Source organism: Pleurodeles waltl, chromosome 10 (genome assembly GCF_031143425.1).
Source record: "Pleurodeles waltl isolate 20211129_DDA chromosome 10, aPleWal1.hap1.20221129, whole genome shotgun sequence".
NCBI lineage: Eukaryota > Metazoa > Chordata > Amphibia > Caudata > Salamandridae > Pleurodeles > Pleurodeles waltl.
In genome coordinates, this window is record NC_090449.1 from 855,237,645 (window position 1) to 855,309,733 (window position 72,089).

Below are 72,089 nucleotides of genomic sequence, written 5' to 3' on the forward strand. Positions count from 1 at the left end.
GATACAAAATCACAAAATATTCACAGGAGCATTCACAGAAACCTTAGTATAGTGCAGGTTTTCAAAATTAATCTTGAAAATCTGTCTGAAGTAGAAAACATGTAAATCTGCACCAATCCCATTTTTGGGAGGATCATGAACTGTGGGACTAATCTAAACTTCAGTCTGATAAATGTGGTAAACATAGAGGAAGTGGTACCTCTGAGTAGTGTCTCTGCTGCACCAGGCGGTCCACCAGAGGTAGCGTTCTTCTCTGTGGAAAAGCTCAGTTTTTATCCACAGTGTCTCCAGCAACCACAGTGGGAGGCACTTTGAGAAAAAGCAAACAGTGATGGGAGATTTACTGTATCATGTTGGCATGGTAAACTTGCTATCATTCATATTGTTTAAGAAGCAGACTTTCAAAGCACCTGTTTTCTTCTTAACTAATATCACAAATGTGCCCTAATGTGCCCTCCACACGGAGATTTCTCCCATTGCACAGGGATATTGTTAGACATTTTCTATGCAGTGCTGCCATGACCATGGACTCCGTCCATTTGAATGAATGCTGACGTGACTGTAACGGCAAAATCTCCACAACTGAGTTGGCAAGGAGGGACATATATAAGGCAGAAACTCACCTGTAGTCAGCTGCACATGTCCTGTGCCACCATGGAGCCGATCGTACAATTCCTGCTGCTGCTGCTTGATGACATCCAAAACCCACACTGTTGTGGACACAACTGATGGCAAGCAACAAACTTACCCATTTCCATTGACTTCTCAGCTAACAGATGCACAGGCAGATACATCTAAAGGTGTATGGGGACCCTGGACCAAACCCATTTTATGGGTTCTGAACAGCTTTGAATGTATGATCCAAATTCAGCTCTTTGATGCTCTCTTTGACCAGGTCACTGAGACTGCAGAGACACACTCTTCCAAATTCTGAATGTGTTCACAACCAATATTCAGGACTAGTGATATGTGTTTACAATTTTGTAACACAACAGCAGTTGCTCACTAACATTACAGCAAATATTCTTTGTGACATCCTCCAATTTCTCACATGCTACTTCCTGTATTAATAGAAAATACACTTAAGTAGCAGTGTTTCATGAAACAGAAACAAACCTTCTCTGCAAAATGTCTGTAAAAGACTCTCATACCTCACACACATTAAAAAGTAATTTTGGGAAAATTGTATTTTAATTAATCTGTTTATGAGGAATTTCAAGGTCATCATGGAAGGACTCCCTGTAGAACATGGTTGGCTCACCCAGGTGGGCCCCTGAAAGTCTGTGCCCCTGGGCCAGAGCCCACTTTGGCCATGCCTGAAAACATCTCTGTGCAAAGGCCCCTGGCTTTAGGTGTATCAAGAACAAGCAATAGCATCACGAAGTGCCCTGCAATGTGGAAGTGCAAGATATTAAAACAAACACATCAGTAACAGCATATATCTCATAAAACGAAAGTACGTGTAAGCTACACACAAAATACTAGACGACTGTCCCAAAAAAACACAAAAAGGTATGACAAATAATACATTCAACACGTATCCAACATACCTCCAACATACATCATAGGGAGAAGGCAAGCAAAATGTTGTTGACATTGCTCAAGACAAGCTAAACCGTTTACCATTTGAAATACCACCCAAATCAATGTCTGACCCAGTTTGGATACATCCCACATATCTACCCATGGAGTATTTCCCCTTGTCCTGTGGAAGTCCTGCACTGGCCCCAAGCTCTAAATATACAAATCTGCTCATATTGATCACCAATCACAGTGAAATACACACCTATTGTCACACATCCCAATGTATCAAATCACATCAATTAGGTGGTGCAAGTGCTCATCACTATGATGAATGCCTTCCCACAAAAGCTAATCACCATCACATACCATATCAAAATGTGCATGTACATAGCAAAGTGTACCTACAAATATATGGAGCATATCATGCCATAATGTGTAAACACAATGACATTGTGTCATAATCTAACTAATGCAACATTGCTAGGTTCTCAAAAATAGCAAAGGAAGTCAGTGCCATGACTAATGTGTTCAAAAGCAAACCAAAATGTATGTGTCCAAATAAATAACACAGAACATAACAAAAGGCCAGTGCCAGTCCATATTGAAATTGTGTGGTTTAGCACACTGCAGTGCCACCAAACGTGCCCCGAAAGACACTATCAGGGTAACCTCCTCACAAAGGGGCATCCATTTGGGAGGGTAAGTACCTCAAATATGTTATTTGGGTTTAGGGGGGTGTCCTTGGTTTGTGAAGTGGTGGGTTGGGAGAGAAAGTGGTGGCCCTACATTTAGGAGGGGGTGAATTGAGAAGAGGAAGTGGTGGAGCAACATTTGGCAGGGGTGCTTTGGGAAGTGGAAGGGGTGGGTGGATAATAGGGGTGGATTTGGAGGTAGAAAAGGTGATCTTGAGTGTGGGAGGGGTAGTAATGTTTTTGGAAGTGGTGGTTGGAGGTTTGGGAGGATTGATGGCAAGGGAAAAGGAAGGATTTTCCATAGGTTACTTAGGAGTCGCAATAAGAAGTAGTGGGGTCTTGGAGGTAGAAGGAGTGACTGTGTGTGATGTGCTTGGGTCTGTTGGGGGTGCATGTGGATGTATGTCAGGGGTATGCGCTGCAAGTATTGGTGTGTCTTGTATCTGTAGTGTCTGTTGGTTGCTTGATTGTGTGCACCCATATTTCTTAGGTGTGTAGAATGTGAATGGTGGCTCTATGGAGGTTGCTGCAGTGAATGTGCTGGGTTTGGGTGTTGTGGATGCTGATATTGTGGTGACAGTAGGTGTTGTAAGTGATAGTGGTTGGGGTATCTGTGGGTGTAGAGTTGTCTGTGCTGGCTAAGGATGTGGTGGAGGGGTTGTGGTGTGTGCATGTGTATGTGCTGTCATCTATGCTATGGGGAGATGTGATGTGGGAGTGGTGTGAGTATGTGGGTGTGGTGTTGTCAGTGGTGGTATGGATGTGTGCCTATTTGTCTTTGTGTTTGTGCTTATGTGTGAATGTGACACTTGAGTCTGTATGAGTGGGTGTGTGCAAATGTTTGCATGTGCTTTGGATAGATGTGGGAATGGGTTTTGGTATGGGTACCAAGCAGGGGAGAGACACAAGGTTGGGGGGATGAGAGATTGTGCTAAAGGAGGAGACCAGAGCTTGAAAAGATCCCTGGGGGCCAGAAAGTTCACTGTGAATGTCTTCCAAGTAGGATGCCTTGCTCCTGGATGGCATTTGGAATTGCAGTTTTACCCACAAAGATATTTTTCAGGAGGTCAATAGCCGTCTCACTCTGCACAGTGGGGGGACAGTGGCTGCGGTGCCTGGAGTGAAGAAGATGGCTCCCTTCTTAGGTGAACAGGCTTGGCCAACTGGGTGGGTAGCAACAGGGAGGGTGGAGACGGAACTGGCAGTGGTGGACAAGGAGGAAGTTGGAACAGATCCTGTGGGGTCCGACACCACTCACAATTGTCCACTGGAAGATGACTCTGAAGATGACAACGTAGAGCTTGCATCCTCCTGGAACTCCTCACACACTCTTGGCCACAGGGTCCCTCTGTGTCGGTACTGTCAGGACCAGAACCGCCGTGGCCAGCTGCTTCCTCAATGATGTTGCTCCTTTCTCCTTCGCTTGCCCGGTATAAATCTGAAATGACATATAAAAATTGGTTTATTGCATCTACAATAACACACCTGACCATCAGATTCAAACATAAAACATTATGAAAGTGCACAGATTATACAAGCTTCATGGTTCACTACATAGGCTTCAACTTTAGCATGAGCACATGCATGCATTCTTCATCATCTGAAGACGGTTGGTCAAAGTGATGTCATAACCCCAGACAACTCCAATGCCATGAATAAACTTTTCTACAATCTATCCTATAGTGCCTACCGCCATGGTTTTCATGGCAGTAAGGAAGCCATGAAAACCATGGTGGTAGGCGGGGTCATTATCCCGCATGTGGTACAGTGACAGCAGCCGGGCTGGAGACTGATATCTCCAGCCCGGCGGACATTATCGCTGTGGCGGTCAGTGTGGTACATTGGCAGTTTGGCTTCAGCCAAACCGCCAATGTCATAATATGGTGGAAAGTACTGGCCAGCCTGTTGGCAGTACTTTCCACCATATTACCCCTGGCCGTCTGGGTCATAATGACCCCCTAAATAGGATGGCTACAAAAAATACATTTCCACAGTGTCCACACAAGCCCCTGAATTCAGCAAAATGGCCATTTACCTTAAACAACATCATGTTGTAATGATAGTCAAGTAATACAACAATGTAACCGCAATATGTGCTGTAGCAGAAATCATGTCACATGTAGAGGCTCAATTCACACTGATGTCACTTTTTTGTTGAAACTTCCTTATATGTCCACTGTCAAAATAGTCTAATGAAAGTTGTACTGAAGTAGTTTTGCTATGCATCACATGCAGCATAGAAAAGTAACTTGGAGCTATTCAGTGCCAAAGTATTGGGAGAGATATACTACATCATAGGAGTTCATATAGCTCTATGAACATTCCAGTCCTGCTTGGTATTTGTGACAACACCATTCTTAGATTGCTTTCCTGAAAGCTAAGACTCCTTTGAAGGTTGTTGTGTGTCAGTGAATATCTATGACATGAAGAGGTGGAATCACTTTAGTCCTCATAGGATGGCACATTACAGCACATCACAGCACCATTTTGCATTGCAAACACCATTTGCCTTGTAAGACTGAGTGTAGACACTCATGTATGAGCCTGATCCCTTCATTTCTACACCTTACTCCCTGATGCATATCACAGTCAGTGTATGAATCTTGAAACAGGATTGCAGATGAAACAACAACAGGGAAAGATACACCTGGCAACAAGTGGGTACTAATGCTGATGGCACCAGTGTTGATTGCACACTCATATTACTGTAGAATCCCAACTTACCAATGGGATGTGTAGCCCAGTCACTGTATCAAACGTGCACTGTATGTTATGTCACATGTAATGGGGCTACCGTCACATGAGACATAGTAGTGAGGGCATATCACTCCTGACACAATGAAGACAAGTGGCCTGTTTGGTACAACTGTCACCCAGAACATCAAACAACATAAGGTGATGTATGACTTTAGTCAGCCATGTGTCTACTCAAAACAATAAATTGGTAGTGCACTGGACTCTGCTGGGTTCCTGGTCATAAAAACAATAGGCAAAGCACATCATCATGCACCTACTACCAGACCTACAAAATCCAGATTCTTCTTGTACATTGGACATGGGTCCCCCCTAATGTTGATGAGGAAATGCTTGCCAGTCACAAAAAGATGGCAATGTAACATATATAACTCTGGCAAGTATTCACCCCCTTGTTGCCTCAACTGCCCATCAAGCTCCAGATAGGTCATTGACAGTATGCAGGACACTAGGGGGATCAGGTGCAGTGCATGCGCTGTCCACTTTGGAAGGACTTCCACAGCTGGACCACTGCAATCTTCTGGGTTGAGCACCTCCGGTTCTCCCACCTTTTTCTACAATGGATGCTGTACCAGCCATAGATCCCCAGGATCTGCACCTTCAGGGCAGTGGCTTTCCAAATGGTCTGCTTCTGATGGGTGCTGACCTGTATGGATACAAGAGAGGAAAAAAATGAATATCAGTGCAACTTTCTGTATATCTGTTTTGTTGTCACATAATTTGTATATATCTAGCACAATCATAAATCAAAAGTTAACACACGTGTAGTTTTCACATGTTGTGCACTAAAAAGACATGAATACACACATTTGTTGGCATCTGCTGACTATCCTTCTTGGCCATGTCCTACACTGACTAAGCCAGCCCACTAACATCATATAGCCTTGGGCCATCTTATATGCACTGATATTTGAGCTTCTATGAAGCAGGACACACGATTGTGAGCTTTTGAAGGATACACTACTTGTGAATTATTATACAGTCACCTTTTACTGCCAGGCCCATCAACTTGATACATATGGTCCATAGAGCCTGGCACAATAGTATAGACTACATTCTAAGACTTAGGTCACTATGAAAGAGCTGCCATGTGTGTCAGTGAGAGCTTGCTCTCTGGGGATGTGTGGACATGTGGACTTCCTAATGTGATATCATACTATGTCTAATTGAGTTTGTGTGGTATGTACTGGCATCACAGGACACACCCTTTGCCCTATGTGCACGCACTATTACAGGGATGACATCAACATACCATTGTATTTCTTATTTGACTGGTTGAATGTAAAAGAGCTGGTGATTCGCATATCAAAACCTCTTCTGAGGTAATCAACTAGCTGCACTGTTAATGCGTCACATGTGAAATAGGCCTGTGCAGTGCAAGCATGTCTTCTGGAAAAGTGAAAACAGATCTGTGGAAGAAAAGAGCCTATCATTACTAAATGACACACATTGACAATGTGGGACAATGGAATGAAGTATAAGGTCAAGGGGTTACATCAGTCACCATTCCAAATGTAGTCCATGTAAAACCAATCATGGCCACTATTGTTTGTGAAAACTCATTTTGTGCCCATCCTTATATCAGAGGACTATAGGGATTTTACTTTATGCATCACTTGTATTGCCAAAGACACTCTGCCCCAGCCTGGCCCATGGTTCAGACTGGGCACACGCCAGGCCTTGATGTCTGCAGACTGAGCATACTGATCCCACATGAACATCACATTTCTACCAATTCAATATATAAAAAGTCCAGCTTGTGGCCATCCAATACCTGACATCAAAGCTCAAGGTGTGTAGCCCTCCGGAGGGATATGCGAGCTATTGATAGCTCCCAGACAACAGGTTGATGAGTCCTGATCTAGGCGGAGTGATATTTGAGACTGTACAAATACCCAACATCATCCTCAACTGCTTTTTAAATAATACATACACATCTCATGCTATAAAGGCTATACGTTTGTTTGCACAGTTAGCATGACATGATTAGTAAATATATCATAGGTACCATGAAATATATACATCTCTAAATGTCTAAACGCACCGCAAGTAGAATCCAGAGCTTTCCACACCCAACACATCCCAATTGAGATGTTAAGTACACAATCTATAATGTTCAACAATCCCTGACATAATTGTCCTATGTAGGGACCACAAAATGTTACAACAGTAATCAACCTTAACTCTGGAACTCAGAGGCACATTGTAGCCTGTAGGAATGGAAATGATGGAGTAAAACAGAGTAACATATGCATGTCCATACAGGGAAAGGGCCTCATCAGCCAGCAGTTCCAGCTCCTCTGCAGAAAAGTAATGGGCCCTCTCACCTACTTGGCCTGTCATAATTCCTCCCAGAGGTGGTAAACAGCAGATAAAGTGGAGGAAATCTTGCAGGGTCAGGAGGCAAGTGAGGTATTTTTCAAACAGTGGCATACATGTACGCAACGAATGTGGTCATCAGCATATGCAGACACAGCCATTGGCCATCTATTGTCACAATCACCAACATTAACCCATGACTGTGTCAATTATGGAGTCAACCACCCACTACGTGGTAAACTGATGCCACCGGCGTCAGGTGCACAATGTCCAATATGAGAGGTCAGACAGCCACTAATTTTGCGGTTGACTGTTAACTGCGTCACCACCACTCCAAATGAGGCGTTACATGTTTAAATATGTACAAAGCCAGTGACATTTAAAGTTTACTACACTTTTCATTTGTCTAGTGCATTAGTGTGCATATAGGCTCAATCAGCACGGAGCAGTGTACACCGCCGTTGACGGTATTTTGTCCAAAACTAAATTAAAAAAAATAAATGTGTAAATAACACATCCAAAATTAATTATTTACACATAAATGGTCAAGACACATGTCAAGGCCACAATGACGATTGGTAATGGATGTTGCACAACATGCTATTTAAAAGTAATATGTGTATATTGCAATCTGAAACAGTTACATACTGACACACGAGTTCTAGTTTACTCTTCATATATGTTACTGTGTTACTGTGGACATTTTGACCAACCTTCATATACTGCTTTCAATTCACCCCTAGGTACCCTGGAATAGGGAGACAATGACAGCCTCCAGTATAACACCCACTTCCAGACCTTCAGACCATTGAAAAAAAGGGATACCACCAAGAAGTTTTGTTTGGATAGGCACACCATACTGGATTTATGTCATCAGTTGGAGCCTGATCTCCTACCTCATAACACTAATCCCACATGTATCACACCAATTGTGAAACCTATGGTAGTGTTACATTTTCTGGCACAAGTTTCTGTCAATACACGGTGGCAATAGCTAGTAGTATGTCACAACCACGTTTCTGTGGTGGATTACAAGATGTGCTTTTGGCAATGATGAGACAAATTGACAGCTTCATCCAGTACCCCAGACATGAGGATTTAGCCAATGTAAAGGTTCACTTCTATGGATTTTCTTGCCTATCACATGTGGTTGAGTCATTGATGACACCCATATTGCCTTAGAACTGTAGCATTGGCTCTCATTATACCAATGAGGATGCTGGATTTGTGTGGCAGCATCACCTGAATTGTGGGGAACTGAGTCCAATCCCACACCAGGTGACAACTGTCAGCTTTATTCGTTTCCGGCCAGTCAGCACCACCTCAGCTGTGCCTGAGAGCAAGGGTGATTTTGGGAACTGGCACAAGACATTAAGACTTCTCAGGGAAATCGTGGTGGATCAGATCTCATCCTTTTCTCTCAGATACATTTGCCTCACACATTCAAAGACAAACAGAAGCAGGGAATGGTTCAATAAGATTTATTGAATCAGCTGCGTCTTAGATAAAATAACATGAAATTCAATAATGAGGATGAAGACAAATATTAGAAGCAAAATGGAGACAAGGAAAGTGAAACACAATAAAAGTCCCACCATACTGTCACTATGTACAAAATATGTGAATACTACCTACTCCACTAATGTTCTATGTTAGAGCACAGCAGAATAAGTCCTAATCCACCCGTCAGGATCCCCTCGGGAAGATATCATCCCCCATACTTAAGTATGATAGTAGCAGAGAAGCCTGTTGTCTATAGAGACACCATCCCCATATAGGCTGGGTAACCAGTAGTCTCAGTGAGCAGCTGTAATGAAGTCAGACAGCATACAGTCGTGGTCATCTGTCTGGAACCTCCCTCTATCATGCAGGGGACAAAGAGATGAGTTTAGAATAAAACAGCTAGTGTTCTAAGAAAAATGTCTCCAATTGAAAATACTGTGAAGTGTTAGAGACGGAGTGTACCAGTTGTGCTGACAATCCTTTTACATTGCAGCCACGGAAAAAGCACAGAGTGAAAAGAATGTTGTGCTAAGAAATGTAAATGCTTCTAGGTGAAAGGACAGCAAGATAAAGGAAAATAAAACAGCACAACAAAAAGTAGCCAATTCTAAAAATAAAAATAAATAAAATAAAATGTTACCAGGCTAAAGGGACCAGTCAGCAGACCTAGGTGCTAAAATAAAGTGTCCACAGACATCACTGAAATGGCTCTCCAACACCCTCCCCTTGTCGGTTCAGAAGTGGTAAAGCATCCTAGGGATACATTTCTCAAACTTTGGTTTTGCGACTGACAAATTGCGAGCGACTTGCAATTTGCAAGTTGCAAAACCGTATGTTGCATATGACACAATTTGCGACTCGCAAGGGGGCCACAAATGCCCACCTAATGACTATTCATGAGGTAGGTCACAATTTGCGACCCCCTTGGGAATGGCGGCCCTCACAGGGATGGTGGCCTGCTGGAGACAGCAGACCACCATGTCTGTGACTGGTTTTAAATAAAGCATTTTTTTTTTAAATTGCAGCCCGTTTTTCTTAAAGGAAAATGAGATGCATTTCAAAAACAAAAAATGAAACATATTTGTTTCATTTTTTCAGAGCAGGCAGTGGTCCGTAGGACCAATACCTGCTCTGAACAAATGTTTTTACTGACATTCACAAAGGGGAAGGGATCCCATGGGGTCCCCTTCCAATTTGCAAATGGGTTAGCACCAGTGTGACACTGATGCTAACTTCGATTGTTTTGCGACCGCATTCGCGGTCACAAAACAATCATACATGGGACTGCGAATCGCAATTAGGAAGGGAACACCCCTTCCTAATTGCGACTCGCAATCCCTTTTTGCGATTCAGTAAATAGTTTACCAAATCGCAAAAATGGTTTGGTACATGCCAAAGTACATTTTGCATGTTGCAAATGGCCTGATTTGCCATTTGCGATGTGCAAAATGGTACGTACATGTGGCCCCTAATTCCTAATTTAATAGGGGAAAAAAGTGTAACACTACTTTAAAACATACATACATAAATGTCAACAGTAACAAGTCAAAATACACTTAAGCAGGTGTATTAAAAAATTGGAAAGGACAACTTAAAATTATAGCAGTGGCACCAATGAAGCCAAATTTAAAAGTAAATGTCATTTTGAAAATCTCCAATTACAGCGAGGACAATTGACTCAAGGAAATGTTCTACTTCGGCAGTCAGAAATGTGACCAAATCAATGTCAAGGAAAACCAAAGAGCACTCCTGCTCCAGATGAGGCAGCAGCATTCCGTGTTGTGCCTGAAGTTGAAGCAAGAGCCGCATGATCCTTGAAGGGCGGCTCATAGATGGCTTCCCATAGCAAACCAACCCTCAAGACGCATGTCTGGTAATGCGCCCTCAGTGAGAACATCAACAGATTAGCATCCAATTAAAGTTAGCGCCGCATAGAAAGACAAACTTTTAGTGCACATTTGAAAAGGCACCAGAGGCATCGAAACACAGGCTTCTCACAATCCAAAAACAGTCTAAATGGGAGAGACCAGCTGCACTCCAGTTCTTCCAGGAGTGGTGCTCCAAAATACTGCATCATGCATTCACAACACAAAAACGCCATCAGTCCTCCTTGTTGCGATGGGATAGCCATTGCGAATAAAAAACAGCAACAGCCACATGCCACCTATTGTAGTCAAAGTAATTGGAAATCCCCTGAAACTACACGAAAATATGAGTGTATGGCTGAAGGTATTACACCAAATATAGAGAAGAAAATATTAACAAAACCAGAACCAAACAGCCTTAAAGAAATGTACAATCCCAGTAGTACTGGACAAGTCAAAAATTCATCCCGCAAGTTCATCAAAGTGTCTCAGAAAGTTTGTATTAAAAAGGGACTGTATTTCTGCAGCCGACCGTGCCACTTGGACCGCATAGGCCCTGCATGCAGATGGGAGTGCCACATGTTTTTGAAACAATATAGCTTTTAGTCTGCTTAACTTAACTTAGCAATATGAGGTCAAACAGCTGCTACTTTCATCTGTTGCGTGGGGGAGAAATACAGTTACTGTAACAGGTGCAATTTGAGAAATGGAAACTACATAAGCAATTCCGGCTCACATTCCACAACAGCTCTCACTATTAAGAAGCACATATCTTCCATTAGAAAGCACCTGGAGTGCCGGTCTAGTCAAGGGGACTGGAATTCCCTTGAGATAGCAAGCTAAATTCACTGTCGAAGCGTTGCACACCCTCTTCAAGGACAGCTGCTTACAAACCATGGAATGGCTCACACAGGTCTTGCATTCGCTGTGGCTAAGAAAGACCTCTTTCATGCAACTGAGACATTTGTTTGCTCCCACAGCTCATGAATGTAACTATCTCCTAGCCTTTCATCTCTGTCCACTTGAATGTGTTTTAAGCAGGATGTGGATTGCAGTGTTGAAATACGGAGATTGATAACCCCATGTATTAGCCTTTAAGCAGATGGTATTTCAGCCACAGTAAAAGGCAACTTTTCTAACTTCTCGATGTTTAGCATAACATAAGTCGCTTCCTTCTCAGCCATTATTTGTTGCTGTCACATCAAATTAAATGCTAAAGAAATGTGCCTTGTGCTGACGTCTTGCCAGGGAACGTGACTAGATTTCAATGTTTGTAGTGTTCAACCTAACTCCATAATGGACCTAAGCTGGCTCTGTCCATGTTGTAAAAATGACATGTCACTTTGCACAATGTCTGTTGCAGATGAAACAATGTTGTTTAAAGTGTATATATGGTTGGACAAGGTGTTAATCCCATTATCTACAACGGCTAATGCTTTCTGTATATTATCCTGACCTATTTGCCTTAACCGGGCAGTGGCTTGTTATTGGGAAAGATTCCAAATTTTACTATAAACTGTATATAAGAAGCACTTTTTATGTTGTATTCTGGGGCCTAACAGGAAATTCTGCAAGTCTGTGTTGTTGGACAGGAGACTGAGGTGTTCTTTAACAGCATCTAGTGAAGAACTTGTTAACCATTGCTGCATAATTTCCATACAATGTATGTTGTTACTATACCAAAATGTCCTGATGACATATAGCGAAGGCCTGTTTGACATTGTCAATGGAGGCAAAGTGGTTTTCTTTAGAACCAGACAGCAGTGGTAGAATAACAGTTTTGGTACTGTGTATTTCCAGGACTGGAACCGTTGCACATTAAGAAGGACTAAACTCCTTTTTCACACCAATCTTTTTACACATTAGATCCCCAGCTTTTGGAATCCAGCTGGTAGGTGTTATTGGTGCATTCCTTATTCCCAAGGAGGAAGCACTGGCACATATGTTTTCATCATAGAACTGTTGTAAGTCCCTCTAGACAGTGACACATTAATTTATAAAAAAAGGTGCATCTACTGCATCTGCACCAGGATCATCAAGATCTGGAACGAACATTTGTGTCCCAAATAGGACTTCATATGGGTTACGCCCTCCCAGGGACATTCTGGGCAGATTATTAAGTGCTCCCTGGACTCCATATAGGTGATTAAGCCAACTATGACCTTTGCCTAATACACTCACTATTAAGGATTGCTTTAAGTCCTGGTTTCTTTGCTCCATAACACCGTTTCCCTCGGGATGATACGGAAATGAATAATACAAGTGGACTCCTAACAAAGCCATGATGTCCCTGAATGACCTTGAGGCAAAAGCAGGGCATCTGTCCGAGTCGAAAACCGCAACTGCATATGCGCTGATAAAGACTTGCAAATCTTTAATAACACTTTTAGTGTCAGCTGAGCATTATTGCCATACCCATAGAAATCTGGAGCGTGAGTCAACAGTGACTAAGATGTATTTGTTTGCACCATCTTGTGTCAAGGGACCACAATGGTCTAGGTACATACATTGTAGAGGTTTGTTGGAAATTGGTCGGGGTGTCTGCGGTGGGCGTTTGACAGTGCACCCTTATATTTGCTGACAGATGTCACAACAAAGGACATACTGCTTGGTCTGTTTGTATAAACCTGGCCAAAATAACATACTTGTAATAGAAAAATAGTAGCCACCATAGCTGAATGGGCAGAAGCAACTCCTTCATGAGGGGTTTAATCAACTCAGGTCTTTGGTCTTTGTTGGGGATCACACGATCACCCACCACTGGTATTGTTACTAGGGCAGTATTTCGGCTAGATATACAGTAGGAATACTTGGCAGGATATGCATTTGGCATGGGCTTGCTTTTGGCCAAAGCTTTCACAGAAGCCAATGTTTCATCATCCAACCTTATCCATGAACAAGTTATTGCAGCTATATTCCAACACATAGATGTCCCAATGTATGAACTACATGGACATTCGGTAGCTTTTATTTCAGATCTGCTACTTTCCCTCAGAGTAGTCTGTGTTTGATGGTGTTGCCTTTTGAATCTCTAAAACCATTTTTGTGCCAGTAATGCAGATATTCATTGAAGTACTGGACACAGTAGTACGAATCACAGATAACTGGCCTGAATCTGTGGGTTCCAGTGCCATCAACAGATCCTTGAGCTCCGCTAATTGTACGTTTAGTCCCCTAAGGTCTGCATGTAGGTATGTTGTGAATGGAATTCCCCATCCTTCATGCAGCCACTTACAACCTCACTGGTGATGTTTTGCACCTACTGCTGGATGGGATGAGCCATCAGTGTACATGATTGTTTTGATATTGTTCAATAGGCAAAGTGTTTGCAGGAACTGGGTATTCTAGATCATACTGGAGAAATTCTTGACTTTGTAATTTAGGGTAAAAACATAGGGGGTGATTCTAACCCTGGCGGTCGGTGATAAAGCGGCGGCCAAACCGCCAACAGGCCGGCGGTCCAAAAAATGGAATTCTGACCCTGGCGGGAACCGCCAACACAGCCCGCCACAATAACACTCCGACCGCCACGGCGGGACCGAGAAACAGCGCGGCGGTCACCGCCAACAGCCAGGCGGCAGACAATGTACCGCCCACATTATCATGACCCACCAATCCGCCACCTTTTCCGGGGCGGGAGCCCCGCCGATAAAAACACGGCAGAAACAGACTACGAATGTGAAAACGCTCACCTCTCCGCACTCCACGAGTATGGAGGACAGCATGGAACCCGAATTGAACATCATACCTGCTCTCGTCTACCTGCTCATCTACCACGAGTACGAACTCCGGCGCAGACGTCAACGGTGAGTACAGCACCTACGACACACGGGAGGGGGGAGGACGAAAGGTTACGGGCACACACATATGCAACCCCCCCCCCAATCTGTACACACCAATGCAGAGCAACAAGTCACAGTGACACCAACCAAACCCCCGTAAAAAATGCAATGACATTTCAAAATTGGCAATAAATATTTATGTCCAAAATAGCCTCCGATAAGTATTGGTCAACTAGCCAGAATATTTACATTTAAAAAGTCTATATACACAGCAGTGGACAACTGCAGAAATCAGTCCTGCACATTTTACGTAGTAACAATTTGTCCGTGGGCCAAAGTGTAGCAACTTAAGGGCAAAGCCCACACACGAGACCTGAGTCCTTTGGAGAGAACACTGCAGGGGCATCTGATGACAAAACTACAGGCACCTCAGGGGGAAGGGAAGGGGGGGCACCTCAGCCACATGAGTCCACGACGCCAGACCCACGAAGGGGCCACCATGCCCACTGCCATATCCTGGGGAGTGGAAAGCCACAGTCTCTCAATGTCTCTACAGTGGTTGGATTGCCCACTGCCATATCCTGGGGAGTGTAAAACCACAGTCTCTCAATGTCTCTACAGTGGTTGGATTGCCCACTGCCATATCCTGGGGAGTGCTTGACAGGAAGGGCCCAGCGGAGCGGTGCTTGAGACGGCGGGGCCCAGCGGAGCGGTGCTTGACAGGAAGGGCCCAGCGGAGCGGTGCTTGAGACGGCGGGGCCCAGCGGAGCGGTGCTTGACAGGAAGGGCCCAGCGGAGCGGTGCTTGAGACGGCGGGGCCCAGCGGAGCAGTGCTTGACAGGAAGGGCCCGCGGAGCGGTGCTTGAGACGGTGGGACCCTGTTCAGCGGTGCTCTTCTGCACGGCGGGGCCCTGTTCAGCGGTGCCTGTCTTCACGGCGGGGCCCTCTTCAGCGGTGCCTGTCTTCACGGCGGGGCCCTGTTCAGCGGTTCTCTTCTGCACGGCGGGGCCCTGTTCAGCGGTGCCTGTCTTCACGGCGGGGCCCTGTTCAGCGGTGCCTGTCTTCACGGCGGGGCCCTGTTCAGCGGTGCCTGTCTTCACGGTGGGGCCCTGTTCAGCGGTGCTCTTCTGCACGGCGGGCCCTGTTCAGCGGTGCCTGTCTTCACGGCGGGGCCCTGTTCAGCGGTGCCTGTCTTCACGGCGGGGCCCTGTTCAGCGGTGCTCTTCTGCACGGCGGGGCCCTCTTCAGCGGTGCTCTTCCAGGAAGTCTAGGGAGCCAGACCTGGGCTGGACACCCTGATCACTCGCCCTCCGACTGTGCTGTGGCAGGCCCCTTCGGGGACGGAGTCCTGGGCCCTTTGCTGTCGTCCCTTGCAGGCGGGATGGGGCTTGCGGGGCCCTCCAGCTCCGCGCTCCTGATGGATGACCTCTCCGCCCTGCTGCCCTTTCGCTCCTTAGATGGGGCTCTCGGGCCCTTGCCTCCCCTGGCTGTTGTGGCAGGTGAAGTGGCCGTTGTTGGCTCCTTGGGGGCAGCCGTCTCAGTCTTCTCACGGCGGCCCTTCAGTTTACGTGTTCTCTTGCCTGGGGGTGGGCTGGATGTCCCGTTGCTGCTCAGTGAAGTGTCACTGCCGCCAAAGGGTGGACTCCAGAAGCCATGCACCACTTGGACACTCAAAGCTGGGCTGGTGGTGGCTGAGGTGCTCTTGGGACTCTTAACCGATGGAGGGGGTGGGTCAGGGGAGGGAAAGAGGTTAAGATTAGAGAGGTAACATTTCTTAGGACCAAGGTAAAGGGTAGGAGTAGTGGTGATGGAAGTGGAGGAAGAGGATGTGGTTGTAGGAGAGTCGGGTGTGCTGTCTTTGGGTGCAGGTGACTGAGGCGTAGGCTGTCGTGAGGTGGTTGGCTGTTGTTTGGGTGTCTGCCTGCGTTTATGTGTCTTGGAAGAGGGGGTGACAGACACAGTGGGAGAGGACACAGGGGATGTGTAGATGGCAGTGGGGGTGGTGACTGCACATATGAGGACTGTAGTGGAGGGTGTGCTGGTGATGGAAGCACTGGCTGATGGTGGTGTGCATGCAGGTGTGAGTGTAGACGTCACAGGGAGGGAGGAGGGAGACGAGGAGGAGGGGGACACAGAGGTGGTAGTGACTGTTGGAATGTCTGCATCTGGGTGTTGCTGGGGTGAATGCTTGTGTGTCCTGTGGTGCTTGTGTCTGGATGATCTGGCCTTGGGTGTTGAGGTGTGTGCAGGCTGGTCTGATGGTGTGGATGGGATAGGCTGAGGGACAGGAGACAGAGAAAGGGTGGAGGCAGTTAGAAGAGGGAGGCTGGAGACAGGGACAATGGCTGCCGTCAGTGCTGAGGCCAGAGCAGTGAACGATCGTTGATGGGCAGCCTGACCCGAATGAATGCCCTCCAGGTAGGCATTGCTCCGATGCACCTCCCTTTCCACCCCCTGGATGGCATTCAAAAGGGTAGTCTGCCCAACAATGAGCGTCCTCACGAGGTCAATGAGCTCCACACTGAGGGCAGCAGGGGTAACTGGGGTAGGGGCTGAGGTGCCTGGGGCGAAGGAGACGCCCGCCTTCCTGGGCGAGCGGGCACGGAGCGAAGGCTGAGGGGCTGCTGGGAGGGCGGAGCTGGAGTGCTGGGTGGCGGCTGTACCTGTGGAGGCGGGGGGCCCGGATGTTGCCGCCACCGCTAGGGAGCTCCCAAACGAGGACGTGTTCGTGTCGCTGGTGTCTTCACCGGTCCCCGTTGTGGTGCTCCCCTCGCCCTCCGGATCACTGGTGCCCTCGGTGTCTGTTCCAGTGCCCACCGGGGCATTGTGACTTGCAGCTCCCTCGTGCTCCGACGCCAATTCTCCTCCGCCTGATGATGCTGATGCACAAGAAGACAAAGAATAAGGGTGGGGGGAGAAATAATACAAAGTTGAGTGTATGCCTTGTCAATACCGTTGGTGGAGAGGACAGACACAGGTGCCTCATGCACTAAGCCGCGAAATTGGGGTACACTACTCAGTACTTCTGACTAGGCCAACAGGTCTAGGGACAACAGACGCGCACATGGGTGATGCAGGACCATGGATAGCTGTACTTAGCACCCTACAGAGGTGGGGGGCGGGGGCACAGGGCCATGTCTAAGGGAGGGGACTACACTACATAAAGCGCCCTGGCCTAGTGTCACCCACGGCCCTCCTCCCCCACCCAGACGCCTCAACTGCGCTTAAGGATAGCAGATTGTGCAGGTACTCACCCCCTTGTGTCTGCTGTGATGTCCTCAAGCGCCCATCCAAATCAGGGTAGGCCACCGCCAGGATCCGGGACATCAGGGGGGTCAGGGTATGACTGGCACCCCTCCTAGGTCGGGAGGCCATCCCCAGCAGTGACTCGGCGGTCTTACGGGTTCCGCGGCAGATGTCCTCCCACCTCTTGCGGCAGTGGGTGCCCCGTCTGGTGTAGACCCCCAGGGCCCGGACTTCCTTGGCGATGGCACGCCAAATGTCGATTTTCTGATGGGCGCTCACCTGTTAGACATGTACAGGGTGGGAAAGAGAATACGTGAAATTTCGGCATGTTTGGAGTACATGCCCCCCCCTCCCCAACCTTGCCATGTGGCCCATTCTCTCATCTGTCGTGCGTTGCAGTCCTCATTTTCTCCCCACCCCAACAACTTACATCCACCCCACTCCACACAGGCATAACCCATTCAATGTGCACTCACTGTACTCACCTGTTGGTCTGGAGGACCGTAGAGTAGCGCATACTGGGGGAGGACCCCATCCACTAGTTTCTCCAACTCTTCAGACGTGAAGGCAGGGGCCCTTTCCCCAGTCGCAGCAGCCATTGTCACTTCCAGACCGAGGTCACAGCAGCACTTGCAGTATAGGTCCTCTCCTGTGGATGATCAGGTATCGAGTGATTAGGCAGATAGAAAATGGCGGTCACGCCCGCAGCGGTGCGTACCGCGACCGCCGGCGCACATCGTCATTGGCTCCTGAATCCCATAGGGTTTAATGTTAACCAATGCGGGTTCGTATAGCGGTCTTCGACCGCCTACCGCCACGGTGTGCCACGCCAGCACATTGACCTCACATCCCATTGTCCCACTTCACCGGTCAGGCAGCCGCCATTTCAAGGGCCCACATGGCTTAATTTCAACTGCGTCACACAGGCCTAGGCCTTGCATTGCCACACATCCAAACATAGCCATCCATACCTTTTCGTGTACTGTGCATGCAGTGGTGAACGTACCTGTGACTTGCTTGACTCTGTGCTCCATGTTGTCCTTCCTAGGCACCGTCCGCTGGGACTTGCGAGGAGAAGGATGAATCCTCGCGTGTACCGCCCGCTGGTGGACCTGTCGACAATGGAAGAACGCCACATCATACTACGATACCGACTTGACCGAGCCACTATACATGAACTGTGTGCCCAGCTGGAGCCAGACCTGATGTCCCCCATCCGCCAACCCACAGGAATTCCCCCTCTAGTGCAGATTCTGTCAGTCCTCCATTTTTTGGCAAGTGGCTCATTCCAGACAACAGTGGCCATGTCATCTGGAATGTCTCAGCCTATGTTTTCAAAAATCTTGTCTAGAGTGTTGTCTGCCCTGACGAAACACATGCGGCGCTACATTGTATTCCCTGAGGAGGTTGATTTGGCCACTGTGAAGGGTGATTTTTATGCCCTTGGACATATCCCCAACATAATTGGTGCCATTGATGGGACCCATGTGGCTTTAGTACCCCCAAAAGACGATGAGCAGGTGTACAGAAACAGGAAAAGTTACCTTTCGATGAACGTTCAGGTGGTCTGTTTGGCTGACCAGTACATCTCCCATGTGAATGCCATGTTCCCTGGGTCAGTACATGACGCGTATGTGATGCGAAATAGCAGCATCCCTTATGTGATGGAACAGCTACAGAGACAACGTGTGTGGCTAATTGGTGACTCTGGTTACCCCAACCTGCCTTGGCTATTGACCCCAGTGAGGAATCCCCGGACCAGGGTAGAGGAACGGTACAATGAGGCCCATGGGCGAACTAGGAGGGTCATTGAAAGAACCTTTGGCCTCCTGAAGGCCAGGTTTAGGTGCCTACATATGACAGGGGGATCCCTGATGTACTCACCAAAGAAGGTGTGCCAGATCATCGTGGCCTGCTGTATGCTTCACAATCTAGCATTGCGACGTCAGGTGCCCTTCCTGCAGGAGGATGGTCCAGATGGTGGTGTTGAAGCAGCTGTGGAGCCTGCGGAGAGTGAAGAGGAGGAAGACGAAGAGGACGACCCAGACAACAGGGACAGAGTTATCCTACAGTATTTTCAGTAGCACACAGGTAGGAATCACCCAGGCCATTTACCATTTAGTGAATGCCCCCTGCATCTTTACTTTGTGTATTTCCCCCCAGTTCTTTTAAGCTGAAGTTTACTTTTCCCTTCCCTTTTCAGTGCTGTATGACCCACTGCGTGACTTCTGCCTGGTTAGCCCATGGACTAATGCTTATTGACAGCGGTATGTTGTCCACACATATATAACAGAACATTATTGATAAATAATGTGTTATACATTTGTAAATAATACAGGCTGACTCCAGAATGATTTATGTGCAATGAGTGATTTATTTTTAGTGCTATATTTTGGTACATGATATTAAAACGGTGAAGGGTGAGGGTGGAGTTATGTCCATGGCAGAGTCCAGTTCTCGGTCGCACAGGTGCATTGTTCATATGGCAGTGGAAGGATGGAGCAGGGGCAGTTCAAGGTTGGACAGGGTGACAGTGTGGGACAGTGGAATGACATCCGGGGGGATACTAGACTGGCGGGGGTCTTGGCATCCTACTCTGTCTTCCTTTGAGATCTCAGGTTCCTCTTGCGGGGTGGTTGTTCTTCAGCAGGAGGTGGGGTTCTGGTGGCCCGTCGTTCTGTGGGGGCCTCCTGACCACTAGCGCCGGCGGAGGTGGTAGGCTGTTCCTGGCTAGTGACAGGGGCCCTTTGCGGTGCCACATGGTCCCGCAATGTGGTTTCAATGCGGTTGAGGGCCTGGACTATGGTCCCCATTGCGGTAGCGATGGCCCGGAGTTCATTGCTGAACCCCATGTTCCGTTCCTCCCGCTGTGCCTGGATCTCGGTGAACCTGGCCAGTACCGTCGCCATCGTCTCCTGGGAGTGATGATACGCTCCCATGATGGTGGTGAGGGCCTCTTGGAGAGTCGGTTCCCTGGGCCTGTCCTCCCCCCCCCTGTCGCACAGCAGCCCTCCCAGTTGCCCTGTTTCCCCGGGCCTCTGTCCCCTGGACGGTGTGCCCACTACCACTGCCCCCAGGTCCCTGTTTTTGTAGGGGTGTTGGGTCAGCCTGGGTGCCCTGTAGTGGTGGACACACCGCTGATTGACGCGTCCGCGGGACAGAGGCATGGGCCCGCTGGGTGGGAGCTGTGCTGGTGTTCCCAGAGGGGTTTGGGTCTGCTGTGGCCTGTGTCTGTGTGTGGGGAACCGACTGTCCAGAGGTCCCCGATGGTCCGGGCTGGTCGTCAGGTTCTAGGTCGACAGAGCTGCTGTCCTCGCTGGGGGCCTGTTCTGGGGGTGGGATGGACATCTCTGGACCCTCCGTGGCGGTGTGTTGTCGTTCGGGCCCTGCAGGGGTAAAGGAGTATGGTTATTGTTTCTGTGTGTGCCATGGCGTGCATTTTAGGTGCCCTTGTCCCCCAGTGCTGGGATTCCCTTTTGGGAGGTGTTGTGAGGGTTTGGGGGGTGTGTATGGGTATGTGCAATGGTCATGCTTTGGTGGTGGCTGTCTATGGTTTGTGTTGGCATTCAGGGGTTGGTGTTGTTTAGGGTGGGTTGTGCTGGTGAGACATTGGCAGGGAGGTTATGTGCTGGGGGTGAGATTGGGGGTGAGGGGGGGGTTGGCATGCTGGTGTTTGGGGGGGGTGAAGTAGTTGAGATTCTACTTACCAGAGTCCATTCCTCCTTGTACTCCAGCGAGGCCATCAGGTTGCAGGATGTTTACCACCTCTTGCTCCCATGCTGTGAATTGGGGTGGGGTGGGTGGGGGTCCGCCGCCAGTCTTCTGCACAGCGATGTTGTGCCTGGAGATCATCGAGCGCACCTTCCCCCGTAGGTCGTTCCATCGCTTTCTGATATCTTCCCGATTTCTGGGATGCTGTCCCACAGCGTTGACCCTGTCTACGATCCTTTGCCATAGTTCAGCCTTCCTTGCTATGGTGGTGTGCTGCACCTGTGTGCCGAAGAGCTGGGGCTCAACCCTCATGATTTCCTCCACCATGACCCGGAGTTCTTGGTCCGAAAACCTTGGGTGTCTTTGGGGTGCCATGGGGTGGTGTGGATGAGGTGTGGGGTGGTGTTTGTGGTGATGTGCGTGGTGATATGTGGTGATGTGTGCGTAGATGTGGTGTGGGTGATGAAGTTGTGTTCCTGTGTGTGTTGGGGTTTTCTAATGCTGTGCTCGCTATCGCTATCTTTCGCTCTCGCCTTCGCTCCGATTTCCAACTAGTGGGGGTTTGTGGGTGATGTGGGTGTGTGTTTTATAGTTGATTGGATGTGTGGGAGCGTTGTTTGTATGTGTGTCAGGTGTGCGTATTTCAAATTGTCCAATGTGGCAGTGTTTTGGAGCTGTGTGTGTATTTTGACCGCGGCGGTGTGTACCGCCAATGGAATACCGTGGTTGAAAGACCGCCGCGTGGATTCGTGGGTCAGAATGGCATGGGCGTGTTTGTGTTGGCGGTGGAGGTTTGGTCATGTCCAGTTTTCCGCGGCCCGCTGATGTGGCAGCCTTCCTTGGATGTCGGATTTTTGGCGGTTTCACAGTTGGTGGTCAGACTGCCCGTGGTGGTCTACCGCGGCCGCGGCGGTAGTATGGCGGACTTCTGACCGGCGGTAAGGGCCTTTTACCGCCGAGGTCAGAATGACCCCCATAATCAACAGCAGTGGCTGTCATAGACATTGCCAATTTAATCCAATGTGGATGTAGTGCCTTGGCATTAGGAACGCTGGCCTTTGTGATAGTCTTGAGGGCTGGGATCATAGATACAACAATAATACGTGTCCCCTGGGCCTGAGGCCTCTCTTTAATGACAGCCATCTGAACAGCAGAAAGTATTTTTTCTGTGGGAGCAAAGTGTTGTTCAGCTGTAGAATACAGAGGGATGGTGTCACCTCATTAAACGTTACATAGGTGAAACCAATGGCACCAGCAATTACTCTGATGACTAAATGTATTTTGTTGCCTCTTGTGTATAAGTTTTAGGCTGCAAGCATGTCTTATTTCAATGCTTTGAGAATGCAGGTGTGTTTGACTGTCTAATATTTACTTAAAAAATCTGGACCTATTAGATCATATAATGGTTTAATGCATCGTGTATAGCCTGAAATATAACTTCTGCCAAAGTTTAATAAGCTCAACAATGACTGGAGCTTTTTGATGGGGTTTGGTGGCTGCAATTGTGCGCACGTTTCTGGAAATTTAGGCGCTAGGCTCTTGCCTTCATCTGATATTTCATATCCCAAAAATAGAACACTAAGGAAGGCTATTTTTGTTTTTCTGAAATTAAATGTTTAGCCTAATTCAGCAAATCCCACAAAAATGTGCCTCACCCATTTTATATGCTAAAGGTGTTCATCATCCATAAGGTAGACAATACCTCAGGGTCAATGTTCTGTAACATTAATGCAACATGAGCTGATAACAATCCTGGACTGTTTTGATACCCTTGTGAGATTCTGCAAAACTTTTTCTGTGAGTCTAAAGTGCTAAAGCTCATTAAATCCCTACTTTCAGGTGCTATATTTTGGCAGAAAAAAACTGAAAATATCCATTGTATTTCTTGTGCACTATATTATTAATAAGTTCTGTACTGTGTGCATTTTGAATGGCAAATGTGGGTGTATGACTATTTAAATGTCTATAGTCTAAGACTATTCTATATGAATGGTCTGGTTTAGCTACAGGGAACAATGGGTTGTTTATTGCTGAGACACGGAGATTCTCTAACTACGTGAGGATTTCCCTCATGAGTGCTCTAGCTTCATTCTTTATTGCGTATTGGTTGAGGTTGTGTTTGGGACCCAATTGGTAATATATGGTAGGGAGAATATTTATCCCACCCTACATGGGTGGGATATAACGTGAGTGCCTTCACCTAATCAAGTGAGCAAGCCTCCCGGAGCTCTCTTGGAACAAGGGGCAAGAAAGAGGGTTCAATTACCTCTTCCCCATATAGAAGATTTCAGACAAATTCTGGTGGCCAATCTTTTTCGGCCAATAAAATATTATAAACAGTAACTACGCAATTCCAAAGGATCGTCTCTATTATGCTCTCAATGTCTCCTTCTAATTGTACTTTTAGTTTATACACCCAATTGAATGTGGAGACATGCGTGTCTGCAGTCGCTGCTTGTAAAAAGTTGTTAGTTGCTTTCACCTCCAGATTCCTTTGAAAATTCAAGCGAACTATTGGGAACTCTGCTGTACTGTCTAGCATGGCCAGTGCCCCTTTCCTGTTCTTCAAGAAAGCTCTCATTCTGAGTAGGATTTCGTATAGAAATTGCTGCAACCTTCATCTTTTCGAATTGAGGTTTTTGTTGTGGAAGCTTCTCTTCGTTCTGACTGAACAGAACTGAATGAGCGTTGTGACTCCTTTCTCAGTTTCACATACTAAGTTCACCGTTCTGACCACCCACCTCTCTCACTGCGCTTACCCGATGAGTCCTGAAAGGAAGGAGATTGGAGTGTATCAGTTTATTGATATCTATCAGGAATTTTTATATTATCTCAATTTTCAAGATTGTAGCGATTTACAGGGGTCTCTGAATGCGGAGATTCTCCCCTTTCTTTTTTAGGTGTTTGTTTTTGTTTATCCCATCATTTTATAGAACCCTCAGGTGCTTGCCTGGTAGAATACTTATCAGATTTACCTTGTAATTGTGGTTTGCTAGGTCTGGCTCCCAGGCTATCCCAACCGATACTAGAGTAGGTCTTGGCAATAATCTTTGGCAGCTTCCATTCTTGATCCTGTATAGGAACATTTCGGAGCCGCATGGGCACTACTAGTGCTATTGCTTTCCCTTTAGATTGCGTAATATTGTTGAAGCTACAGTGGTGAAATTGACCATTAATTGCATGCCCCAATGTAGGGTTGGGGTACTCACATATTCATCTTGAATTTGTTATGATACTTCCGGAGATTGGCAAGTGTTGGTGTACAGTGTGCTGTGGTACAGAGTGTGGCAAATACCATGCCCCAAGTAGTGTAGTTATCTACTCTGGCAACCATCCCAAATGGCAAGTATATGGTGAGAATTCTCTGTTTATTTTGGAGTCCCATTGTCACGTAGGCTCTCATTATTCTAATGAGACTACTGGATTTTGAGCGGCATAATCGCATGCGGTGTGGGAGACTACATCTAACCCACTGCGGTGACACCTGTCACTCCAATCCGGGTTTTGCTCTGGCTAAGGATAGGGAAGACTGGGCAGCCGAGCGCATGACATACTTGGCTTCTCAGGGAAGTCGTGGTCCCTCAAGTCTCATCCGTTTCTCTCATTTCCAATTCAGCCTCATGCATAAATGACATACAGAGGCAGTATATGTTTCAATAATGGGATTAATAAAATGACTGCATCTTAGATGGCAAAGCGTGATCTGCAACAACCAGAATGACACAACATGACAGTACTAAAATTGTGAAGGAGTGAAGCATAAGAACAACGCTACCATATTGTCACTATAGTCAATGGGCTAGGATAGAACACAGCATGTTAAGCTCTAATTCTGCCCTTCAGGTTCCCCCTGGGAAGACATCAACCCCCATACCTGAGCAAAGGCCTGCAGTCTGCGTTAGCATCTGTAGCGAAGCATTCAGCAATCAGCATACAGTTGTAGTTTCCTAGCTGGAATCTCCCTCTAACATGTAAGGGACAAGAAGTGTTTTTTATAACAACACAGCTGATGTCCTGAGAAAATGTCCCTACGTAAGAATGTGTATTTTTCCTCGAATGTTGGAGATTAAACTTCTACCAGATTCTCCGGCAAGGTATCGCGCTGTAGCCTTGGAAGAAGCACAGAGTGATCAAGAATGTCTTGTTTGAGAACAGAGTACTGGCCTAGGCAAAAACAGTTAGATAAACAGAAAATAAAACAAGACCGTAAAAATTGTTATTGTAACAATAATAAAACAAAGTTGAATTAAATACATCTAGGTTAAAGTGCACAGCAGCCTAGTGTGTTAAAATAATGTGCATGGAGCTATAACTAAAATGGCGACACAACACTGTATGACGAAATACTGCCTCCAACCCATTTATTTTCTGAGATAACCAAAACAGAATTTCTTACCCATGATCGAAGGGGAAGTCACATGGTTAATACCTGGAGTGACTGCATGTGGTTGTGCTGAGGCAGCTCGTACTGGGTTTGTATTTAATATTTGCATTACAAACTGTACTAAGAGTCTATATATTGCTGTAAGCTCATTGTAATAGTGGTGAATCTCAGCTACCGCCAAGGTGTCTGCATCAGGATGCGGTGTACATCTGGCCAATGAAGGCCAGGTAGGCCCATCATTGCTCAGAAGACCTAACCTAAAATGAAGTGTTTTGAGGGGTAGGGTGCTATCAAGCCAGTTATTATAGTCTTGAAAAGATAAAAGCATCTCTAAATATGCCTATGCTCTGTATTGTGCAGGTATATTAGCAGGTGTAATGATTAAATGTATTAGTGTTCCCATTGACTGCTGGAAAGTTGACCAAAGAATACAATCTTTCTGTTCTGTAGGCTGGAAGAGCCTCATCTACAAAGGTGACAGGACTTCCCTGGGCTGTAAGGCTATGATCTGGCAAATAAGCAGTGAGGAGAGGTAGCATGTTTATTTCAATTACCACCCATTGCGGGTTCGCAATACTAGATATAGCTGTTCAGAGATAAGGATACCAAATGGGGATTGATCCTTTTTAAGGTTCAAGCTTGAGCAACCAAGGCATCGAATAGGTACTACCTATCTAGCTGAGGAGGAAATCCTCACTACCACGAATGTCTCTATATATAGTATTAAGGTGCCTTTAGCACTTAGTGAGGCAGAGATACTCAGGAAAATCCGAAAATCAGTGCCTGACCAAACGTTGGCAATGCCATGTCGATGTCACATTGGCTCTCATTATATCAATGAGACTGCTGGATATGGGTGGCAGCACCATCTGAATTGTGGGGAACGGAGTCCAATCCCACACCATGTGACAACTGTCGGCCTAATCCAGTTCCGGCCACTCAGCAGCACCTCACCTATGCCAGAAAGGAAGGTGATTTTTGACAACCGGGCACATGGCATTAAGATTTCTCAGGGATATTGTGGTGGATCAGATCTCATCCTTTTCTCTCATTTACATTCACCTCACACAAGACAAACAGAAGATGGAATGGTTCAATAAGATTTATTGAATCAGCTGTGTCTACCGCGACAAGGGAACCGCCACAGGGGAAAACCAGTGCAACTGTGTTTTCTTAATCTGCTAAGCCGGAGCCCGCTACCCTGATGCCGACCGAGTACAAATTGCCACTGTGGCAGTCCACCGCTTTGTAGTAGTGACACACTCCGTCAATGGGACCGGTGGTTCCGGCATCGTGATAGGGCAGGTGAAAAACCTCAGATGCCACAGTGGAATAATGGAAACACTGCCACTCGTAATAAGGCCCAAAGTTCCCCAAAAAACCAACAACCCAAAATGAAAATCCAATACATAATTTAAAAAGAAATTTAAAAAAAATATACAGGAATTAAATGATATAACCAAAAAACATAAGCAATCTAATTAACATTCAATATTATATAATTTTTTTAAATAATGGTATCCACCCAGTTCCTAAATGAATTCAACAACACAGAACAAATACATTAAAGTAATGAAAATACATCTAACAATAACAAGAATATTAAAGTACACACTATTTTAAACTTCACAATCATAGTGCAAAACTGTTACAAAATTACTCACTTTGCATCAATATTTCATCCAAAATGTCTTTGTAGTCACAATATTTTTAACATGATATTATGACCCCACAGCATTTTTGATTCATTATCTTGGTGGAAAATCTGTGAAATAAATGATTGTCCTACAAAGCTCTGTAATTATCATGTAAGCACATTGTTAAGGCATCTGCTTTGTCATCCCTCAGTTGTTCTTTTCAAACTCTTCCTTATGATACATGACCATTTATAGGAAGGAACATTTTTTTAATTTCCTTGTGCAGGGTCAATATCGGTGAGACAAATTATGAATAATGATGTTTTAATTTTTATCTTGAGTGATGTTGAGTATAATTAGAGATAATTGGAGCTAGATTATAATTATAGATAATTAGAGTATTTTTAGAGATGGCTGAGTGTTAGACTTGTCAGCCTTAGAGAAGTTTCCCCAAACCTTTTGCCATCTCTCCTCCTGTTTGCAGAAACTCATTTTTGTTGGCTTTGGGACTCTGTGCACTTTATTATTGCTAATGAGTGCTAAAGTACACGTGCTCACTACTTAAAAAATGGTGAAATTGGCCTACACATGATTGACACATTTAATTTACTTATAGGTCTATAGTAAACACGTACAACCTGTGCCTAGGGCCTGTAAATTAAATGCTACTACTGGGTGGACTTGCACCACGTGTTGTGGCATCAACCTAAGTAGCTTTTTAAAACATGTATCAGGCCTGATATTGCAGCCTGCCTGCAGGTTTTAACTGCCAATCTGGCCTTGGAGCAGCATAGAATTTGCTGACACCCCTGATATCACAATCACAATCTAGATATACCCATTAAGAAGTTTAAACTGTCTGTTTTACCCTCCAATAATGTAAAGTACTGCACTGGAAGTCAATAATAAAGTGCATTCACTGTAGTGTTAGGAAAATCATTTATTGTGTGCATTCATCCTATTACATGAGATATAATAATTGAGTATAATTGTATAACTATTCTCATGTGATTTAAATGTAATTGTATCTAAAACAATACCAGTCTATGTAAGGTGTGCACTTATGTTTGAAGTTGAATGTTTATATGCACTTCTGTATCACATTTATATTCATGTATCACTAAAGTCTGCATTCATATTAATTATATCTTGTAATCCTGATTGAGAGAATGTAATTTCTATTCTTGTTAATATAGGCTTTAAAATGTGCACACTATAACATGAAATTAAATGTGTATTAGTTTAACATTAGCTTGACTAGACCTGAAATTTGATAATGTGAGAAACTGTTTTTCAATTTGCTGTCATTTGTATTGCAGGTACGTTCACATGAATTGTTACTTTGAAAATAGATATGTTATTGTCTTACTAATAGAGAGTCTTGAATGTGGAACATTGGATGCTCGAGAGTGAAATAACTGTCCCTTATTCATATATAAGGATGCCCAGAGTACCAAGGGCAGCAATATTCCTAAGATTGCTGTGTGAGCTGCACGTGATGCAGCAAGTTACACTGTGGGACAATAGAATACAATAGAGCTTGTGGTAGTGTGAGCAAGAAGGCGTTACCTGACTGAATCTGTGCTATTAACTAAGACTTTTACTAATTGATGTTATGGACACTTTCCCCTTGACTTTGAGAAGTATAGATCTGTGACTTTCCCCTTTTTGTCACCAGACTTTGCTGAGTGTGGCTTAGGCTTACACTTAACTCTCTCAAAAAAATAAACATTGAAAAGTAAGTGAACATAATTTAACATAAAACAACGGAAAGCACTATATAGCTTAAAAATTAAGGCAAAAAACAAAATATTTTTCAAACATATTATTCTAACGAATGCTATTTTTGAACAGGCACAAATCAAGCACTTATCCCACATTATTCCAAAGAAAACAAAGACTTTAACAAACTACTTTACAAATGTAAACAACATCAAATCTGTATATAATGCATGTTAAAATAGTATTGCTAATGAAAATTATAGTCAGTATAAACATAAAATCAGTAAATATTCTTAAAACCCACAGATATAATGTTTGAAAGAGCGACTTACATTAAGCCTGTAAAAGAAAAACTGTTGACACATATAGTATATACTTACTGTCAAGAGAACACAATAACAGAAAAACATACATTGTAAATGTACAAAGGTTTATTCAAATGCATGTTACAAAAGGGATACAGCTAAAACCAAAATTGTACAAAACATTATCAAGCATATTTACCTACTAAACGCTACAGAATTTGAAGATGGAATAAAAGAAATTATTGAATCAAGCACTAGTTCACAGGACCCTGCAGGAACTATTTCAAAAATATCATATCAAATGTTCACAGCTATGCTACAGGACACTTCCCAGATATACCACAGATAAAACAACTCACAACCAGAATCAGCAAAACCACAACTGAAACCCCTGTGTATTCACTACTCCGACAGAGGAATAATAATTCATGCAACAGCAAACAACCTGATAAGATTAACATAAAGCATCATTTTGATCAACATCATGTTTATAATGTGCCCTCCACCATTCACACAAATATCCGCAATCCATGGTAAATACCACAACAAAAACATACCTTTAGTTTACGCACTTTTAAAAACCAAATGCCAAATGTCCAAGGCCATTGGCCAATCCATTCGTTTTTCATTGTACAGTACTGTGCAAACAGTTGACTCCTATTCCTGACAGGAACCCTCCACAGAAAGGGGCATCAAGTGGCCAGGCAAGAACTTCAGGACCATCCTTGGGGCAAGGGGGAGGATTTGGGATAGGTGGGTTTGTGTTGGGGTTTGGGAGGGGTGGATACTTTCTTAGGAGGGCTGGGCTTCTTCTTGGGAAGTATGGTATGGGTACTTGCAGCAGGGCAGGTGTGACGGAGATGACTTGGGGGTGAAAGGGATGGGTTGGGATGTTGGCATCTTGGGTTTGGGAGGTGTTTGGAGGTAACAGGGAAAAGTGCAAGGTAACAAAAAAACTTTTCTCAGGAACACAGTAACGGTCATCAGAAGAGGTTGGGTATTTGGAGGTCGAGGGAGTTGGTGTCTGCTGTCTCAGTGTTGATGTCTTGGGTGTATGTGTGTGTGAGGCATGCTTCTGTTTGGGTGAGTGTGGATGTTAGCATGTCTTTGAGGGTTTAGAAATGGAGGTGCTGGGTGATGGAGTAGTGGATGTTAGGGTGGTGTCTGCAGGTATGGTGGATGTGACAGATGACTTTGGTGGTCATTCTGACCCTGGCGGTCTTTGACCGCCAGGGCGGAGGACCGCGGGAGCACCGCCGACAGGCCGGCGGTGCTCCAATGGGGATTCCAACCGCGGCGGTAAAGCCGCGGTCGGACCGGCACCACTGGCGGAGTCCCGCCAGTGTACCGCGGCCCCAGTGAATCCTCCGCGGCGGCGCAGCTTGCTGCACCGCCGCGGGGATTCCGACCCCCCCTACCGCCATCCAGATCCCGGCGGTCGGACCGCCGAGATCCGGATGGCGGTAGGGGGGGGTCGCGGGGCCCCTGGGGGCCCCTGCAGTGCCCATGCCACTGGCATGGGCATTGCAGGGGCCCCCGTAAGAGGGCCCCTACATGTATTTCACTGTCTGCTGCGCAGACAGTGAAATACGCGACGGGTGCAACTGCACCCGTCGCACAGCTTCCACTCCGCCGGCTCGATTCCGAGCCGGCTTCATCGTGGAAGCCTCTTTCCCGCTGGGCTGGCTGGCGGTCTGAAGGCGACCGCCCGCCAGCCCAGCGGGAAAGTCAGAATTACCGCCGCGGTCTTTCGACCGCGGAACGGTAACCTGACGGCGGGACTTTGGCGGGCGGCCTCCGCCGCCCGCCAAGGTCAGAATGAGGGCCTTTGTCTGTTGGGTTGGTGTCTGCAGGTATGGTAGGTGTGGTGGATGTCTGTTGGGGTTGTATCTGTGGGTATGATGGATGTGATGGATATGTCATGACTACTGTGGTGGTGCTTGTGGGTATGCTTGATATAGTGTGTGGGCTGGTGGGGGTGGTGGAGGTGTCTGGGGCGGTGGTGGCTGATGTTGTGTGTCTGGGTGCATGTCGAGTGCTTGCGTGCCAGGGTGTTTTCTGGTGTTTCTGTTTATGAGTACTGCTTTTGTGTGTTGAGGTGCATCTGTCTGTGTGCTTGGAATGGGTAGGGGAATGGGGCTTTGGTTTGGGAAGAGGGAGGCGGAGAGGGGACAGAAGGTGGATGGGACAGAAGGTGGTGAGTGACTGGCTGCCATCAGTGAGAAGGCCAGGGCCTGAAATTATCTCTGTAGACCAGACATCGCACTATGAATGTGAAAGCATTGGTCTGCTATAGTTGGCAGGCCAATCCCTTGATGGTACTCACAATAGAAGTGTGACCCACAGAGGAACTCCTCAGGAGGTCAGTAGCCACTTCACTCAGGGCAGCAGGGGTAACAGGGGCTGGACAGAGGTGCCTAAGGCAAAGACACCCGCCCTCTTGGGTGAGTGGGTGCAGCCAACTGGGTGGGGAGCAATAGGGAGTGTGGTAATAGAACGGGGTTTGGCGGACAAAGATGGTCCTGTAGTATGTCCCAATGCGTCCACCACTAGGGAGTAATCACTGGAGGAAGAATCTGATGATGAGTATGTAGATCTGGTCCTCTCCATGGCACTCCCCTTACCCTCTGGGCCACTGGATCCCTCTGTGTCGGTGGTGTCTTGACCCAGAAATCTGTGGCCAGATGCTTCCCCACTTGGCTGTGCCCTTTCTCCTTCGCTTGCTTAGGCTGATGCTGCAAATACAAGGAGAAATAGCATCACCACATGTTCCTGATTACACTTGAAAAAGAGCTCTGATTAGCAAACATTACCATGATGTCAAGTAGGCTCCTGGAACAAACGCCACCTAAGTGGCCCCTACAAGTACCATACCATATGCATGCATTCCACCTGAACTGTCAGCAGTTGGTCAAAGGAAACTCAGGATCTCAGACAACTACAATTGCATGGTTAAAGTTGTGTAATCATTGAACAAGTAGGAGACCACATCCCCTTCAATGTTTAGGCTCATGGAGCATACATCACTCACCTGCTGTCATACAATTGTACGCCAATGATAAAGATCCCACACAAGGTCATGCAGACATATATTTGTCACATACACAATACCACAACAATAACAAATTATGCTTCCCGAACATGCCATGTTGCTGACAACAGTACAGTAGCCTGGAGAAGGTGACATGCAAATACTAATGTCACTCTGGAAAGGTAGCCACAATGCACACTTCTGAAATGTGTCCCAATGGGGTAATGGAGGTAGTACCAATGTTGCTCTGATAGGCCATACATTTGACATGAAATTATACACTGTAGACATCATGTGCAAATTGTCAGGGAGATATGTCCCTTAAAACACCAACACAATGAATCAGCAAGCCCCATGGAATTTCCTATAAATATCTAGCACCCCTTACAATTACATACTCTGACTGCATCAGTAGTAGCCATTAGTCCCTTCTATGCCGGAGAGACATAAAGATTTGCAAGTGGGAGGCCCTAAACATGTTATCCAGTGTGAAGTGACAGCACAGTCTCCATTTTAGTCACGCAAACCCGGATGTCTGTGTATAATGGTTGTACCCAAACACATGTGATTTCAACATAACGACAAGATATTCCATGATGCATGCCAACAGCTAGGTAAAAAACCTTCCCCATTACAAAAGTGCAGTGCACTTTGCTACATGATACCACATCAATGGCATTGAAATGCGCATTGTGGCTAAAAAATCTAGTCATACACGTCTTGAATCTCATTGCTATTGTAGTTGTAGGCACTAAATGGCATGCAATGATGGCTGTGGATAAGTGTGAGCGAACAATCAATGGTGACAGACTACTGTCTTTGGCACCACATGAAATGTACTCCCATTGCACATTTTCTATTCCAAATACAGGTTGGCATTCATATGTATGTGAGGGAATACAGGAATCATCCCATGTACACAGGCAGACCATGCATGAAACAGCAGTAGACACATTTTGTCAAAAGAGAGACACACGCTAACATGTAGACACAAGGAATGGTGGCAACAGTGATGGCACACCAATCATGCCCATAGACATTCCCCACTTACTAAGGGAAGGTAATGATCTGTAGCTGCAGCCAAAGATAAATGGATGCTCTGTCACATGTATGATGGCCATCTTCACATTACAGACAGTAGTAAAGCACCAACCTCTGTCACATGATGAAGACAAGTAGCCTCTGGGAGGCAGATGCCGATATACTCATTTAACCAGACACATGGCTGAGGACAGTGATCCATCACTTCCTTTACTGAGGCCTGCAACTATGAGGAGTAGTGGTCTATTGTGTAGAATTTACAACCAATACAACAACAAACAGTACTCAATTGATCAATGTACACACCCATATGTTGTCGATGGAGAGCAATTTGTTTGTGGATTGTGCACATTTGTGGCCTAGGTCCCTGGCCAATAGGCAAAGCACATCAGAATGCACCACATTGTATATCTACACAAAGAGTCACTCATCCACTGTTTCACACATGGCACATCCCTAATCATCAGGGCGGAGATGTCAGGCCCTGACACATTAAAATTGCAATGTGACAGGATGGAATATGCCCTGTACTCACCCTCTTGTGGCTTATGTGCTACCGTCAAATGCCCATCAAGGTCTGGGCACACCACCGCCAGGATGTGTGAAACAAGGTGGGGTCATAGTCCGACGTGCGCCACGCTCACATTGGGAGGACATCCTTAGCTGGACATCCATGATCTTCCGGGCCCAATATCTCAGGTCCTCCCAACTCTTGCGACAGTGTGTGCTCCACCAGTTCTGGACCCCAAAGGTCTTCACCATCTGGGTGATGGCACTCCATATATCTTTCTTCTGATGGGCATCGTTGCAAGAGACAAATCAAGAGATTAAAATCACAAGTTTTCACACAAATGGTTGAGTGAAATACATGTCAGAAAAACCAAGATAGAAATGTCAATTTGTTAATACACCACAAGTATAAAACACACATGTACAGGTACGTGACTACACACTTTTGTATCCATGTGCAGACTAAACCAATACCCTGCTCATGGCCTACAATGTCTAAGCAAGCCTACCGACATCAGATAGCCCAGGCTCCTGCAACATGTACCATGATGAAACACTACACACATTTGTGGCTTCTGAATGATAAACTCCTGAGCCCTGACTGGACCAACACATTCACACTCTGACATTGACTCACTGCATACAGTCCCTACAAGCAACTTCCATAGTACAAACTTCACCCTTACACTTGAGTGACACTGAAGGGGCTGGTATGGTGGTACAGAAAGTGTCTTCCTTGTACATGTATGGACATGTGGCCTACCAAATTCAGACCCATGCCACTTCAGGGTGTGTGTGTTCTGTGGTATGTACCTGTACCACAGAACATTCCTTTGGACATATGTGTCTATCCCACAAAGATGGCATCCAACATACAAAGATATGAATTGTACAATTTCTGCAATATGACTAGGCTACTGGTTCATATTTCATGGCCTCCCAGGAATCCATACACTGTATGCAATGTGGGATTGTCATCAGTGCAATAAGCCTGTACCTAGCTGTAGATGTGTTTCATCATTGCAGGCCACATAGCCGGTGCCACAACACTGACATATGTTTGTGTCAAACTACCAGATGCATGCCTATTTCATTATGATGGGCTTGTGATCAGGGACTGTTGCACTGCCATCTATCTGTATCCTGGATTATGTGATGTTGGATTACTTTGGTGTGGTATGCGATAAGGCTCAAGCTGCAGACATCAACCACTTTCATGTTTGCCTATTCTACAGGGCAATGTCTGACAAAACCCTTCCTACCTTGGTCTGGGGGTCTGTACTTTAAAACATGTAATTTGACTCAGTATGAGTCACACATTCTTATTCCTAAGAGTCCAGATAAATTGACAGAGTGGGTGCTGTATACTGGAATATTTTATTTGGTTTGACTAGACACTTGTACTGATACGTTGGTGTGTAATTTTTTTAATCCTGAACTGGACACTATGTACCTGCAACATGTCCCTGCTTGCACAAGTAGCTTGTGTCTTCATTATATGGCTCACATGGTCTTACATCTCTACATAGGGATGTGTGAAAATTAAGCAAACAGACAATGACATTTGGACAAAAAGAAGCAAAAGATTTAAAGTGAAGAGATCAGTCACAGTGAATGAAATCATTGGAGTGGACGTCACACCACTGGGTGTCCAAAGTTGAGAGTACTCCTCCCATTGGAACTGGTAGGTGGGAGAGGATCAGTCAACAGAGTGAATGTGTGGCACACAAAGGAGGTCCTTTAATAATCACTTGCTCGCAGTGATGGGTATTTTACCACATGCACTTCCTGGATTCTTTACTGGATGTCCCCGCTTGCATTGGGAGGGGGGTGGATCTCCTGCGAAAGAGGAAGGGGTGTCTGGTTATTCCTCTGGCAGGGCCTCCCTTCCAGTGGCTGGCATTGATGTTGATGTGCCTGGTTTTGATGAGCCAAAGGAAAGTATAGACTGATGTTGAAAATCCCTTCTCTGGGTGGTATGAATGTTCCTCAGCACCCCTGTTAGGGAAGCCATGTTGGTATTGTGGGCCTCCATCTGTTCCTGTATGTCTCTGTGCATGTCCCTCTGTAGCTGCTTGATTTCCCAGAGTTCAGTCAAGACCTGGCCCATCATGCCTGGGGACTCGCAGAGCCTCTTGGTCCTAACAGTTTTGTCACTCCCTGTCCTACATCACACTATACAAATGTTATCTCCCCAGGCGAGCACACTTTATTTGTGGTTTACCAAACAATGGTATTTGGACAAGAGAGCACTGGGCTGGCGAGTGGATTTACAGACACAGGGTCTTCCCGGCCTTAGCTGTCAGGTCACTCCCTCTACTTCTCACACTTGACAAAGTTTATCCTCCCAGGTGAGTGAAGGTCCTTTGTGATTTGCCAAACAGGGGTATGTGAACAAGTGACCACTGAGTTAGTGTTTTGAATTAGTGAAACAGTATCTCATTGAAGTTACAGTCAGGTCACTCTCTCCATTACAAACTCTTGACAAATGGTATCCCCCATGGAGAGTAAAATTAGTAGCTGTGCTATTGGGTCCAACAATACAGATTGACAGTGTTAACACTCAGATACTCTGGGTATTGAATGTTGGTGGGATACATGAACAAGACAGTGGGTACAGGTAAGCTGTGAGCATGTATGACATGGCATTTTGGTGACATTTTTTCTGTTATGGCTTACCAGACTCCACTCCCCCATGTATTCCTGTCACATCTTCAAGTCCTCAGGACGCAGAATGGCCAAGACCTCCTTTTCCCCATGAAAAGAGATGTAATGGGGCACTGGGACAGCCACCACTAGTCCACTTGGCCTGCGGCTGGTGCCTGGAGATCAGTGAATGGTCTTTGCTTCTGGGGTCGTTCCACCTCTTCCTGATGTCCTCCTTTGTGTGCAGGGTGGTGCCTACAGCATTGACTGTTGACGATCCTGTCCAACATTTCCATTTTCCTACTGAGAGAAATGTGCTGCACTTGTGCTCGAATCAATTGTGGCTCTACATCCACCATGACTCTTAACTCATCTTCTGAAAAACAAGGATTTTTTGACTGTGACATGGTGGGAAAAAAACAAGAAAATGGGTGACAGGGACTTACTATACAGGGGAAGTGCAAAAAAATTTGAATGGACTTTCTTAATTTAGCAATTCTGGATGTCCCAAGCTGAATGAACTCCCTGGCCCATCAGGGACCACAGGTCAGTCGGCTTCCACATCCCATAGTCAGTCCACTTAAGGGCTCCCCCAATGACTCCGACACTTCAGCAGCCAGTCAACATCCATATGGAGGTCCAACTGCAAGAGCTCTAGTGGTCACCTTGCCACTAAGTAACCCTGAGGTGTGCAAACCGCTCTCAGATTAGAAGGACAAAGACTTGGGTGAGGGGAGATGTTTCTGTTCCCTTGACAGGCTGGCCAGTGGGCTGTGCCCAGGACCTACTTCAAAGAGGCCTACCCTGTCTCAGGCAATATTAGTTGACACCTGGGCATGCCTTTACTTTGTGTCAAGCACTAACCTGTTCATCGCATGGAGAAACAACGTTGACCAAGCTGCATGTTCCCAATTCCACCTAAACGTTACGTGCCCCCCACTTAAACACACATGAACAGCATCACAACATCCCAGGGAAAAGGGGATGAATGAGAGAGGGAGAGAGACACTGGAGTTGCAGGGCTGGATCCAGATTCCTAGAGATGGTTCTTGTAGATCTCATAACCCATGTGCACTCTACTGTAAAACAATGATGTGCAAGCTAGATGTACCTGTTGGGGTTCCCATTCCCTCTTTTGATGACTCTCCTTCTCTCTAGGAATTTTCAGAAACAATGTAGATTACCTGTAATTAAATAGGAGCCTTGAACCTCCTATACTCCCACTGTGATCCCAGATTAGTCCCTCATCACTTCAGTTAAGTCTACCTAGATGTTCCTTGACATTTAGTGGATATCTTGCATGTTTCACCTCGATGAGATATAACAAACTGCTGATTCACTTGACTCTTTGATATTTACATAGGCAACAATAATAAGAACAAACTCTCAGGGAATGAGATTTTCCAGATATTCATGGGTTAATCATTGTACTGTGCTAGTATTGAGAGGAACGCAATTCAGTGCTTAAATCACACTAAAAACATAGGGTTAATATCAAGGATTACGGTTCACATTGTATTACTATGAAAATATAGGGTTAATCAATAGCGTTCAACTTCATGAACAACCAGCTTATCACTGTTACATCACAGCGTAATTTTGAGCATGGCAAAGATGAGCATCAACTTCGGTTAAGCCCCAAACACAAAATGTTCCACATCACCAGCAGCAATTTGAAATAATGCAAATGCCACTTTGAACTCAGCGATAAAAACCGTATTCACACTATATCGTATCGCTAACAATAGTAATGCCACATTAAACTCAGCGATAATAAACATATTCACAGTATATCTTCAATAGAACTCCTTTCTGTGGTATAATGCGAGCAACTACAATAACCGTTATAACATGACAAGCAGCGAACATCGCAATGACCTTAACACCCAAAGATGTGCCCTTTTAGGTGCATCACATCGTGGAACATTCGGTTATCAAGTTTCAACTCAGCAAGTATCTATCACAGTGCCCTTTTCTCAGGATCTGCACGCTGCTGAACAAAAGGCCCACCTCCCGGCATCACCAACTCAGAAAGCTATCAGAGCACAGAGTTAAGATTAAGCCAGGTGGGGGGAAGGGAATTAGGGTAGGGAACTGCAGGGAGAGAGATCTGAAAAGAAACGGTTAGAACAAATATGCATATACTCATTCATAACAGTATAAACTCACCAATAGACTCTTGAATAAAGGCGTCTCCGTGATATCAGATTGAGACCCTTTGTGAATTGGGCGCAGCCCCTTCTTTAAATCATGGAAAATAACAAAACTGCAACCTCTGAACCTAGAGATGGCAAGAGCTTTGGAGTATGGTCATACTCTGAATATCAATCATGTAACAACTATGCATTCAGAACATAAACTTTTGATCTCAGCCTAGAAATTCTCAAAGACTTAAATATGTATCTCAGATATTATGCTTCCCAAAAAACAATGAAAACTATAATTTGCTTATCTCCTAAAACGTTTTCACCTTTACTAATAAGGCCTGAAAGTTTTACTCATTGAACTGGAAGCGCTTTGTTCGTTGGGCAGAAGTGCCTTGTTTGTGGTTTATGAAGCGCTCTGATCATCATACATGAAACGCTTTGTTCCTTATGCCAGAGAGTGCCCTTATTTGCTTTGTCTGAAGCGCTATGCTCGTTGTGCTAAGGGATGCTTTATTCATGTGGCCTGAAGTGTTTCAGTCCTCGAGCCAAGACCGCTTTACTCACGTGGTCTGAAACACTTTGGGGGTCATTCTAACTCTGGCGGGCGGCGGAGGCCGCCCGCCAGAGTTCCCCCCTCCAGAATACCGCACCGCGGTCAGAAGACCGCTGCGGTTATTCTTTGTTTCCCGCTGGGCTGGCGGGGGACCGCCAGAAGGCCGCCCGCCAGCCCAGCGGGAAACCCCCTTCCCACGAGGAAGCCGGCTCCGAATGGAGCCGGCGGAGTGGGAAGGCTGCTGAGCAGACACTGAAATTCTTTGTGGGGCCCTCTTACGGGGGCCCCTGCAGTGCCCATGCCATTGGCCCACGACACCCCATACCGCCATCCTGTTCCTGGCGGGCGAACCGCCAGGAACAGGATGGCGGTATGGGGTGTCTGAATCCCCATGGCGGCGCAGCAAGCTGCGCCGCCATGGAGGATTCAGCAGGGCAGCGGAAAACCGGCGGGAGACCGCCGGTTTTCCTGTTCTGACCGCGGCCAAACCGTCGCGGTCAGAATGCCCTGCGGGGCACCGCCAGCCTGTTGGCGGTGCTCCCGCCGTCCCTGGCCCCCTTTGATTGTCGTGCCAAGGGCGCTTTACTCTTGTGACCTGAAGTGCTTTGCTCGTTGTACTAAGGGAGCGCTTTACTCATGTGGCATGAATCGCTTTGATCGTCGTGCCTAGGTCACTTTACTCATGTGGCCTGAAACGCTTTTGATTGTCGTGCCAAGGGCGCTTTACTCGTGTGGCCTGAAGCGCCTTTGATTGTCTTGCCAAGGGTGCTTTATTCGTGTGGACTGAAGTGCTTTGATTATCATGCCAAGGGCGCTTTACTCATTTGGCCTGAAGCGCATTGCTCGTTGTGCTAACGGGCGCTTTACTCATGTGGTCCGAAGCGCTTTGATCGTCGCGCCAAGGCCGCTTTACTCGTTTGGCCTGAAGCGCTTTTATCGTCATGCCAGGAGCGCTTTACTCTTTGGACTGAAAGCGATTTGCTCGTTGTGCTAAGGGGCGCTTTACTTTTGGAAGTAACATCTCCCTTCAAGATTGGGCTCATCAAGACCTTACCGCTACGAGTACGACCTACTCGTATCTGAATTCACAATGGAAACAAGGATACTCCGATTTGCTGCCAATCTGCCATGCAGGAAATCTGCTCTTCTTCAGAGGAACCCCCATGAGGTCTGACTGCATCGAAGTCTTCAAAATAGTGAGCAATGTGATTGGGTGTGGCTGGGCTTTATATGCCTGCCACACCCCAAGATGGTCGCTGCCTCTAGAAACCTGGTAACTGTAGTCCATTCATAGAGTAGCACTGATAAGTGCATCTTGTCCACCAATGACCTTACCCTGCAGCTACATGAGCTTTACCACAGGGTAGGTGACGCTGATGACCACTTCTAGAACAAGAGGGGATGACAAGTGGTGCACATGAAGCACCGCAAATACGCGCAGCGGAGTTTTGGGCGGGACCTGGACTGCGCACAGCCTTATTCCTGACATTATCAAGTTTTAGCAATAAATATTTTTAAATTGCGCGCAGCACGTTACCGCGTTTTAAGGGTTAATTCTATCAGTCACTTCTTCTACCAGAAGTAGCCTCCAAGATGCTGGACAGAAAGGAACATGAAGATCAGAAGCGAGGGAGCACAGATTCCTTCTCTACTGCCAGTAACCTTTACAGCAAGCAATTCACTCAGGCTGGGTGTGGTTTAAATACCTGCTGCATCCAGCCACACCTAGTCTGAGTCATGAGATGCTGGAGGCTTATGCAACACATGTTCCCAAACAAGCATTGGTCTCTAACAAGCATTAATTCTAACAAGCATTGGTCTCTGTAAACAAGCATTGGTTCCTGAAAAGGCAAAGGATCAACTCAGAAGTTTTTTTACTGGAGCATATGTGGGTTTGCAGGCCCAACACTTTGTTTCCGCAGTCAGGCAGGCACTAATCCGAGTGGGCGAGGAGCTGCATTCAAAACTAGCTTTGACGAAGAGTTGCTCATTTCCATGGCCATACCTCGGGCTCAGAACACAAGTTCCACAAAGGAAGAAAGGTTCTGCCATCTTGGTTTTAGATAGAGAGGGGCACTGTGGGATAATTTGCAGAAGGGCACACAGGAAATTATGCATTCATGGGTAGTGTAACCCCTTGAAACTTTTACTATATTGGTTAAGGAGGAGCCAGGAGCCAACCCCACCCACAGGCTGGTGCCAGATGTAAATGAGGCAACCGTATTACCCACCTCCGAACACTATTGGACCTGTGGAAGTTTAGAAGAGAACTAAACTTTGCTAGATCCCAGAAGACAGGTCCTGCTCTCCCTCGTGTACCCAAAACAAGGAAGTGGAGTCGAAGGCTAATAATGCTGACCTCCTGTTCAAGCTACAGGGACAAAACAATTTACTGGAGGCCTTCCTGTAACTGCCCAGTTGACCAGATCCAACTGAAACTACCCTGCACCCTGCTAGAGTCTTTACCTCCAAATGATGTCCCTGAGATCCTGAAACCATGGGCTGCATCAAAGTGTGCTCATTGTAACATCCTAAAACACCTGGGAGTCAAAACATTTTTTGGCTTCAAAGACCTGCAGAGGACAAGGACAAACCTGCCAAGCTGAGCCAATGAAGGTACGTTGCTGCAGAAGTGAGGATTGAGGTTTCCCCTGCTCAAAGCTTTTCTGCAACAGCAACTCCAATTACATGGGACCTCACGGAGAAGGTATTCATCCTTGTGAACACTCTTCACCTACAGCCTGCAACTTTTCCCTGCTGGAAGAAGATAAGCGCCAAAAAGGTCACCAGGTCCAAACTTAAAAATCTTCCCTGGCCGAAGGTGCAAAATTTATCCTGCATGAAACTCAAATTTCTCTTGTTCTCAGCTTTCCCACCAAAAGTCAGCTGCTTCACTGAGACTGCATCAAGAAGCCATACAATGTCATGGAACCCTCCCCTGCTAAAGACTTCTGCATTGCACTGTTGAGGATTTTTGATTTTCATTTCAGAGACTAAGGGCCTCATTACAACTTTGGCTGTAGGAGAAGCCGACTGCCAAAGCCGCAGGGAGGAGGCCGCCATCAAGCCTGCGGCCTCCGCCCCAGTCAGATTACAATGTTTCCACCAGGCTGACTGGTGGAAACCTCGTATTGTGACATTCCTGCCAGACAACCTGGCAGAAACAGAGCCACAGCATTTGCCTCAGCTCCCTTAAGCAAGCTGAGGCCAATGCTGTCGCACAACAGCACCCTGGGAATGTAGTGCAGACATATGCATGTTATGTGGGTGCTGACATCGTGGTCCCTGTAGGGGCACCTATGTGGTGCCCAGCACTGGCTTTCTGCCAGCCTTTCCATGGTGATTAAACCACCATGGCAAGGCTGGTAGAAAGTGGACTTGTGATCAGGACAGCGGTGCCACCATGGCTACCGCCCTGGGTGACCCAGACTCCGACTGACGTCACTCCATTACGAACTGTGAGCCCGGCGGTGGTGGCAGTCCCCTGGTGGTCCAACTGCCTGGGTTGTAATCTGCCAGTTTGAACCCCAGGAGTGCAGTGTTGCGAGTTTGGTGGTTGCAAGACTGACAAACTTGATATAAGGCCCTAAATCCAATCAGGTTGAAGCTGGTTTCTGTGGAAACCTTCACTTTATCAATACCAGCATCAAATCAGGCCTCTGTACCTTTTTACCATAACCAGTTGGCCATGGTTGACACTTAATGCATCATGGTCCTATCCTAAACCTTAAAAACTAACAATTCAAATCTCCAGCTCCCCTAACTGAATTTTTGTTGATTTTGCATAATTTTTTTTATTAAAATATATTCTATTTTTCTAAATTGGTTTGAGAATTTTTGTGGGCTATGTTTTAACTTTATTACTATTTTGGTACTGCATAATCACTTTACACCTGTCACAGTCTGCAAGTCTCTTACCTCTGTAGGCTGTAATACTCGGAAGAACACCTGGTTTTTTACTAGTTCTGGATTGGCCAAGATAAAGGCGACCCCTTCCAGGAGCCTTGGTGCTGCTGACTAGAAAATGCCAAGGCAGACCATACCCTCCAGAAGGAGTCCCAGAGGAAAAACCCAAATTATGGGAAAAAACCTCTCCCACAGGAACTCCTGAAAAAGAAGATAAAAATGAAGAAAAAGGCAATATAGAATTCAACTCCGCAGGAAAAAATAGGAAGAAGCAGGCATGGAAAACTGGAGATAGGGGCTAGGATCGCCACCAAAACGGAAGTGTTTGCAACGCAAGGAAAAAAAGAACTGCAGTGCTTATGTACCATCAGGCAGGAAGTGACAAAAAGGAAGAACACACAACACTATCTTGGATTGGGAAAAGCCACATAGAACTAAATAGGAAAAAAGCCATAGGAGAAAAGGAAAGAAGCAATGCATGCTGGGAAAGAAACCACAGAAAGAAGAGGACAACATGGCCAATGAAGAAGAAAGAAGATAAGAAGAAAAAAGAAGAACAGAAGAAAAGAAGAAAGAACCCAAGTGCAGATAAAGGTGGAAGGGAAGTCATGGAGGCTGCCAGGGGCCGCGGCGCGACCCAGAGCCCGAGATGGGACTCCCAGGCCACACTATAGCTGAAAGTGTGGGCAAGAGCAAAAACACGGACCGCGGCGGGTCTGGCAACTCAAAACGCAGACCACCGCCCTGACCGCAGTCCGCAAAGGGGACGCTGGGCGCTTCGCGGCGTCACAGTTGGCCTCCTCCCCGAGGCCCTAGGCTTGTCTGGGAAACAAAGGAAAAAACTGCGAATCAAGCTGGTGCATGGACTGAAGATGCATCCTCCCAAGAAAAATCACTGATGGGATAATTTTTCCAGTGGATCAAGAATTGTAGATGGTTCCGGAACATGCAGGAATCACAGATCTCCTGAACCTCATATTAAGGATTGTCATTTACGGAAAGAGAAGAGGAGGAGGACTTTGGAAGTGCCTATGATAAGGATCAGGGACAAAAGGCTTGAGCTGTGAGACATGAAAAACTGGATGTACTTTCCACGTCTGTGGTAAATGAAGTCGAACATCAAATTCAGAAGAAAGCCATACTTTGTCCCCAGGCCAGAAGATGGTGCAGCCCGACGCCAGGCGTCAGCAACTCTTTGCATATATTGTTTTGAGGCTAAAAGATTGGTACAAATCATGTCCTAAATATGGCGGAGTTGCCGAGCAAATGAGGTAACTACAGGAACTGTAGATAGTTCACAAGGTATTGGAGGAAAGGTCTTGGGATGGAAACCGCAGGTGCAAAAAAAAAAGTTGTTGATCCCGTTGCACTATGAACCGTGTTGTTATAGGAAAACTCAGCTAAAGGAAGAAAGTCGGGCCAGTTACTTTGTGTGGCATTACAGAAACAGTGTAAGTATTGTTGTAGTACCTGATTGAGACGTTCAGTCTGACCGTTAGTCTGGGGATGGAATCCCGATGAAAGGGCAACCTCCATGTGTAATGATATAAAAAAAGCCTTCCAAAAAAGTGACACATATTGGGGTCCCTGATCTGAAATGATTACTTGTGGATGTCCATGTAGACAACATATATTTTGCATGAAAATATGGCTCATTTATTTAGCTGTAGGCAATTTCTTTAAAGCTGTGAAATGCATCATCTTGGTAAACGGTTACCATAATGACATGATTCCCTGAAGTAGTTGCTAAAGAACATAAGACATCTGTAGACTTTGGGCCTGATTACAACTTTGGAGGAGGTGTTAATCCATCCCAAAAGTGACGGTTAAGTGACGGATATACCACCAGCCGTATTACGAGTTCCATAGGATATAATGGACTCGTAATACGGCTGGTGGTATATCCGTCACTTTACCGCCACTTTTGGGACGGATTAACAACTCATCCAAAGTTGTAATCAGGCCCTTTGTCTGCCATGGGAAAGTTGGAAAAGACAAAGGGGGTGATTCCGACCCTGGCGGTAAAAACCGCCAGGGTCGGGGTCCGCGGGAGCACCGCCAACAGGCTGGCGGTGCTCCTTTGGGCATTCTGACCGCGGCGGTACAGCCGCGGCCAGAAACGGAAAGTCGGTGGTGTACCGCCGACTTTCCGCTGCAAGCTGCGCCGCCATGGGGATTCCGACCCCCATACCGCCATCCTGTTCCTGGCGGTTTCGGCCGCCAGGAACAGGATGGCGGTATGGGGTGTCGTGGGGCCCCTGGGGGCCCCTGCAGTGCCCATGCCAATGGCATGGGCACTGCAGGGACCCCCGTAAGAGGGCCCCACTTTGAATTTCAGTGTCTGCTTAGCAGACACTGAAATTCGCGACGGGTGCTACTGCACCCGTCGCACCCCTTCCACTCCGCCGGCTCCATTCGGAGCCGGCTTCATCGTGGAAGGGTGTTTCCCACTGGGCTGGCGGGCGGCCTTTTGGCGGTCGCCCGCCAGCCCAGTGGGAAACCCAGAATGACCGCCGCGGTCTTTTGACCGCGGTACGGTCTTCTGGCGGTTCCCGCTTGGCGGGCGGTATCAATAATCCTGCTGGCTTTGTCCGGGTGTCTTGGTCTGAGCACATATAGGGCATGAAGTTACGTAGGATTCTGCAAAGGTTTTAAGTGTATACCACTAGAAAGAAAGCAGGAGCAATTCCTGCGTGTTCTTGATTCTGCGACGTCGAGCAACAGGAGAATCGTGACATGTCTGAAAGGCCTCGCTTTCAACTTTCTTGGTAGGTATGAATAAAGAGTTATGATGATAATAGTATTCCTGGTTCTCTTGAATTTGAGGACTAAGAGCGTTCCATTCTTCAATTGGAAGATATTGATATTCTGATTTTTCACGATCAAGAAAAGATTGGGCAACTCTGATGATTCAACTTGGTTCTATTATATTCAGAGAGGAAGTGATAGCACTTTCTGGATAGCGACGAGATAAGGCATCAGCCACAAGATTCTGGGATCCAGGAATATAAGTTACCACAACGTCATATTGACTGAAGAAGAAGACACATCTTGCCTGACGGCTTTTTTGACATTGAAAATTTCAGAGGCATTGTAAATTTTGGTGATCCGTTCTTACTTTGAAAGGTTCAGTGGTACCCATTGGGAAATGTCTCCATTCCTTACAGGCAGCCATGAGAGCAAGTGATTCCCGTTCCAATAAAAAATAATTGCGTTCAGCCTCTGTCAGTGTGTGGGATAAATAAAAGACAGGATGTTCCAAGCCATCATCATCTTGTTCTCGAAGTAATACAGCTCCTATGGCTCTCTCAGATGCATCTGTTACCACAATGAATTTCTTGGTTGTATCCAGATGCTGTAAATAAAAGCTTGGGTAGAAGGCCATTTCCACATTTTCTGTCCAAACAAATCCCTTCTTAATGTTTTCTCCTTTGATGGTCTGGGTGATAAAACTTTGTTGATGGGCATAGTCTTGTATGAATTGCTGATAGAAATTGGAGAGACCAAGGAAGCATTGGGTTTCCTTAATTGAAGAGGGAGAGGGATAGTCCAAAATGGCTTGTACCTTGTGTGGATCCATGGCCATTCCGGTTTGACTGCTGTGAAAACCAAGATACTGTACTTCTGTCTTGTTAAATTCATATTTCTCGGGTTTGCAGTATAGATGGTTCTGTCTGAGTCTTTCTAAAAACTGAAGGACATGCTTAGTATGTTGTTCAGGAGTGCAAGAGTATACTTGAATGTCATCTAGGTATACTACAACACTTTGATTCAATAGATCGGAGAACACGGAGTCCATGAATTGTTCGCATAAGGAGGGAGCATTTGTTAAGACAAAATTCATAACTCGGTATTCATAATGGCCAATGAAGTACGGAAAGCTGTTTTCCATTTATCTCCTTCCTTGATACGTAAAGGATGATAGGCACCTCTTAGATCCAATTTCGTAAATCTCTTAGCATCTTGGACCACTTCAAATATATACCTCATAAGGCATAAGAGATATCGATCCTTGATAGTTATCTTGTTCAATCTGTGAATGTCAACACAGGGACGCAGATCTTTTGGCTTCTTCGGAACGAAAAAAAGAGGAGCCCCAGCATGTGATGAAGAGGGGGTGATCAAACCATTCTGTAAGTTATCATCTAGGTATTCTCTAAGTACATTCTTTTCTTGCTCAGACAATGAATTAATCTATCCAAACTGGACCACTTCCCCCGAAATCAAGGGAATGGCCCAGTCATAAGCCCAATGTGGGGGTAAAACTGGCTTTCTAGGCTTCTGAAATACATCACAGTATTCTTAATAGCAACTTGGCACTCCCTGGATCATGTTAATTGTACAACTTGCTTCTTTGACAGAAAGGATTAAACCCTTAGGGGACCAAAAAGAGTTTGTAGAGTAACAGTTTTGTTGACAAAACTGGGATGATAGAGATATTGTTCTTGCTTCCCAATTAATTAATGGATTGTGCTGAGTCAGCCAGGGAATACCCAATATCATGGTATGATTAGAAGAAAATATCAAATCAAAGGTAATGTGTTCCTGATGTTTTCTGAATTGCAGACAAAGGGTAGGTGTGGTATCAACTGCTGATCCCGAGGTTAGTGGGGAGCCATCAACCGTGTGGACATTTTCTGGCATCTCTTTTGGAACATGAGGTATTCCTCTTTCTTTGGCTCAAGTCTCATCAAAATATATACCACTTGCTCCACAATACAATAATGCAAATACCTGTTCTTTTTGATTGTGTGGATACTGTAGGATAACTGACAGTATAAACAGAGCTGTGGTATTCTCTTTAGAGGAACACATTGAAGGTAGTTCAACTCCTCCCGTCTCCTTCCTCCTTAAAGGGGATGGGAGTTGGCGTTTCCTATAGGTCTGGAAGGACAGATAAGACACATCTGAATCAAGTGACCAGCATTGCCACAGTAGAGACAAAGGCCCTTTCGTCGTCTGTTTTCGCTCTCTGTTTCAAATAAAGGTCCACAAACTAGATCTATCTGCATAGGTTCTTCTTCTGTAGATTTATTTGTCTCTGGACGGACTTCGTCAGGACAACGTGCTGTGGAACGAGGTATACTGGACTGGAACTGCAATCAAGCTTTCTGCCTTTCCATCTTACGTTCTCTATGTTTGAGGCTTGATCTATCAGTTCTTTCAGGGATTCTAGTTGAGTAGAATGCACCAATTCATCTTTTATTTCTTCCCATAGTCCTTGACGGAAGAGTGTTACAAAAGTGCATTCTACTCAAGTGGTTTCAGCTGCTAACTGTTTAAATCGGGATATGTATAGCAGTACATCCTGATTGCCTTGCTGTATATCGCATAATGCCTCTTTGGCAGCAGCCTCCAGCCCGGTTTGTTCAAACATCTGTTTGAAGATCTTATTAAAGGCAGAATAATTAGACAATATAGGATCTTCAGTGGATACCAAGGGGGTCGCTCAAGCTAGAGCTGGGCCAGACAAGGAACTGATCAAAAGGCCCACCTTGGTCTTGTCAGATGAAAACTGGAAGGGTCAAAATGCAAAAAAGACTGTCAATGAGTCACAAAATGTCTTTACTTAATGAGCATCTCCAGAATATTGTGGTGTTGAGGTAGACACAGGGGGTATATCAATGGGCCGAGAAACCAAGGCTTGCCATAGTTCAGTGTTTTCAGCACAAAGTTATTGCAATTCCTGGGTTTGTTGTTGCACAATATGCAGCATGGATTGTGCACTCTCTACAACATCTTCAGGTGATTCCTCCATGGTTCTGGAGCAACGCTGAATCCTTTGGCGTTGCAATCTGTCACGGTCTGCACATCTCTTACCGCTGTATGCCGTAGTACTCAGAAGGACATCTGGTTTCTTACTGGTTCTAGATTAGCCAAGATAAGGGTGACTCCTTCCAGTAGCCACGGTGCTGTGACTAGAAAATGCCAAGGCAGACTGTACCCTCCAGAAGGAGTCCCAGAAGAAAAACCCAAAATATGGGAAAAAACCTCTACCACAGGAACTCCTAAAAAAAAGGTAAAAATGGAGAAAAAGGAAATATAGAAGTCAATTCCACAAGAAAAAATAGGAAGAAGCAGGCATGGAAAACTGAAGACAGGGGTGAGGATTTCCACCAAGACAGAAGTGTTTTCAACGCAAGGAAAGAAAGAACTGCAGTGCTTATATACCATCAGACAAGAAGTGAGAAACAGGAAGAACGCATGAAACCATCTTGGACTGGGAAAAGCCACATAGAGATGAATAGGAAAAAAGCCATAGTAGAAAAACTAAGAAGTAATGCATGCTGCGAAAGAAAACAGAAGGGGGCAGCATGGCCACCCAAGAAGAAAGAAGATAAGAAGAAAAAAGAACAGAAGAAAAGAAGAAAGAACCCAAGGGGAAGAGAAGTCATGGAGGCTGCCAGGGGCAGCGGCGCAACCCGGAGCCCGAGATGGGAATCCTGGGCCACACCGTGGCTGAAAATGCATGCAAGGCAGAAAAAACACAAACCGCCGACTTGACTGCGGTACGCAAAGGGGACACTGCGTTGTTCTGCAGCGTCACAACACATTTACTCCACCTGAAGCCTGCCTTCTTTGTGCCATGGCTACCGAGGGGGTGAATTCAGGTTAATTTAGTGACTTTAGTGATTCACCCCAGCAAGGACTGCAGTTAAAGCTTAAAGTGGGTCATCACCACCTTAACTAATACCCCAGTTTCTAACAACCTTCTACTGTAAAGACAAAAGTAGCATAAAAAACAGTGTTCTGTTGTGTTGTGTTGATTTGTATAGCACATTAATCACCCAAAAGTATATCCAGGCACTTGGTCAGGTGCGTAGGTGTGTGGTCCTCAAGGTGCTTATACGAAGACCCAGCTCTTCATCTTCTTGTTGAAGTGAGAAGGAGGCTTTAATGTGTTGAGAGAGGTTGTTTCTTCTCTTTGGTGTGAGGTAGGAGAATAGGCAACTTCAAGTTTTGAGTGAGAATGAGGCAGAGCATAGGTGCCTGGTGGGTTGGTGAAAGTATTTGAGGTTGTTCAGGTATCATGGTCTGGTTTTCTGCAGGGCTTTGTATGCGTGCATGAGAAGCTTGAATTGGTTGCGCTTGTGGATTGGGAGCCAATGAAGATTCCTGAAGTGTGGTGTCAGGTATTAGTCTTGCAGCAATATTCTAGATGGTCTGAAGTCTGTGTAGAAGTTGTTCGGAGAATGTGGCATAAGCAGTGTTGCAATAGTCCAGCCGGCTGGTGATGAGTGCTTGTATGACGGGCTCATCTTATGCAACCATTTGAGGATCTTTCGCAACATGCATAGGCTGTGGAAGCAGGAGGTGCACCTTTATTGACATAGGGAAACCTTTACACTTCATGGAAGTTTCATTTATTATCCTCACTCCAAACTAAGCTACTTTGAGGAAAGTGATGGGCATTAAATGGGTTAGATTTATAAATTCCCACTCCAATATAACATACTTTGGGGAAAGTGTTGAACAGTGAAGGTGTAGAATTTACTATTCACTCTTCAATCTAAACTACTTTGGGAGTTGAGTTAAACATTGAAGTGGTTGGTTTTACTTTTCCCACTCCAATCTATGGTAAATTGGGGACGGCGATAGACACTAAAGGGGTAGATTTACTAGTCAGTCTCCAATCAAGACTATACTGTGGAGAGTGATGGATATTGAAATGGTTAGATTTATTATTTTCACTCCAATATGCACTACATTAGGGATTGTTCTGAACATTGGAGGGGTTATATTTACTATCCCCCTCCAATTTAACCTAAATTGGTAAAAACGGTTAACTTTAATGGGAGCATATTTGAAATTTCCACTCTAATAAAACCATGTATTACAACAATGTACATTTATTGTCTTCTTTATTTTTACAAATTGTACAATTATAAAAAAAAGATGTAAGATAAAATAATAATACAATTTTTATCATTGAATATGGTCATTACAAAATTAAATTTACACTTAGGCATAAAAACATAATTTGAAATAATTATAAACATTATTACAATTATCACAATTTACAAAAGATTAAACTATTAAAAACTACAAATGCATTCCCAAAAATATGATTTCTTTACATTTAAAGATATTTGCAAAGAAAACAAAAAGAATACTATTTATATTATCAGGTGGAAACTATTATTTAAAAGGAAAATGTCGTACACAAAAACTGAATATGTAGCATAGAATAATTGTGACATATTTTTTGGACCTGGCCCTTTCTGCACGGTCATCTCCAAACTTTTTTGCCTTCTTCTTCCTCTTTTTTGGACCTCGTTTTGAAGACTTTAGGACTCTAGGCACTTTATCACTGCTGACTGGTGCTAAAGTGCATGTGTTCTTTCCCTAAAACATGATAACATTGTCTTATCCACAAATTGGCATATTTAATTTACTTATAAGTCCTTAGTAAAGTGCACTATCTGTGTCCAGGGCCTGTAAATGATGTGATACTGGTGGTCCTCGAGTACAGAGTGTGCCACCCACTTCTGTAGCCTTTTAAACATGACTCATGCCTGCCATTGCAGAGCCTGTGTGCATTTTTACACTGACATGAAGACATGGCTGTCAGCCCAATTGTCAGTCCCAAACATTTCTTTTTAATACAAATAAGTCACCCCCAAAGTAGGACCTAGAAAGCCCCAAGGGCAGGGTGCAGTTTATTTAAAAAGTTGGACACATACGTTTAAGTTTTACATATCGGGGTGGTGAAAAGCTTTCAAATTCATTTTTCACTACTCCAAGTTTAGAGTCTCTGGGATCACAATTTAATATCACAGCTTATGGTGAAGTCGGATTTTAAAATAGTAATTATGAAAATGCCACATTTAGAAAGTTGGCATTTTCTTACATTAACCATTCTGTGCCTCTGCCTGTCTCAGCCTCTGAATACACATCTGGGGTAGGTGACAGCTGGGCTTTGTGTATTCCCTCTAGACAGCCACAAACAAAGTGAGCTTAGGTGTGCCTGATGGCCATCCACATCCTGATGGGGCATTAACATCCTGATGGGTCATAGTAGGCAGGATGGGAGGGAGAAGCTGACACCTGCACCTGAAAGGACTGTGCCTGTCACCCACACAAACAGCTGTGCACATCCCTATAGTGTTCCTGGAGCCAGGGAAGGAAGGTCAGAGGCTGTGTGCCCTTCAAATGCCTCTCTTTGAATTCTCCCCCACTTCAAAGGCTCCACTGGGTATAAGAACTGGACTTCTGATCCCACCAAATCAGTACATTTCTAGACCTGAGGACTGCTGTACTGCTGAAGGGACTGTCACTCTGCATGAACTCTGCTGGCCTTTGCTAGACTCCTGCTTTGCTGTGCCTGCCCTGCTCTCTGCTGCTGCCCTTGCCTGGAAGTGAGAAGGACTGGACCCGCATTTCTACAGACCCAAAGTGACGCCAAGGGCTCGCTGATGTGCCTCCAGTTCTGAGGTCTCAGGGACATCAAAGACTTCACTCGCCTCTGCTGCAGCTTCTGGACTCAGTTAACTGTGAGTCTTACCCTGCCAAGTGGTGCCAATCTGGCCCTGGGACCTTGGAAGTGGATGCTGCAGCTGTTCTCTACAGAAACCCATGCTTTGTAGTCACTGCGCCATTCGTAAGCACTGCATCTCTCCTTGACGCCAATGCATCACCGCTGCTGCTGAGGACAGAGACAGTGTGGCACCAACTGCGGAGGTTGGAACTGGCACAACACCTGCATTGCCTTTGCATCCCCAGCTGTGCATCTCAAAGATGATGCACTGCCTTCATCGCAAAGGGTTCAATGTTGCACCTCGAGGAAATCGCCTCAATGATTGTGCGGCTCGACGATGACGCTTCCCTGACTGCTAGGATCAAAACCGATGTGTCATCTTTGCATTGTCTTCTCTTCTCCTCCAATCAGATCCTTAATGTTGATGCAACCCTCCGCACAAGCTACTCTTTCAGTGGGACAAGGTTGGTCCCTGTAGCCGGGCCTCACTCCATTGTGTTTGGCTTGAACTTTGGATTTACCCCAGTCTAGCATGACCAGCTAGCCCCAGTTGGTTCTTTACATTTCTGAGCACTACATTTGCAGATATTCTTTAAAAAATCATATCTGGACTTATAGTTATGGGATTTTTGTCGTTTTGGTTTTTTGTTAATTAAATTTAGCTGTTTTTCTGACCTGATGTGGATTATTTGTTTGTGGTGTTTTCACTGTTTTACTGTTTAAGTCTTGCACAAATACTTTACACGTTGTGTCTGAAGGTAAACCTGCCTGCTCTGTGCCAAGCTAGCAGGGATTGAGCATCTGTTAATTTATGGTGTGCATCTGATTTACCCTGACTAGGATGGTGGTTCCTGCTTGGACAGCCAATCAGAGACCCAATTTCTAACAATATTTCTCAAAATATTTAATTTTATAATAATACATTTCTCTAAACAAACATTAAAAATAAAAGAAATGAAAATATTTGAAAACAATATATTCAGAATATGCCATTATTTTTTCGAATCTGTTTCTTTAAACAAACAATTTTTTTGAAAACACCACATTCTTTTCCCATATAACCCAAACACAACTACAAAATGCTAAATTGGAAATGTAAAATCACATTAGTACACTACAATAAATACACCCAAAACAAATAAAAATATTTTAAAAAGACCAAAATTGTACATTAAAACTTATTATAAACATTAAAAAACTAGCAAACTCTTACCACTAGAAAAATACCACTCCACTCCTAAAAATACTTTAACACTTAATTACAAAATGAATTAAAAAAGGTAACATATTCAATACTACAATAATATAGAAAAACAATAAAACATATATCTATAATATATGCAATATTTGTTATCAAGTATATTAATTACAACACTATAAAACAATGTGACCTTCCATATTCCAGAGGACAATATTTTACAAGGACCCTCGAAAGGCAACAATATTATGTCAAGACGATATCTCAAACTCGATTTTTGTTTAAGACATCATACTAATCAGTAACATTGCAAAATGACCATTTGAAGCCAGTTTTGAAAACTCCTGCCCTACTAATGACTGTCATTACAGGGATTGAGGCCTGTCAGGGGCAGCAGACCTCCATCCATGCATTCACATACCGTACTTTAAAACATTTTTTAACATAACCCATGTCCCTTAAAGGGACAAGTGGAGCATTAGAAATATGTTTCCAAGTAAGGAAGACATCACAAGGAGATGGCATGCAGTGGTCCCCTGGCTACAAGACACATTTCCCAAAGGGAGTGTTGTCTCACAGGGATAGATTCACTTTTGTGACTCAGTGACCGCAGGGGTTGTTGGTAACCTATTAATATCTTGCCATCCCAATATCCTCTCAAACCATTTTTGCAAAATCATTTCAATTCGCATGGAAGAGTAAAGACCTCTTTATTTTCCAGTCGCAAATACTGTTATTTTGCTAATCCACAGTCTTTGGAACCGCAAAATCCTTTGTGCATCAAACTCCACATTTAGCTGTAAAGTGTATATGTTGAAGCATACTGTTGACATTCGCTGTTAACCTAAATGCATTGCTTGGGGAATTTTCTCAAGCTTGGCCATTTTGGTAGACCTTCCTTAAGAGTTTGAAGGTGTTAGAGAAATATCGTGTCCACCTTTCCTATAGGTGAGATGTTCATTTAAAAACCCGATGTACCTGTGTCTTTGATAATCTTTCAGTTTGGCCACGTCCACATTTATCAGACTGAATAGAAAGATACACTGTGAGAATTCAAATAGATCTGTTTATCTTTTGCTAGCTTGTTTATTTTGTGTTTGCTGTCATCTCTTTGGAATTACTGTTGCTTTAATTTCGCAAACCAGAGTAGATGGCGCAGATATTTCTGAACTTCTGATTCCTCCAGTACCAAGAGCCTGTCCTCAATCTGCAGGTGTTTCAGACATCTCCCAGGAACTACGAGCCATAAATCACCGAGCGTGTTTTTTTTTACCACCGACTGATCTACAAAAATACAATCAATGCAGCTCATTCTCGAAACTAGAAAACAAGTTTGTGCGAGAGAATGTGTCAAGACAATATTGCAAAACAAGGTCAAATCTCAGTTCACCTTGGCTCCCGAAAATATGTCATTGATATACGGGCAACAATAATTATAAATTATCATTATGCTGACAACGAATGTGTACGTATCTCAAACACACACACATACATACATATTTGTATGTATACGCATGCATCAGAGTGACGTGTACAACTTTCTATGGCAGTATTACGTGGGTGTTATTTCTGAGAATGGAAAGTGTCATTGGTTGTGAAAGATAAGAGGATAACAGCCAATTTATTAAAAAATTACAGTGGTGCACGTCATTTGCCCCGATTGACTGGTGCAAATGTTACATTCGCAACACTATTGAACTTCATCATGTGGTACAAAATTTGAAAACCATGTTTGCACATATCAACAAGTGCAAATATGCTTGTTTTACTGGATCCCTCGCAAAGCTTTTAAAACTGAATACATTTTACAAGACCTTCCTCTAGAAGCCCATTTAGTATCTCGTTTTATTTCTATGAGTGGTAATGTTCTATAATGCTTCCTGAGGGCCTACGTAGAAGGTCATTAACTTAGCCATGTGCAGCTATTGTTAGCCTTTCTGATCTATTCTGTCAAATCTTATCCATAACACCCTGTGGAGAAAATTGAGGCATTCTTAGAACAAACAGATGCTTGAGGTTGTCGGTGATGGTTCACAATTTTTAATTTTCCAATCAACTACAAGGAAAATTAGCACCTGAATCATGCTACCAAGAAAGCTCTGACACCAGCACGAATGATTGTAAATATATTTTCGGCTTTTCGGTTATGCTATTAGCCTCTGTGTGTGCAAACTCTGATGTGATGGGACCTAAACGTTTAGCTCAGAGAAGACTTTTTGAACATAATAGTTGGCGATTAGAAAGCTATGTGTGTTCTGAATAGGAATGTTAAGTTAGCTCAGTAGGTTGGCAAAATCATTTTAAGAGGCTTTTTGCTGCAGAAACAAGTGATTAGAAATACATATTTCAATAGAAAGCTCATCTTGAGCCAAATGAAGTTGCTAAGAATCAAGGCTATTTGCACCCCTCGCTAGAGTGTTTTATTTTTTTATGAAGGCTCAAGCTATTTCTTTTTCAGGGCTCAGGGAATTAGAAACTTCCACTTACATGAACCCATACAGGAATGTTGTACTTTCCCTCAGCACATCACGATATTTATTGGTGTCCTCGTGGCACTGTAGAAAACCATCATGGTGTCTTTGGCAGGCAGCAGACATGGACATGAAGAACACAGGGATGATGAGGTGGACATTCTAGTGGTTCACAGGAAGTGTCCTCTGGGTTGTAAAGGGCAGTCAGTACAAGAGAACAAAGTGAGAACTACTCCCTGCAACTATTTGTTGTTGCTATGGCTGACCACTTCTTGTTACAGTTTTATTTGTCTGTTTCATATTCTTTATTATTTTTTCATCCTACCCTCAGCTCGGGTTCTGTCCCTAAATTGTTCTTCTGTTGCTAAAATGTTTTACTCTCTATTTTGTACAGACTTCCTGCTAGCTTTGTCTGATACTCATCTTCACCCTGGCCTATGAGCATTGTTCATGTAGATTCTGCCATTATTTATACCTTTTGTAGTGAAGGAGCAAACCAATATCTATGTGTATATACTGCATTCATGCCACTCTCTGTATTGAGTGCCCAGTAACAGACAGTACAGACACATGTATAGTATTAAGGTAATCTTTATATAACTGCTTTTACTATTACATTGTTTTTTACTACTCGGGGAGTATGATGTCCCTGTGCTTCCCTATAATGAATGCAAATTGCCTTGATCCATTCCCATACTTCCTGTTCAGTTGCTGGTGCAAGAACTGGTGCCCATTGTTTTAGCAGCAGCAAGTCTTGCATAGTCCTTCTGTCTTCATCGAAGGTGGATCATTAATCAGAATGGCCAGTAAAATCCTGGCAATCCCTAACAGAAACAAATGACCCTGAAACCCAAGGTGTCAGGGCATTGGAAATTGCTGGGAAACAAAACCCTACTTTGTGAGTTTGCTTTTGAAAATCAAAAAATTTTCAGGAGTAGTCACATAAAACATGATAGCTACTCACTCCACATACAGTGCCTTCAGAGGGTCCACAGTGGCAGCGGCTGCTCTGAAGGCACAGCGATCTCCATCAGGCAGGTGGAGAACTCGATAGGTGGTGGGCTGTATTCTACTGAAGAAGAAATCTAAGTGACAAGCTACAATAATTAACCTGTAGGATAGATAGTTCTCAGGTACTGAATCGCTATAGATATCGATAACCATAGTGTTGTATGTCAAGAACTAACAATGACACATGGATGAACAATACGGCTGAACATCAAATTAAATAACAAACTAAAGCATTCTATCAACAAAATATAATTTTATTCAATGATTTTACAAAATGCTAAAACACACAAAAGACATAAAACCTGATGCAAAAAAACAGGGAACATAGAACCTGACTCAGTCATTCCACTATCATACCAAACTAGGGACAACCAAGATAAAGAATACAGAAAACAAAACTACAAACAAAGGACTCAAATGGCCCTGATATACTAAGAATTACACAATAACAAAAGTGAGCCAAAGGCGACAATCAATTACATATCAATAAAAAATTTGAAAAAATACAAATCTAGCAAAATTACAATAACAATCTGTGCTCTAATACAGACAGAATCTATGATTAAGAGAGAACAATGATGAAGCTATTCTGTCAACGAAATACAGTAGGAACAGAGGGCCTACGCGCGTTTCGGTGTTCCTCGATTATTGAGGTCACCTTCATCAGGGCTGTTCCCAATGTTACAGTCCAGTGATGATATAATCTTAACAGCCGAGCATCCTGGTAATTTCTTGTGGCAAGTTCCGGATATATGTGAAAAGTATGAGCGTAGTATCTCAGGGTGTCCTTTGTTGTCAAGAATGGTGAAAAATACTGTTATATCAATCTGTTGTTACAACTGATAAAAAGTTGTTCAATTTTCAAGGGTATACGTCAGGGTGTCCTTTGTTGTCAATAAAGGTGAAAAATACTTCAGAGCAGAGTTAAAGAGTGTATTCTGATTCCCAGAGCCAATTTCTGAGCATGATTTTTAAAGAATGAATGAAGAGCACCAAAGCCAAACAGACCCAAGAAAAATCCAGAACCCTGAATACAAATATATTTCTAATAATAATAACACCATGTGCAGTATTATACTCGTAAAGTACAATATTCCAGATTAGTGATGGTCATTGGACATAAAACCTCCTTTTCACCCTATGTTGCTCTAATAAACCCTCAAACTCATCTTCAGTAGTGTCTGCCACCTTACCGTAACAAGGTGGGCTGTATTCTGCCAGGGCAACAGAGTACTTGCATCGCCTGCTCAGGAGGACTGAGGATAGCCTGCCAAACTCTTAAATAACCCCCTATTTTCAGCAAACAAATTGAGTTATTTCACATAAAAAACATTAACAACCTTCTCCTCTGCAATACAATTGCTTTCATAAAATCTTAACAAAATAGAGACTGTACAATTAATACATTTGCAAATAATTCTTGGCATGAGATGATAATGCCAATATGCAAGTAGCATGACTGACAGTCCGCAGGCATTTTCTTGGCAATGAAGTGTGCTGTTTTGAGTAATTAAGTCCACTTTGCATGGAATCAGATCTCTGCAGGCATTATCTGCATGGTCATTGTTAATTAGCCAAAGAGGTTGTAAGCTTCATGTGGTGGTGGGGCATTCTACTTTATATTTTTGCATAGAGGTCTGCTGTCATAGGAAGTGGCATTGCCTTATACTAGTGCTTTAAATTTTCCACAAGAACATGACAGATTTTGAGAATGTGAGAAATGGATCTCAGAGAGAGTTTTGAATTTGGAAAGAGAAAGTGAATTGGAAAAATATTTAAAATACGATTCTTCAATTTCACATTTCTTCAGGATAATAGACTAAAAGCACTTCGGTGGTATTTTAATACATTTTGAAATCATCTCTATAATCTGTATCGTTAGCCCCAGTGGAGTTATTAGAAAATCTAAACCTAATAGGATGATATTTTTGTAAACCGTATGAAGAGTATCAGATTTATGCCAGACGATACCTTTTGTGCCAGATATTATGACATGCTACCTTCTTATTTCTGTTTATATGTATTTTACTTCTCCAGAAGTGTCAGCAAGGTAGATGCAATTTTGTACATGGTGCATTTAAAAGTGCACACTCTCCTCAGCATGCAGGAACACAACATACAGGGAGTGTTTGGGTTTCTTCTACACCAATCATGCTATTTTGTTAGGCAAGTCAGCAAGTATAAAGGGCAGTGTATCCCTGTGACTTTGGGTCTGGAGCCTGCTGAGAAAAGAGAAAGATGTTTGTGTACTATCAGCAACTAATAGTGAAAGAAATTAAATGAGCAGTCAGGAATGTCAGGATGTGAGGGAGGAGACATTGTGGAACTAGGGAGAGTGAAGCCCACTATACAAGGAGAAACGTTTGGTTGGACAGTCTGTGTGGAAAGGAATGGTGAGCAGTCTTGGCTAAAGCAGCAGCGTTCGGTCAATATGTATTGCAAGATGAAGACCAGTATCATGGGAGATGTCTGTCAGGAAGGAAGGCACTGGCAAATAAGCAAGATTGAAACAGCCAGTGTGTAGGCACGTTTTTGGTTCTCTGGCAGCCTACGTGAACAAAAATATCCCACACTTCCCTGTTAAGCAGGTCCCTTGACAGTGCTAGAGTGCCCAATAAGACACTTTAGCACTGAGTAGCAGGTGGTTTCACCACCATCCAGAGAAATAAATCATTTTTGGAATCCAGAGATCCCCACTGAGCCATCACTGGAAGTCAGAAAACCCGGCCTAATACATTTCTAATTCTAGCCACATAACAATACACAAACCTACACAAAAAAGCATTCATCAAACAAATATACAGATGATTAAATATTTTATTTAATTTGTAAAAAATATTTTCAAAAGGAATGTTTGAGCTTTGCTATGTTCAGCTGAGGCCAACCATCATCAGTTATTTTTTCTGCTTGATGTACTTGCACTGATCCCACAAATCCATCTGAGGATCCCAACTTAATTTTCAGCTTCCAATTTCAAAGTCCTTCACATTTACAGAGTTTTCAGTTCTACATTTAGCTTTGTTATTTTTAAATATTAATAGATAATGCTAATGGATACTTCCCTGTTCCTATTATTTATTTTCTAAAATAGTTATGTACCCCCTCAGTAGGCATCAGGGACCCCCAAGGGTCGCCGAATCACCAGCTAAGTACCCTTTGTTTAGAGTGTTTCATTTTGGACAACTGATATCTTTAAGTTCTAAAAACAACTTTCCACAAAGCAGTAAGAATGTTAAATTGGTTCTGTGAACAGAATACTTAAGAGTTTTTTTTTTTTAATCTATGTCACAATTGGGAGTTTGAGGATGTGTAAATGTTTTGGTCAGGGTTTGCTATACTAGTATGTGGACATTAAGGGCCTGATTCAAAATCGTAAACTTACTATTTGTGTAAAATTGTGACTTTTTTTGCTATTCACAAAGACATGTTACGAGTATTATCTTTATAACAACGGAGTCTCCACACATAGAAAGATAGATCTTTCCTATCCTTTTATGTGCTGAGTTGCCGCAATCCTAAAGATATCACTAACAAAATACCTTTGTGAATAGCAAATAATCATAAACTTACACAAAAAGTGTATATTTAGCTTTGTGAATCAGGCCCCTGTGTGTTACCAGCTTCTGCATCATCATAATCATTATCATCATCAACTCATTGTCAAACATAGGATATGGTATCAAAAGTAGATGAACAAGCAGCTGTCAAAATTGGATGTGTTTCAACTATTGCTTACCCTCTGTTGTCAGAAGATCTCTGGCATTTTCAATCCACTGACTTGTGTATTCTGCCAGGAAGCAAGACTAGAGGTATGGGTTACCACTTAAGACTTGTTATGGGAGGGGGAGAGGTGATGCTCCAGACCCTCTTTCAATTATCACATCTCAGGGAAGGAAACACTGGCAGTCCTGGCAGTGATGGTTCTGACTGGAGTGAGGCTTTGCTTGTATGGAGAATGATCTATGCAATGGTGCCCTCATCATGAACTGCATTTCTCATTTGGTCATGAACTCTCACACACTCAGAGTCACAGCTGCCATCTTAAGTTTCTGTCCATAACTTTAGTCGTAGCCCAAGTCATCTTTACTAGGCAATCATGAAAAATCTTGCCATAGCCAGTACCCTACTACACTGATTAAGGATTTTGCAAAGAACAGCTGATTTATCTGAAGTTGATAGAAGAACATTGTGAATGGAAAGGAGTAGTCTGTATTTTAAGTTGTGTTGTGAGAACAAACTCTGAACCAGTGAACATTTAAATTGATCTTTTTTGAAGCCTGAATGATTTTTGGCATTACACTTTAGCTTTACTCAGTGATGGAAGACAAAGGATTCTTAAGTCAAAAAATATGTTGCTCATGCTATGTGTTATGCAAGGTATTAGAGTTTTTAGCAATGTTTATAGGAGTTCATGAGATGGACATCATAGATTAATAATGTTTTATGATTGCCTTGCAGTGATATAGGAGTCAAGTAGAAACCGTAACGTTTTTCACAGAGAGCACATGGTGACAAATCTTGGGGTAGCTATCCAACTCAAAGAAATAAATGTTACTCAACATATATTTAAGATACTCATCTCTTGTATGTTTACTTTTAGGAAAAACAGGATTCACATCAAAATACAAGAAGCTGGTTACACAGAGATATTGCTAAACTATATACATTCACTGTTACATTTAGATGCAGGAATTTAATAGAAAATTGTGTAAATACATGTCTTTAGATACATACTGTGTCCTGCGGAAATCAGTGCCCAAAACGAATGAAGAGTCAGAGTGGCAGAATCCAGTGTCTCTGTTTTCCCTCTTGTCATATTCCCTTTTCCCCCATTTTTACCACTGACCCTCATATACTTCTGTATGTGGTTATTAGTGGAAATGTTAGGAGATGGAAGAGTGTATCACTCCTGCTGGATTCCAAGTGCAAGGTTAGTGCTTTCTGACAACATTTTCTTCCAGCCAGGGTCTTGAGACATTTCTAATCACATTTTCAATTGGTTTTGAAGGGATTGGCACTTTCACTCCATGCTTTCATGTATTTCTCTGTCCTTTCATCTCCTTCTGAGTTCTTGCATTATAGTGTATGGGGGTGATGATCTTTCTTACGTCTCTCATACTTACCCTCCTACTTCCTGCTTTCTCCCCACCTCTGTGGGCCTTTCTCATCCTATACTATCTTATGTTTTTTTGTGGAGGCACATACTGGACACTGCTACCTCACCACTCATATGTGCACCTTCCCACACATAGTTTATTAATTTGCCATTTAAAAAGAGATTTTGTTCATCTTGCAACATGAAATGAATAGTAAAGTATAACTAAAAAGATGTCTGCTTCTGCTAGTGCATGTGACTACATGCATGACAGTCGCCCTTCAACCATTTTGATTATACTTTATAACATAAAACTCTCCGAAATGGCTGTCACATAGTGTAAGCTTGCCTGGCAGCCATCTTGGAGTGGTATGTATGAGACAATATGACAAAAAGAATAGAAAGATGACAACCTTACTTGCATGTGCATTTGTACACAAAGCCAGACAGGTTTGAATGGTTTTTGGCATGAACAATGCAAAAATTATAGCTTTGTGCCCCAATGTGACAGGCAAAACCTATTGACTTTGCCAATAGTTGTTTATTTGTGTTTCAAATAATACTGGTGTTTTAAGCAACCTGATTTGCCCCCACTAAAGTGAAGTGTGCTTGCTTCCCACAACACATTTCCTTATCTGACTTAGCACAGAACATAGTTTCACCTAGTATCTGAACTGGGAACTTTGAGAAAGCCTCAGGCCTAAGGGATGATTGACTCCTGTCTTTTCAATTGTAATTCGCATAAACCTACACAATGGAACGTTGCCTTTTTCTGTGGGGAAAACAGGGTATGGGTTGTAATGTTTCATAAACTTTGCAAAATGTCATCTGTAGGTGACAGTTTGCAAGAGAAGGCCATTCATTCAAAAAGCCAACTTTATTGGAATTTGTTTCTGTCAATGTGTTTTGTAAACTTTGCAACCTTTGCAAAGCATGAGAGGTTTTGAATAAGTATCACAACAATAGAATTCATGCATCCTTTGGATGGCATAATGTCACAAAATGTCTTCACAATGTCTAGCCCCATTATAAATCACACAGTGCTTTAAGGAACACCATCATCTTTGCCAGTGGCACTTTATAGGCTTGAAATGTTATTTTATTTTGGATCCATCGGTGTATGGGATTACAATCCAAATAACTGACATTATCATCCTGAAGAAGGTTTGTAGACAAATACGTCTTTGTTGATGATGAAGATAGCACTGAAGTGGCCATTCCCTGACCACCACTCGCACCATCACCAGGTGCAAGCCTCTCCTCTTTTGTTACATTTCCTCCAATATTGTTTTCAATGTTTCCATCGTATCACTCTTCAGTGACTGTACCTCAGCACTTCTAGAAATAAGATTGATGTATGATGTTATTACACAATAGTTTCAAAGATACATGTATAACTCTTGGTGGCATCTCTTTGCTTCTGCGGTCCCATAGAAACATATAACCAACAGTAAAAATGCAGGGGGCAAACCTGCATTTTTTTCACTACATCTCATTGGTTCTGATGTCTTCACACATCTAGCAAAATTGTGAAAACAAGTACAGAAAATGAGTCATGCCATCCAGCAAGAGAGTGCATTAGGGATCGCTATGTAGCTAGTATTACACTGTGGAGCACACTGTCAAAAATAATCCACTACTGTATGGTTAGAAGCACACTATTAATTACAGGCAACACATTTCCGATTGAAATGGTCATCAAATGTCCACTTTCACTGATACAAAAAATATGTCATGCACAAGCAATAATGTTTGTAGAAATCAGGGTTCAGCAAATATTTATCATTTGTGCATCACCAGGTAAAGCATATTGATTTTTTTAACCTAACAAAGTCTTTGTTTCATCACACTTCGGTATTACAAAAAATGTGATTCATGTGTGCTTTCCTAACAGCTGATATATTTTGAGATTTGTACAATTCATTTTTAGGTATTCACATTTTTACCCAGAGCAAATGTCATTTGGTTCACTTTACAAAGCCATTTTGCAGTCAGAGACTAAAGTAAACACCAATCTCCCAAGAACCAAGAAATAGCAGCAAACTATCTGAAGTCATGGCCTAACATTTGACCCGTCTTTGAATGCATAACAAATATGACATAATAAAAACAAAAATGTAAAAGCATATTTAGAGCTCATCCACATGCTGAACTGCAGCATGGTTTTGAAGGCTACTCCTCTACTGACAGCCCCAATGGCTTGAAGTGCAAGCCAGCTGCTGCACACATATACTAGCAATTAATATATTGTGTTGAAAAACTATTACCTGGATATTCTTGTAACACCTCTACCATATTGCATAAATTCCATTACAAGACACATTTAATTAAAAATGTAATTCCAAAACTGCTGTACTTTGCTAAAAGAGGAAAAACAGCATCTACATTTCTACACCAACAGCAACCACAGTCCAGTTTACAACCCAACTGAAGAGCCAGTTAGGAATATGATATAGATCTCAAGCCATTTTATAATGTTTCATTTTAAGATTGGCAGTATTGACTGGTCTTTGTCCCTCCGATATTCCGTAAGTAAGTTCCTTCAAAGGATGCTTCTCCATCCAACCTGTCATAGGCAGCAAATTACTTTTAGGGTGATCAGTGACTAATGTACACAATGGTGTTGTCATTTTTTTTTCTGAGTGCTGGAATGTACTCCAATGAAAAGGATGGCTTGGTTACTTATATCTACAGGTGTTGCTCTCTGCAAGAGTTCTCACATTTGTAGAAATGTATAACAGTCTCAATTTAGGAATACCATGTGAATTTTGACCCTCTCGAAATGTGCATGTTCATAAATTCTTGAAAGTTGTCCCAGTAACTGTAGTTCAGTTTGAAACCAAAATCGCAATTTCTGGAATGGGACAATTAACCCAAAGTAGTGTGTACCTGGTATATTTGGAGATTTCAAGATATTTTAACCTTTGCTGTCATATAAAAGCAAGTAATTGTAGCATCATGAAACAAACCCCCTTATAATAAGGTGGATTGGAAAAGAGAGCAAACCCACTAATATCCAAGCTGCCATTATACATGGTCCACAGCAGTCAATCACGCTTGCTGCAGCCCATTACTTGGGACATTCTAGTACCTATACATGCCCAGTACCCAGTAATGTGACCTAAGATCAGGAAGAACCCATCCACAACCTTCTCACAGACCTTTTAGGTATGTCAGTGTTCTGCAAGTGTTTGATGCTCCAAATGGCTTCTACCGACCTTAAATAATTTTCTGAGGTGAATAAGAACATGGCCTCAAACAGATATGAGATTTCGGAAGCAGCACAATATTGTTGATGTTGGGTCACCATGTTATGTCAATTGGAAATATATTTAATTTCTGCATTAGAATCACTCAATTCTGCAAGAGTGACAATTAGGATGGATCATCAATCAACTTGAGAGGAAATAGGATCTCAAAGATAATCTTCCTTAGCAACACTTCTGTCATTTGAAAAAACTATTTTTTATTGATAAAAATTTGAATCTTGCTAGTGTTACAGAGCTGTACATAGATCTGATCACAGGTCCAGCCTGCTGCTCAGTATACTGGAACAGTACAGGTGACAATAGAGAGAGAGGGCAACCATGGTTATCCAAACAACCCTCTTTGAACAATCTTATAATAGGACTGGTATTCAATTTAAACATTTATGGCCTAACCCCTGTTTATCCAAAATAAGGAAGCTGTAGGGCCAATAGACCTTGTCAAAAGGTTTTACTGTGTCTAACAGGGCCAACTCTGTTCCAGACCAGACTCTACAGCTATGTCAAATATGACAGTTGCCATGTTATTGTGGGTTGTGATATCCATATCAGTACAAATTTGTGTTTCAGCAGTGAGACTAAGTGATGGACAATGTTTGTATTATGATAAGCCAAGATCTTAGAATACATTTTTCATATGTATTAATTACATTACCATTAGAGGGAGTATGAAAAGCAGATCTTAGACTCCTTATTTCCATTTAGCAATGATAACAATGTTGGCCTCTCTCCATGAAGGAGGAAGTTTAGTCTCATCACGAAGTTATTACTGCTAAAAATATCAGTGTAGTTAAATTGAAGATGGGTGTATAGAATTCATCTGTCCTTGCTGCCTTCCCAGGAGGTAGGCTCATAATTGTGGTGATAACTTCATTCATTGCAATAGGAAATATAATACAGATAGATCATCAGATTTTAAAGTGCCCTGAGAACTAATTTCCAATAGTCATCTAGGGCTCTAACTGAGCCTTCATGTTCTTGTATATATAGTTTAGAATAGTGTCCTAAAACAACATTCATAACAGGAGAAGGTTCCTGCACATCATGCCTCTCTCTTTCATAGGGGCCACACAGAACAGCTGTGGTTTCCTGTTCTTTCAATTTGAGTGCCAACACATTTCCCATTGTCTGTTTTTGCTGATATGTTTATATGATGCAGATGATGTTCCTTTGCAACCTCATCCTTAATGTGATTGTTTTATGAGAGAAATAGTCACGAGTTGCTTATAGATCTCATATTTTTCTTTGGCAGATGACTGAGAATGAACAAGAGATCTATGCTCACACACAAGCCTGAAAATTTGATAGTGTAACATTTTGCAACACGTTGCTTTATCTTTAATAATCAAAACGATCAATGTGGTCTCTTGAATCACTGTTTTTAGTGCATTCTCCACTGTGTTTATTAGTGAAACCCCAAATACACCTCAATAACTTCTCAGATGATATTACTCATCTGGTATCTGTATGCCAGATTTAAAAGTAATGAACAAAAAATTATCCATCTCTTAAAGTGAGAATGAATGGATCTTCAGATGAATCTGTATGTCTGCCTACTGTATAAACCTATTAGTGTGCAAGATAAGTATGAATGAAAGAATAATATCTACATCTTTCTTCATCTCTCTTGATAGTAGTACAAAAATCACTTAGACCTAGAAATTCCATAATGTGGCACATACTCTGTACACCTGAGTGCCACCCCCATTCTAGAATTTTTAAACAAGAGATACAGTGGAACATGATATTACCACAGGCAATTATCGGACCGTCCCAGTCTTGAAATTCCAGGAAAAGTTGTACTTATAGCAGAGAATCATCTACATGTACAAATCGACTGAACATATAATTAATTGCATCTTCTCCTTTACTGAGGGCAACCCAGGTACCATTATTACCCACGTCATTATGCAACCTTTACTGTGTATCCTTGCTCCATGGTTTTGCAGCACTTCATGTTTTATAGGTACACTATGGGGGTTATTCTAACTTTGGAGGAGGTGTTAATCCGTCCCAAAAGTGACGGAAAAGTGACGGATTTACCACCAGCCGTATTACGAGTCCATTATATCCTATGGAACTCGTAATACGGCTGGTGGTATATCCGTCACTTTACCGTCACTTTTGGGACGGATTAACACTCCTCCAAAGTTAGAATAACCCCCTTTGTGTGTAGTGACACAAAGGACCCAATAGCCTTGGTGTCATGGACTTGGAGCTCTTTTACAGGTATATAGGTCCCTTTTAAGCAGGCAATATCAGATTTCATTTGATCCAACTCGTCCTGCACCTCCCTCTAATATGGAAACATAATTTATCCTGTTTTCAAATCAATAAACAAACACTATGGCCACTGAATTTGCTAGTCATGCAATGGGTGTTTAACTGACTGAATTATCCACAAATTGAGCCAAAAAGTGAGTTCAGTAGTTACCAATGTTTCAGTTATTGCTACCTTGTCAGAATGTGTCCCTGGCTGGACCCAGTAGACTTCACATTAAGATCTCACTCACCCAGACCACCCATATGAGACACACACACTACTTGACTCTCGAATTGACAGGCATCACAAAATGGTCACCAAAAACCATCCCCATCACTAAACTAATAATTACGACGTGCATTGTAAATCATAAACAGCCTGTCACCAAATCAGTGCATTGATGCCATGAACACATGAGTGTTGTCTTCCTCAAAAAATACTTAAATGAAAGCAAAGCAACTGAAGGGTGTTGTCACTAGAAAGTGAAGAAGGCCCCCTTTTTGTGATTTTTCAGACCGCCATTCCCCTTAGAAAGGAAGAAAAATAAATCTTCCATCAATAAATCAATGTATATCTGATGTTCCACTCCCTTTCCAGCTTATCAGGAGTTCCTGCCACTAACTGATTTCTTTGATTTTCTTCTCACTGGGCATCATAAAGTAATAATTATCAGAAGGTGTGGGTTCTGGTGTAAATATTGATGTGCCCCTAACATCGAGCACTGGATAAAGGAAGTTTCACAATAAACACTTCTCTCCTAGACAGAGCTGTCACATTGTAGATGGATGGGTGTACAGTTGTTAGCAGAATTGTTCCAATAAGGTTTATCCACATTCTTTTTTACCATCCCTGTTTCTCCAGATCCACATTTTACTACCGTTCTACTCCAGGGCTCGACCCTCTCCAGGTCACATTGTAGATGGATGGGTGTACAGTTGTTAGCAGAATTGTTCCAATAAGGTTTATCCACATTCTTTTTTACCATCCCTGTTTCTCCAGATCCACATTTTACTACCGTTCTACTCCAGGGCTCGACCCTCTCCAGGTCAACTAATTAATCTCCATCCAATTCTGGGACACTTAGCAGAGGCTCCATATCAAAATATGTCTCTAAAACAGAGCTATTCCCTATAACATATGATTAGTGGTCTAGAATAATGCTGATTCTAGATCAGTTTGCCTGCCCCTGAGGAAGCTAGGAGACTCCTTCTGGTGATTTCTAGTGACATCCCTTGGCCCAAATATCAGAAGTTATGAGTGCAGATGGCTGCAGGGATTGTCAAGTGGAATATAGCAAGGGCATGGGGAGTGAAAACCACCCCAAGCATTACATAATGGGAGTTGGGTTTAGGTTGGTGTCAGGGGACAGAGGAAGTAATTTAGCCAGATAGAGGCTTCCCCAAGAAATGGGAAACTGTGTTGGGAGCATGGCAAGAGTATCGGGGTTGTGGTTGAGTGATGATTCTTGTCTGGGAGGTGGGTGGCTTGAATTGTTCCTGTGTCATGGTGGCTATTTTATATGATATATCAAGCTGTAAAAGCACCACTTTTGAACTGACTGTTAACACTTTCTCTGGAACTGACCTTCATCACTGCTTTGCTTGTACAATGAGACTATGCAATATTTTATTATGTTTGCTGTAAGACGAGTAAATGTTTAATAAAATGGATTTTCTTAAATCTGAGCTACTCATCTGATGTGTCATAAAGAAACATATCCTGAGGATTAGATGGACAGGTGGTTATCGCAGTGAAGCGAGGTTGTTTTTTTCTCCGGATCATCTTTGTTTGGCGTTCCTGAAAGCGTGTAAATGGATATAGGGAAGAGGGTTTGGGCCAAACTTACAAGGCCCTTGCTCCCCTTAGTGCCACATTTGCGGCAAAATTTTTGCCACAAATGTGAGGCTAACAGGCCACTACCATAGCACCATATTTACAAGGTGGCACAAACTAAATTTGTGCCACCTTGTAAATCCTTTGTGCCACATCATGCGTATTATATGCATGATGTATGCAAAGGGGGAGTTCCCACGTTAGAAGGTCGCTAAACATGGCACAATGGAATCTACAAGATTCCATTGCACCATTTCTAGCATCATTTTTTAAATGCCTGCTTAAAGCAGGTGTTAAAATGAGGCTACCATTGATTTTAATGGGCCTCTTAACGCTACACTGGATTAGCGCTATTTTTTTTGTTTAGGCTAATCCAGTATAGAGTTACAATAGCATCAAAAAAATGACACTATTTCCCCTTACATGTGCCATGGTGCATGGTATTTCAAATACAGCGCTACCATGGTGGTGTTAGAGGATGCAAAGGGACGCACGAAAAGTGGCATATCACTAGTGATGCGCCACTTTCTTGTAAATATGGTCCCTAGTCTTTGAGGTAACAGCAGTGCAAATGGGCAAAAAAATGACCATGACACATGAACTTCTTCAGTGATGCAGTCTGCCTACGTTTGAGAGGTAGGGTGTTCCATGTCTGGGCTGTGAGGTAGGAGAAGGATCTTCCGCCTGCTGTGCTTTTGTGGATCTTGGGAATGGCTGCGAGGGCGAACTGGGAAGAAACGAGTTGTCTGTTGGGTATGTAGAAGGTGAGGCGGTGGTTGAGGTATGCCGGTCCTATGTTGTGTAGTGCCTTGTAGGTGTGTATCAGGAGTTTGTATGTGATGCGCTTGTTGACAGTGTAGGTCTCTGAGGTGGGAGGAGATGTGGCTGGGTCGGAGGATGTCCAGGGTGAGTCTGGCTGCTGCATTCTGGATTCTTTGTAGTTTTGATTGTAGTTTCTTGGAGATGCCAGCATAGAGTGCATTGCCATAGTCCAGTTTGCTAGTGATGAGTGCGTGGGTGACTGTCTTCCTGATGTCGGAGGGGATCAGCTTGAAAATCTTTCAAAGGAGTTGGAGGGTAGGGAAGCATGACTTGGCTGGTCATGGTTAGAGAGAAGTCCACGATGATGCCCAGATTACGTGCATGGTTCGTGTGAGTGGGGCGTTTCCCAGTGCGGTTGGCCACAATGTGTCATTCCAGGTGGAAGGGGTGGAGCCAATTACAAGAATCTCTGTCTTGTCCGAGTTGAGTTTGAGGGAGCTGGCTTCCATCCAGGTGGCGACTGCTCTCATCCCGTTGTGAAAATTTATCTTGGCCTTTACAGGGTCAAGGACAGGATCATTGGGTATCATTAGCACCTGTTGTTTGATGATCTTGGCTAGCAGGACCATGTAGATGTTGAAAAGCGTTGGAGTGAGTGATGATCATGAACGGCAGTAGCCTGACATTATGTGTTCTAACGGTGAGGAAAGACCAGATTTATTCCAGTGCTTTATCTCTTGTGTAGTCTGGCGCAGAGGGTGGAGAGGGAGACAGTGTCAAATGCAGTGGAGAGGTCGAGGAGGATTAGTGCAGCCATGCCTCTGTGATCAGGTATGGCACGTATGTCATCTGTGGCTGCTAAGAGTTCTGTTTCAGTGCTGTGGGTGCTTTTGAATCTGGATTGGGATGGGTCTAGGATTTGGTGTGTCTCAAGAAATTAGGTGAGTTGTTGGTTGAACGCCTTTTCTATTACTTTGACTGGGAAAGGCAGCAGAGAGATGGCTCTATAGCTTTTCTGATCCTTTGGATTAAAGTCAATTTATAAATAATCAAAGCAGGAATAAGGTTATTTTTGATAATAAAACCCCAGAATAATTTACAAAAACATGTTGTTTCAAAAAAATATGTACAATTGAGAGAACATTATTTCCTGCATCCAGTTAAAGCCATGAGGAAGACATTTCTAGATTGTTTCGCAAACATATGTTCAGTGACCAGCCTCTACAGAAATTTCCGACTAAGGATTTTTTTTAGTTTTTGCACTAGGCTTTTCCCCTTTCCACCTACTTGAATACATTTGTAATGTTGTCATCTCTCCTAGGTGTTCTTTAAGTTTTTTTGAGGAAGATTGGCAGTAGGAATATTGTGAAGGGGACAAGAAAACAAAAAGTACAGCCCACTAATCCCTGTTCGCAAACCAGGATGTGAAAATTC